Here is a 72,089-nt window from a genome sequence, read left to right on the forward strand (position 1 = left end):
GCATTGGCCTTTACTATGTGTGCATAAATTGTTCTTTTATGACATGCCGATGCATAGGAAGAGAGTTAGACTTCGTTGTTGCATGATATATGTTACTTTGTGCTCACTACTAAATTATAAATCATTGTTAATTAAAATTGGCTTTGATATACCTTGGGATCCGGGTGGATCCATTACTTGAGCACTATATGCCTAGCTTAATGGCTTTAAAGAAAGCGCTGCCAGGGAGACAACCCAGAAGTTTTAGAGAGTCATTTATTTCTGTTGAGTGCTTTCATATAGTTTAAAAACAACAAAAATAAAGAGGGGAACCCAAAACTTTTTCAAAAAGGAAAATGAAAGTGAGAAAGACAAGCATTGTTGAAGTGGGAGAGCTCCTTGAACTTTGTTCATGCTCACGGCAACTTTGTGAATCTTGATTACAGAAAATTTTAAGCATAAATAATTACCCCCTTGTACAATTCCATTTTATTATAAAAATAATGTGCCAAGGTTTGCCTTTAGGATGTTTACATTTGCTTGATGGTCTGTACGGTGCAGGACAGAAACTTTGGCTGTAGTGCGCGATTTTACATTTTTAGCTGGAATGTCAAATGGTTCTGATTCTTTTTGCACTGTCTTTATATACAAATTGTTTATTTTTCCTAATTTTGGTAGAATTTTTCAAGCATCATAAGTATGGTGAATGTTCAGATTATTACAGACTGTTCTATTTTAGACAGATTCTGTTTTTGATGCATAGTTTGCTTGTTTTGATGAAACTATCAATTCCTATCAGTGGATTAAGCCATGGAAAAGCTATATTACAGTATACACAATGCAAAAACAAAATATGAATTGGTTTGCAACAGTGCTTAGAGTAGTGATTTGCTTTATTATACTAACGGATCTTACCGAGTTTTCTGTTGAAGTTTTGTGTGGATGAAGTGTTCGATGATCGAGAAGGTCTCGATGTGAGAAGAAGGAAGAGAGGCAAGAGCTCAAGCTTGGGGATGCCCGAGGCACCCCAAGTAAATATTCAATGAGACTCAAGCGTCTAAGCTTGGGGATGCCCCAGAAGGCATCCCCTCTTTCTTGAACAAGTATCGGTATGTTTTCGAATTCGTTTCGTTCATGCGATATGTGCAATCTTGGAGCGTCATTTGCTTTTAGTTTTCATTTTTCTTTTATGCACCATGCTGGTATGAGATAGTACATGGTTGATTTATAGAATGCTCTATGCACTTCACTTATATCTTTTGAATATGGCTTTATAGAATGCTTCATGTGCTTCACTTATATCATTTGAAGTTTGGATTGCCTGTTTCTCTTCACATAGAAAACCGCCATTTGTAGAATGCTCCTTTGCTTCACTTATATTTGTTAGAGCATGGGCATATATTTTGTAGAAATAATTAAACTCTCTTGCTTCACTTATATCTATTTAGAGAGATGACAGGAACTGGTCATTCACATGGTTAGTCATAAAATCCTACATAAAACTTGTAGATCACTGAATATGATATGTTTGATTCCTTGCAATAGTTTTGCGATATAAAGATGGTGATATGAGAGTCATGCTAGTTGGTAGTTGTGGATTAGTAGAAATACTTGTGTTGAGGTTTGTGATTCCCGTAGCATGCACGTATGGTGAACCGTTATGTAACGAAGTCGGAGCATGAGGTATTTATTGATTGTCTTCCTTATGAGTGGCGGTCGGGGACGAGTGATGGTCTTTTCCTACCAATCTATCCCCCTAGGATCATGCACGTAGTACTTTGTTTCGATAGCTAATAGACTTTTGCAATAAGTATGTGAGTTCTTTATGACTAATGTTGAGTCCATGGATTATACGCACTCTCACCCTTCCACCATTGCTAGCCTCTCTAGTATCGCGCAACTTTCGCCGGTACCTTAAACCCACCATATACCTTCCTCAAAACAGCCACCATACCTACCTATCATGGCATTTCCATAGCCATTCCAAGATATATTGCCATGCAACTTCCATCATCATCATATACATGACTTGAGCATTCATTGTCATATTGCTTTGCATGATCGTAAGATAGCTAGCATGATGTTTTCATGGCTTGTCCGTTTTTTGATGTCATTGCTATGCTAGATCATTGCACATCCCGATACACCGCCGGAGGTATTCATATAGAGTCATATCTTTGTTCTAGTATCGAGTTGTAATATTGAGTTGTAAGTAAATAAAAGTGTGATGATCATCATTATTAGAGCATTGCCCCAGTGAGGAAAGGATGATGGAGACTATGATTCCCCACAAGTCGGGATGAGACTCCAGACGAAAAAAATAAAAAATAAAAGAGAAAGGCCAAAAAAATAGAAGGCCCAAAAAAAGAAAATAAAATATAAAAAAATGAGAGAAAAAGAGAGAAGGGGCAATGTTACTATCCTTTTACCACACTTGTGCTTCAGAGTAGCACCATGTTCTTCATATAGAGAGTCTCTTGAGTTATCACTTTCATATACTAGTGGGAATTTTCATTATAGAACTTAGCTTGTATATTCCGATGATGGGCTTCATCAAATGCCCGAGGTCTTCATGAGCAAGCAAGTTGGATGCACACCCACTTAGTTTTCAGTCTGAGCTTTCATACACTTATAGCTCTTAGTGCATCTGTTGCATGGCAATCCCTACTCACTCACATTGATGTCTATTGATGGGCATCTCCATAGCCCATTGATACGCCTAGTTGATGTGAGACTATCTTCTCCTTTTTGTCTTCTCCACAACCACCATTCTATTCCACCTATAGTGCTATGTCCATGGCTCACGCTCATGTATTGCGTGAAAGTTGAAAAGGTTTGACAACGTCAAAAGTATGAAACAATTGCTTGGCTTGTCATCGGGGTTGTGCATGATGTGAATATTTTGTGTGGTGAAGATGGAGCATAGCCAGACTATATGATTTTGTAGGGATAACTTTCTTTGGCCATGTTATTTTGAAAAGACATGATTGCTTTATTAGTGGGCTTGAAGTATTATTGTTTTTATGTCAAATGATAGACTATTGCTTTGAATCACTCGTGTCTTAATATTCATGCCATGATTAGATATGTGATCAAGATTATGCTAGGTAGAATTCCACATCAAAAATTATCTTTTTTATCATTTACCTACTCGAGGACGAGCATGAATTAAGCTTGGGGATGTTGATACGTCTCCGTCGTATCCATAATTTTTGATTGTTCCATGCCAATATTCTACAACTTTCATATACTTTTGCAACTTTTTATACTATTTTTGGGACTAACATATTGATCCAGTGCCCAGTGCCAGTTCCTGTTTGTTGCACGTTTTTTGTTTTGCAGAGTATCCATATCAAACGGAGTCCAAACGGGATAAAAACTGACGGAGTTTTTTTGGAATATATATGATTTTTGGGAAGAAAAATCCACGCGAGACGATGCCCGAGGGGGCCACAAGGCAGGGGGCGCGCCCCTGACCCTCGTGGCCACCCCGTAAGGCGGTTGATGCCCTTCTTTCGCTGCAAGAAAGCTAATATCCGGATAGAGATCGTGTTAAAATTTTAGCCCAATCGGAGTTACGGATCTTCGGGAATATAAGAAACGGTGAAAGGGCAGAATCTGGGAACACAGAAATAGAGAGAGACAGAGAGACAGATCCAATCTCGGAGGGGATCTCGCCCCTCCCACGCCATGGAGGCCAAGGACCAAAGGGGAAACCCTTCTCCCATCTAGGGAGGAGGTCAAGGAAGAAGTAGACGATGGGGCCCCCTCTCCCCTTCTCTTCCGGTGGCGTCGGAACGCTGCCGTGGCCATCATCATCACCGCAATCTTCACCAACAACTTCACCGCCATCATCACCAACTCTTCTCCCCTCTATGCAGCGGTGGAACCTCTCTCTTACCCGCTGTAATCTCTACTTAAACATGGTGCTCAACGCTATATATTATTTCCCAATGATGTATGGCTATCCTATGATGTTTGAGTAGATCTGTTTTGTCCTATGGGCTATTTGATGATCAAGATTGGTTTGAGTTGCATGTTTTATTATTGGTGCTGTCCTGTGGTGCTCTTCGTGTCGCGCAAGCATGAGGGATCCCCGTTGTAGGGTGTTGCAATACGTTCATGATTCGCTTATAGTGGGTTGCGCGAGTGACTGAAACACAAACCCGAGTAAGGGGTTGTTGCGTATGGGATAAAGAGGACTTGATGCTTTAATGCTATGGTTGGGTTTTACCTTAATGATCTTTAGTAGTTGTGGATGCTTGATATAGTTCCAATCATAAGTGCATATGATCCAAGTAGAGAAAGTATGTTAGCTTATGCCTCTCCCTCAAATAAAATTGCAATAATGATTACCGGTCTAGTTATCGATTGCCTAGGGACAAATAACTTTCTCGTAACAAAAAGCTCTTTACTAAAACTAACTTAGTTGTGTCTTTACCTAAACAGACCCTACTTTTTATTTACACAATCTTTATTATCTTGCAAACCTATCCAATAACACCTACAAAGTACTTCTAGTTTCATACTTGTTCTAGGTAAAGCGAACATCAAGCGTGCGTAGAGTTGTATCGGTAGTCGATAGAACTTGAGGGAATATTTGTTCTGCCTTTAGCTCCTCATTGGGTTCGACACTCTTACTTATCGAAAACTGTTGCGATCCCCTATACTTGTGGGTTATCATTCCTTAATATCCCTTAGTTTCCAATAGGACCCCGCTGCGATGGGAGGGTAGGACAAAAGATGTCATGCAAGTTCTTTTCCATAAGCACGTATGACTATATTCGGAATACATGCCTACATTACATTGATGAACTGGAGCTAGTTCTGTGTCACCCTATGTTATGACTGTTGCATGAGGAGTCGCATCCCACATAATTATCCATCATTGATCCATTGCCTACGAGCTTTTCACATATTGATCTTTGCTTAGTTACTTTTTCCGTTGTCACTGTTACGATTGCTACAAAAACTGCTACTGTTACTTTTGCCACCATTACCGTTACTTCCATACTACTTTGCTACTAAATACTTTGCTGCAGATATTAAGTCTTTCAGGTGTGGTTGAATTGAAAACTCAACTGCTAATACTTGAGAATATTCTTTGGCTTCCCTTGTATCGAATCAATAAATTTGGGTTAAATACTCTACCCTCGAAAACTGTTGCGATCCCCTATACTTGTGGGTTATCAGCATACAATTTCAAAAAAATTCCTATGCTCAAGCAAGATCTATCTAGGAGATGCATAGCAATGAGAGGGGGAGAGTATGTCCACGTACCCTCGTAGACCGAAAGAGGAAGCGTTTGACAATGCGGTTGATGTAGTCGAACTTCTTCTTGTTCCGACCGATCAAGCACCGAACGTACGACACCTCCGAGTTCTGCACACGTTCAGCTCGATAACATCCCTCGAACTATTGATCTAGCAAAGTATCTAGGGAGAGTTCCTTTAGCACGACGGTGTGGTGACGGTGATGGTGAAGTGATCCGCGCAGGGCTTCGCCTAAGCACTACGTGAATATGACCGGAGGCGTAAACTATGGACGGGGCGCCGCACACGGCTAACAATGTTTGTTGTGTGTTCTAGGCGCCCCTCTCCCACATATATATAGGTGCGAGGGGGAGGGGGACAGCCATGGGGCGCCCCAAGTAGGAGGAATCCTACTTGGGGGCCTTGTCCAATTCGCCCCCCTTACCATCTTTTCTGGAGAGGGGAGGAAAGGGGAGGGGGAGGGAAGGAAGGGGGAGGCCTAATTGCCTCCCCTTCCTTCTCTCTTCCCCTTTTCCTTTCCCCTTCCTATTCGGCCAGCAAAGGGGGCACAACAGCCCATGTTGGCTATTGTGTTTCCCCTCTTGGCCCAATAGGCCCATATAGTTCGGCGGGGGTAGCCCGGAACCACTTCTAGTGACCCGATACGTACCCGTGATGTCTACTACACAACCTTCTTCTTGTAGACGTTGTTGGGCCTCCAAGTGCAGAGGTTTGTAGGACAGTAGCAAATTTCCCTCAAGTGGATGACCTAAGGTTTATCAATCCGTAGGAGGCGTAGGATGAAGATGGTCTCTCTCAAACAACCCTGCAACCAAATAACAGAGAGTCTCTTGTGTCCCCAACACACCCAATACAATGGTAAATTATATAGGTGCACTAGTTCGGCGAAGAGATGGTGATACAAGTGGTGGATAGTAGATATAGGTTTTTGTAATCTGAAAATATAAAAACAGCAAGGTAACTAATGGTAAAAGTGAGCACAAATGGTATTGCAATGCTAGGAAACAAGGCCTAGGGTTCATACTTTCACTAGTGCAAGTTCTCTCAACAATAATAACATAATTGGATCACATAACTATCCCTCAAGATGCAACAAAGAGTCACTCCAAAGTCACTAATAGCGGAGAACAAACAAAGAGATTATGGTAGGGTACGAAACCACCTCAAAGTTATTCTTTCCAATCAATCCTTTGGGCTATTCCTATAAGTGTTACAAACAGCCCTAGAGTTTGTACTAGAATAACACCTTAAGACACAAATCAACCAAAACCCTAATGTCACCTAGATACTCCAATGTCGCCTCAAGTATCCGTGGGTATGATTATACGATATGCATCACACAATCTCAGATTCATCTATTCAACCAACACAAAGAACTTCAAAGAGTGCCCCAAAGTTTCTACCGGAGAGTCAAGACGAAAACGTGTGCCAACCCCTATGCATAGGTTCATGGGCAGAACCCGCAAGTTGATCACCAAAACATACATCAACTGAATCAATAGAATAACCCATTGTCACCACGGTTATCCCACGCAAGACATATATCAAGTGTTCTCAAATCCTTAAAGACTCAATCCAATAAGAAAACTTCAAAGGGAAAACTCAATCCATTACAAGAGAGTAGAGGGGGAGAAACATCATAAGATCCAACTATAATAGCAAAGCTCGCGATACATGAAGATCATATCACCTCAAGAACACGACAGAGAGAGAGAGATCAAACACATAGCTACTGGTACATACCCTCAGCCCCGAGGGAGAACTACTGCCTCCTCGTCATGGAGAGCACCTGGATGATGAAGATGGCCACCGGAGAGGGATTCCCCCTCCGGCAGGGTGCCGGAACGGGTCTAGATTGGTTTTCTATGGCTACGGAGGCTTCTGACGGTGGAACTCCCGATCTATTGTGCTCCCCGACAGTTTTAGGGTATGTGGGTATATATGGGAGGAAGAAGTACGTCGGTGGACCTCCGGGCTGTCCACGAGGCAGGGGGGCGCGCCCAAGGGGTGGGCGCGCCCCCCACCCTTGTGGGCAGCCAGGGACTCTCCTGGTCCAACTCCAATACTCCATGGGCTTCTTCTGGTCCAAAAATAAGTTTTGTGAAGTTTCAGGTCAATTGGACTCCATTTGATTTTCCTTTTCTGCGATACTCTAAAACAAGGAAAAAAACAGAAACTTTCACTGGGCTCTAAGTTAATAGGTTAGTCACAAAAATCATATAAAATAGCATATAAATGCATATAAAACATCCAAGGTTGATAATATAATAGCATGGAACTGCTACGTCTTGAGCTTGCGTTGGTTTTCCCCGAAGAGGAAGGGATGATGCAGTAGAGTAGCGTAAGTATTTCCCTCAGTTTTTGAGAACCAAGGTATCAATCCAGTAGGAGGCCACGCTCAAGTCCCTCGTACCTGCACAAAGCGATAGCTACTCGCAACCAACGCGATTAGGGGTTGTCAATCCCTTCACGATCACTTACGAGAGTGAGATCTGATAGATATAATATTTTTGGTATTTTTGGTATAAAGATGTAAAGTAAAAAGTAAAAGAAAAGTAAAAAAGCAAAGCAAGATTAAAGTGATGGAGATTGATATGATGAGAATAGACCCGGGGGCCATAGGTTTCACTAGTGGCTTCTCTCAAGAGCATAAGTATTCTACGGTGGGTGAACAAATTACTGTTGAGCAATTGACAGAATTGAGCATAGTTATGAGAATATCTAGGCATGATCATGTATATAGGCATCATGTCCGTGACAAGTAGATCAAAACGATTCTGCATCTACTACTATTACTCCACTCATCGACCGCTATCCAGCATGCATCTAGAGTATTAAGTTAAAAACAGAGTAACGCCTTAAGCAAGATGACATGATGTAGAGAGATAAATTCATGCAATATGAAATAAACCCCATCTTGTTATCCTCGATGGCAATGATACAATATGTGCCTTGCTGCCCCTTCTGTCACTGGGTAAGGACACCGCAAGATCAAACCCAAAGCTAAGCACTTCTCCCATGGCAAGAACTACCAATCTAGTTGGCCAAACCAAACGGATAATTCGAAGAGACTTGCAAAGATAACCAATCATACATAAAAGAATTCAGAGAAGATTCAAATATTATTCATAGATAGACTTGATCATAAACCCACAATTCATCGGTCTCAACAAACACACCGCAAAAAGAAGATTACATCGAATAGATCTCCACAAGAGAGGGGGAGAACTTTGTATTGAGATTCAAAGAGAGAGAAGAAGCCATATAGCTACTAACTATGGACCCGAAGGTCTGAGGTAAACTACTCACACTTCATCAGAGGGGCTAGGATGATGTAGAAGCCCTCCGTGATGACGGCCCTCTTCCGGCGGAGCTCCGGAACAGGCCCCAAGATGGGATCTCGTGGATACAGAAAGTTGCGGCGGTGGAATTAGGTTTTTGGCTCCTGTTCTGATCGTTTGGGGGTACGTAGGTATATATAGGAGGAAGGAGTACGTCGGTGGAGCACCGAGGGGCCCACGAGGCAGGGGGCACGCCCTAGGGGGGGCTCCCCCCACCCTCATGACCTCCTCTTTGACCCCCTGGAGTAGGGTCCAAGTCTCCTGGATCACGTTCGGTGAGAAAATCATGTTCCCGAAGATTTTATTCCGTTTGGACTCCGTTTGATATTCTATTTCTCCGAAACACTGAAATAGGCAAAAAAACAGCAATTCTGGGCTGGGCCTCCGGTTAATAGGTTAGTCCCAAAAATAATATAAAAGTGGAAAATAAAGCCCAATATAGTCCAAAACAGTAGATAATATAGCATGGAGCAATCAAAAATTATAGATACGTTGGAGACGTATCAGGCATCCCCAAGCTTAATTCCTGCTCGTCCTCGAGTAGGTAAATGATAAAAAGAGAATTTTTGATGCGGAGTGCTACTTGGCATAATTTCAATGCAAATCTTCTTAATTGTGGTATGAATATTCAGATTAGAAAGATTCAAGACAAAAGTTTATATTGGCATAAAAATAATAATACTTCAAGCATACTAACAAAGCAATTATGTCTTCTCAAAATAACATGGCCAAAGAAAGTTATCCCTACAAAATCATATAGTCTGGCTATGCTCCATCTTCACCACACAAAGAATTTAAATCATGCACAACCCCGATGACAAGCCAAGCAATTGTTTCATACTCTAACTTTTTCAAAACTTTTTCAATCTTCACGCAATACATGAGCGTGAGCCATGGATATAGCACTATAGGTGGGATAGAATGGTGGTTGTGGAGAAGACAAAAAGGAGGGGAAGATAGTCTCACATCAACTAGGCGTATCAATGGGCTATGGAGATGCCCATCAATAGATATCAATGTGAGTGAGTAGGGATTGCCATGCAATGGATGCACTAGAGCTATAAATGTATGAAAGCTCAAAAAGAAACTAAGTGGGTGTGCATCCAACTTGCTTGCTCACGAAGACCTAGGGGCAATTTTGAGGAAGCCCATCATTGGAATATACAAGCCAAGTTCTATAATGTAAAATTCCCACTAGTATATGAAAGTGACAACATATGAGACTCTCTATATGAAGAACATGGTGCTACTTTGAAGCACAATATATGAGACTTGCTATATCATGGTGCTACTTTGAAGCACAAGTGTGGAAAAGGGATAGTAGCATTGCCCCTTTTTATTTGTTTTCTTTTTTGGGCCTTCTTTTTTTTCTTTGGCCTTTCTCTTTTTTTTATTGGGACAATGCTCTATTAAATGATGATCATCACACTTCTATTTATTTACAACTCAATGATTACAACTTGATTCTAAAACAAAGTATGACTCTATATGGATGCCTCCGGCGGTGTACCGGGATATGAAATGAATCAAGAGTGACAAGTATGAAGAAATTATGAACGGTGGCTTTGCCACAAATACTATGTCAACTACATGATCATGCTAAGCAATATGACAATGATGAATGTGTCATGATGAACTAGATGGTGGAAAGTTGCATGGCAATATATCTCGGAATGGCTATGGAAATGCCATAGTAGGTAGGTATGGTGGCTGTTTTGAGGAAGGTATATGGTAGGTGTATGATACCGGCGAAAGGTGTGCGGTATTAGAGAGGCTAGCAAAGGTGGAAGGGTGAGAGTGCGTATAATCCATGGACTCAACATTAGTCATAAAGAACTCATATACTTATTGCAAAAATCTAGAAGTTATCAAAGCAAAGTATTACGCGCATGCTCCTAGGGGGATAGATTGGTAGGAAAAGACCATCGCTCATCCCCGACCGCCACTCATAAGGAAGACAATCAATAAATAAATCATGCTCCGACTTCATCACATAACGGTTCACCATACGTGCATGCTACGGGAATCACAAACTTCAACACAAGTATTTCTCAAATTCACAACTACTCAACTAGCATGACTTTAATATTATCACCTCCATATCTCAAAACAATTATCAAGCTTCAATCTTTTCTTAGTATTCAACACACTCAAAAGAAAGTTTCACAAATCTTAAATACCAAGCATATTATTATTAAGAAAATTACCATGCTATTAAGAGACTCTAAAAATAATTTAAGTGAAGCATGAGAGATCAATAGTTTCTTTAAAACAAATCCACCACCGTGCTCTAAAAGATCTAAGTGAAGCACATAGAGCAAAATTATAACGCTCAAAAGATATAAGTGAAGCACATAGAGCAAAACTACTTAGCTCAAAAGATATAAGTGAAGCACATAGAGCAAAACTACTTAGCTCAAAAGATATAAGTGAAGCACATGGAGCAAAACTACATAGCTCAAAAGATATAAGTAAAGCACATAGAGTATTCTATCAAATTTTAATTCATGTATGGCTCTCTCAAAAGGTGTGTAAAGCAAGGATGATTGTGGCATACTAAGACACAAAGACACAAATAATACAAGACGCTCCAAGCAAAACACATATCATGTTGGTGGATTAAAATATAGCTCCAAGTAAATTACCGATGGAAGTGGACGAAAGAGGGGATGCCTTCCGGGGCATCCCCAAGCTTTGACTTTTTGGTGTCCTTGGATTATATTGGGGGTGCCATTGGAATCCCCAAGCTTAGGCTCTTGCCACTCCTTGTTCCATGATCCATCAAAAGAATTCACCCAAAACTTGAAAACTTCACAACATAAAACTCAAAATAGAAAACTCGTGAGCTCCGTTAGCGAAAGAAAACAAAAGACCACTTCAAGGTACTGTAATAAACTCATTATTTATTTATATTGGTGTTAAACCTACTATATTCCAACTTCTATATGGATTATAAACTATTTTACTAGCCATAGATTCATCAAAATAAGCAAACAACACACGAAAAACAGAAATGTCAAAAACAAAACAGTCTGTAGTAATCTGTAGCTAGCGCAAGATATGGAACCCCAAAAATTCTAAAATAAATTGCTGGACGTGAGGAATTTATCTTTTAATCATCTGCAAAAAGAATTAACTAAATATAACTATTCAAATAAAAATGACAGCAGTTCTCGTGAGCGCTAAAGTTTCTGTTTTTCACAGCAAGTTCAACAAGACTTTCCCCAAGTCTTCCCAACGGTTCTACTTGGCACAAACACTAATTAAACACAAAAAACACAACCAAAACAGAGGCTAAATAATTTATTTATTACTAAGCAGGAGCAAAAATCAAGGAATAAAAATAAAATTGGGTTGCCTCCCAACAAGCGCTATCGTTTAACGCCCCTAGCTAGGCATAAAAGCGAGGATAGATCTAGGTATTGCCATCTTTGATAGGCAATCCATAAGTGGCTCTCATGATAGTTTCATATGGTAATTTTATTTTCTTTCTTGGAAAGTGTTCCATGCCCCTTTTTAATGGAAATTGAAATATAATATTCCCTTCCTTCATATCAATAATCGCACCAACCGTTCTAAGGAAAGGTCTACCAAGAATAATAGGGCAAGAAGGATTGCAATATATATCAAGAACAATGAAATCTACAGGCACATAATTCCTATTTGCAACAATAAGAACATCATTAATCCTTCCCATAGGTTTCTTAATAGTGGAATCCGCAAGATGCAAGTTTAGAGAGCAATCATCAAAATTACGGAAATCTAGCAAATCACACAAAGTCTTGGGAATAGTGGAGACACTAGCACCCAAATCACACAAAGCATAAAACTCATGATCTTTGATTTTAATTTTAATAGTTGGTTCCCACTCATCATAGAGTTTTCTAGGGATAGAAATTTTCAACTCAAGTTTTTCTTCATAAGATTGCATCAAGGCATCAACAATATGTTCGGTGAAGGCTTTATTTTGACTATAAACATGTGGAAAATTTAGCACGGATTGCAACAAGGAAATACAATCAATTAAAGAGCAACTTTCATAATTAAATTCCTTGAAATCCAATATAGTGGGTTTAGCAACATCTAGATTTTTATTTCTTTCAATCCCACTTTCATCAATTTCATCATTAAGATCTAAATACTCCGAATTTTTAGAACGCCTTCTAGGTAAAGGAATATCATATTCGGTTTCATCAAGATTCATATTGCAAAACAAAGATTTAATAGGGGACACATCAATAACTTTTAGATCTTCATCCTGATTTTCATAGGAATTGGAAGAACACGCTTTAATAAAGGCATCTTTGGAAGCACGCATCCTAGCAGTTCTTTCCTTGCACTCATCAATGGAAATTCTCATGGCTTTGAGAGACTCATTGATATCATGCTTAGGAGGAATATGTCTAAGCTTTAAAGAATCAACCTTAAGAGAAATTCTATCAACGTTCCTAGCCCAATCATCAACTTTAAGCAATTTCTCTTCAAGCAAAGCATTAAAATTCTTTTGTGAATTCATAAATTCTTTAACACTATTCTCAAATTCAGAGGGCATCTTATTATAATTTCCATAAGAGTTGTTGTAGGAATTCCCATAATTATTAGAAGGATTACTAGGATATGGCCTAGGATTAAAATTCCCTCTATAAGCGTTGTTACCAAAATTATTCCTACCAGCAAAATTCACATCCATAGATTCATTGTTATTCTCAATCAAAGTAGACAAAGGCATATCATTAGGATCAGAAGAAACACTCTTAGTAGCAAATAATTTCATAAGTTCATCCATCTTTCCACTCAAAACATTGATTTCTTCTATCGCATGCACTTTTTTATTAGAAGATCTTTCAGTATGCCATTGAGAATAATTAACCATAATATTATCTAGGAGTTTAGTAGCATCTCCTAAAGTGATTTCCATAAAAGTGCCTCCCACGGCCGAATCTAAAAGATTTCTAGAAGCAAAATTCAATCCGGCATAAAAAAATTGTATGATCATCCACAAATTCAAACCATGAGTAGGGCAATTACGTATCATTAATTTCATTCTCTCCCAAGCTTGTGCAACATGTTCATGATCAAGTTGTTTAAAGTTCATAATATCGTTTCTAAGAGAGATGATCTTAGCGGGAGGAAAATACTTAGAGATAAAAGCATCTTTGCACTTGTTCCATGAATCAATACTATTTTTAGGCAAAGACGTAAACCAAGCTTTAGCACGATCTCTAAGCGAAAAAGGAAATAGCTTCAATTTAATGACATCATTATCGACATCTTTTTTCTTTTGCATATCACATAAATCAACGAAGCTATTCAGATGAGTAGCGGCATCTTCACTAGGAAGGCCGGCGAATTGATCTTTCATAACAAGATTCAACAAAGCAGTATTAATTTCACAAGATTCAGCATCGGTAAGAGGAGCAATCGGAGTGCTAAGGAAATCATTATTATTGGTATTGGTGAAGTCATACAATTTAGTATTATCTTGAGCCATCGCGACAAACAAGCAATCTAACACATGAGCAAACAAAAAGGCAAGCAGGCAAAAATAGGCAGATAGAGAGGGAGGATAGAGAGAGAGAGAGAGAGGGCGAATAAAACGGCAAGGGTGAAGTGGGGGGAGAGGAAAACGAGAGGCAAATTGCAAATAATGTAATGCGAGAGATAGGGATTGTGATGGGTACTTGGTATGTTGACTTTTTTGTGTAGACTCCCTGGCAGCGGCGCCAGAAATCCTTCTTGCTACGTCTTGAGCTTGCGTTGGTTTTCCCCGAAGAGGAAGGGATGATGCAACAGAGTAGCGTAAGTATTTCCCTCAGTTTTTGAGAACCAAGGTATCAATCCAGTAGGAGGCCACGCTCAAGTCCCTCGTACCTGCACAAAGCGATAGCTACTCACAACCAACGTGATTAGGGGCTGTCAATCCCTTCACGGTCACTTACGAGAGTGAGATCTGATAGATATAATATTTTTGGTATTTTGGGTATAAAGATGCAAAGTAAAAAGTAAAAGCAAAGTAAAAAAGCAAAGCAAGATTAAAGTGATGGAGATTGATATGATGAGAATAGACCCGGGGGCCATAGGTTTCACTAGTGGCTTCTCTCAAGAGCATAAGTATTCTACGGTGGGTGAACAAATTACTGTTGAGCAATTGACAGAATTGAGCATAGTTATGAGAATATCTAGGCATGATCATGTATATAGGCATCATGTCCGTGACAAGTAGATCAAAACGATTCTGCATCTACTACTATTACTCCACTCATCGACCGCTATCCAGCATGCATCTAGAGTATTAAGTTAAAAACAGAGTAACGCCTTAAGCAAGATGACATGATGTAGAGAGATAAATTCATGCAATATGAAATAAACCCCATCTTGTTATCCTCGATGGCAACGATACAATACGTGCCTTGCTGCCCCTTCTGTCACTGGGTAAGGACACCGCAAGATCAAACCCAAAGCTAAGCACTTATCCCATGGCAAGAACTACCAATCTAGTTGGCCAAACCAAACGGATAATTCGAAGATACTTGCAAAGATAACCAATCATACATAAAATAATTCAGAGAAGATTCAAATAGTATTCATAGATAGACTTGATCATAAACCCACAATTCATCGGTCTCAACAAACACACCGCAAAAAGAAGATTACATCGAATAGATCTCCACAAGAGAGGGGGAGAACTTTGTATTGAGATTCAAAGAGAGAGAAGAAGCCATATAGCTACTAACTATGGACCCGAAGGTCTGAGGTAAACTACTCACACTTCATCAGAGGGGCTAGGATGATGTAGAAGCCCTCCGTGATGACGGCCCTCTTCCGGCGGAGCTTCGGAACAGGCCCCAAGATGGGATCTCGTGGATACAGAAAGTTGCGGTGGTGGAATTAGGTTTTTGGCTCCTGTTCTGATCGTTTGGGGGTACGTAGGTATATATAGGAGGAAGGAGTGCGTCGGTGGAGCACCGAGGGGCCCACGAGGCAGGGGGCACGCCCTAGGGGGGCGCGCCCCCACCCTCGTGACCTCCTCTTTGACCCCCTGGAGTAGGGTCCAAGTCTCCTGGATCACGTTCGGTGAGAAAATCACGTTCCCAAAGATTTTATTCCGTTTGGACTCCGTTTGATATTCTGTTTCTCCGAAACACTGAAATAGGCAAAAAAAAGCAATTCTGGGCTGGGCCTCCGGTTAATAGGTTAGTCCCCAAAATAATATAAAAGTGGAAAATAAAGCCCAATATAGTCCAAAATAGTAGATAATATAGCATGGAGCAATCAAAAATTATAGATACGTTGCAGACGTATTAGGAACAATCAAAAATTATAGAAGCCCTAAATAAACGCGAACACTTAAAAAATCTGTCGGGCAGGCAGATTCACATCTCTTACAACCCACACAATCTTCGGTTCTCGGCGCGGAAGCAATTTGCTTGGCTTTACATCCATCCCAGGGTATCATTTCTAATACATCTGTTGGACAAGCTCGTACACATTGAGTGCATCCTATACATGTATCGTAAATTTTTACGGAATGTGACATTGGATCTATAAATTTTTCTTTTCAACATAAAATTTTTCGATCTGGTAAAAATTAAATTAGTACTATAATGAGTCATATGTATTGTAGACACCAGACGAAGCAATGGTTTATCCAAACTTCAAAAATAAAAATCTATTTTTTAATCTGTTTGTGAGAAAGCGTGAAGAGAGCCAAGAGACTTTAATTTTGGATTTCAACAATAAATAAGAAATAAGAAAGAATTTTACGTTGGAGACGTATCACCATCCCCAAGCTTAATTCCTGCTCGTCCTCGAGTAGGTAAATGATAAAAACAGAATTTTTGATGTGGAATGCTACCTAACATATTTATCCCTGTATTTCTCTTTATTGTAGCAAGAATATTCAGATCCATAAGATTCAAGACAAAAGTTAAATATTGACATAAAAATAATAATACTTCAAGCATACTAACAAAGTAATCATGTCTTCTCAAAATAACATGGGCAAAGAAAGCTATCCCTACAAAATCATATAGTCTGGCTATGCTCCATCTTCACCACGCAAAGTATTTAAATCATGCACAACCCCGATGACAAGCCAACCAATTGTTTCATACTTTTGATGTTCTCAAACTTTTTCAATCTTCACGCAATACATGAGCGTGAGCCATGGATATAGCACTATAGGTGAAATAGAAGGGTGGTTGTGGAGAAGACAAAAAGGGAGAAGATAGTCTCACATCAACTAGGTGTATCAACGGGTTATGGAGATGCCCATTAATAGATATCAATGTGAGTGAGTAGGGATTGCCATGCAACGGATGCAGTAGAGCTATAAATGTATGAAAGCTCAACAAAAGAAACTAAGTGGGTGTGCATCCAACTTGCTTGCTCACGAAGACCTAGGGCACTTGAGGAGGCCCATTGTTGGAATATACAAGCCAAGTTCTATAATGAAAAATTCCCACTAGTATATGAAAGTGACAACATAATAGACTCTCTATCATGAAGATCGTGGTGCTACTTTGAAGCACAGGTGTGGTAAAAGGATAGTAGCATTGCCCCTTTTTATATATTTTTTATTTTTTTATTTGGCCTTTCTTTTTTTATTTGGCCTTTTTTGGCACAATGCTCTATTAATGATGATCACCACACTTCTATTTATTTACAACTCAAAGATTACAACTCGATACTAGAACAAAGTATGACTCTATATGAATGCCTCCGGCGGTGTACCGGGATGTGCAATGACTCATGAGTGACATGTATGAAAAATTATGAACGGTGGCTTTGCCACAAACACGATGTTAACTACATGATCATGCAAAGGAATATGATAATGATGATGCGTGTCATAATAAACGGAACGGTGGAAAGTTGCATGGCAATATATCTCGGAATGGCTATGAAAATGCCATAATAGGTAGGTATGGTGGCTGTTTTGAGGAAGGTATATGGTGGGTTTATGGTACCGGCGAAAGTTGCGCGATACTAGAGAGGCTAGCAATGGTGGGAGGGTGAGAGTGTGTATAATCCATGGACTCAACATTAGTCATAAAGAACTCACATACTTATTGCAAAAATCTATTAGTTATCAAAACAAAGTACTACGCGCATGCTCCTAGGGGGATAGATTGGTAGGAAAAGACCATCGCTCGTCCCCGACCGCCACTCATAAGGAGGACAATCAATAAACAAATCATGCTCCGACTTCGTCACATAACGGTTCACCATACGTGCATGCTACGGGAATCACAAACTTCAACACAAGTATTTCTCAAATTCACAACTACTCAACTAGCATGACTCTAATATCACCATCTCCATATCTCAAAACAATTATCAAGTATCAAACTTCTCTTAGTATTCAATGCACTTATATGAAAGTTTGTATTACATCCCTCTTGGATGCCCATCATATTAGGACTAATTTCATAACCAAAGCAAATTACCATGTTGTTCTAAAGACTCTCAAAATAATATAAGTGAAGCATGAGAGTTCACCTATTTCTACAAAATAAAACCACCACCGTGCTCTAAAAAGATATAAGTGAAGCACTAGAGCAAATGACAAACTACTCCGAAAGATATAAGTGAAGAACAATGAGTAGTCGAACAATTATGCAACTATATGAAGACTCTCTAACATTTACTAATTTCAGATCTTGGTATTTTATTCAAACAGCAAGCAAAACAAAATAAAATAAAATGACGCTCCAAGCAAAACACATATCATGTGGCGAATAAAAATATAGCTCCAAGTAAAGTTACCGATGAACGAAGACGAAAGAGGGGATGCCTTCCGGGGCATCCCCAAGCTTAGGCTTTTGGTTGTCCTTGAATATTACCTTGGGGTGCCTTGGGCATCCCCAAGCTTAGGCTCTTGCCTCTCCTTATTCCATAGTCCATTGAATCTTTACCCAAAACTTGAAAACTTCACAACACAAAACTTAACAGAAAACTCATAAGCTCCGTTAGTATAAGAAAATAAATCACCACTTAGGTACTATTGTGAACTCATTATAAATTCATATTGGTGTAATATCTACTGTATTCCAATTTCTCTATGGTTCATACCCTCCAATACTTGCTACCTCTTGAGCACTGCGTTGGTTTTCCCTTGAAGAGGAAAGGGTGATGCAGCAAAGTAGCGTAAGTATTTCCCTCAGTTTTTGAGAACCAAGGTATCAATCCAGTAGGAGGCTACGCGCGAGTCCCTCGCACCTGCACAAAACAAATAAATCCTCGCAACCAACGCGATAAGGGGTTGTTAATCCCTACACGGTCACTTACGAGAGTGAGATCTGATGGATATGATAAGATAATATTTTGGTATTTTTATGATAAAGATGCAAAGTAAAATAAAAGCAAAGGAAAATAACAAAGTGTTGGAAGATTAATATGATGAAGATAGACTCGGGGGGCATAGGTTTCACTAGTGGCTTCTCTCAAGAGCATAGGTATTTTACGGTGGGTGAACAAATTACTGTTGAGCAATTGACAGAATTGAGCATAGTTATGAGAATATCTAGGTACGATCATGTATATAGGCATCACGTCCAAGACAAGTAGACCGACTCCTGCCTACATCTACCACTATTACTCCACACATCGACCGCTATCTAGCATGCATCTAGAGTATTAAGTTCATAAGAACAGAGTAACGCCTTAAGCAAGATGACATGATGTAGAGGGATAAATTCATGCAATATGATAAAAAACATCGTGTTATCCTCGATGGCAACAATAAAATACGTGCCTTGCTGCCCCTACTGTCATTGGGAAAGGACACCGCAAGATTGAACCCAAAGCTAAGCACTTCTCCCATTGCAAGAAAGATCAATCTAGTAGGCCAAACCAAACTGATATTTCGAAGAGACTTGCAAAGATAACCAATCATACATAAAATAATTCAGAGAAGATTCAAATATTGTTCATAGATAAACTTGATCATAAACCCACAATTCATCGGTCTCAACAAACACACCGCAAAAGAAGATTACATCGAATAGATCTCCACAATAGAGGGGGAGAACTTTGTATTGAGATCCAAAAAGAGAGAAGAAGCCATCTAGATAATAACTATGGACCCGAAGGTCTGAGGTAAACTACTCACACTTCATCGGAGAGGCTATGGTGTTGATGTAGAAGCCCTCCGTGATCGATGCCCCCTCCGGCGGAGCTCCGGAACAGGCCCCAAGATGGGATCTCGTGGATACAGAAAGTTATGGCGGTGGAATTAGGGTTTTGGCTCCGTATTTGATCGTTTGGGGGTACGTAGGTATATATAGGAGGAAGGAGTACGTCGGTGGAGCAACAGGGGGCCCACGAGGGTGGAGGGCGCGCCTGGGGGGTAGGCGCGCCCCCTACCTCGTGGCTTCCTTGTTGGTTGCTTGACGTAGGGTCCAAGTCTCCTGGATCTTGTTCGTTCCAAAAATTACGTTCCCGAAGGTTTCATTCCGTTTGGACTCCGTTTGATATTCCTTTTCTTCGAAACCCTAAAATAGGCAAAAAAACAACAATTCTGGGCTGGGCCTCCGGTTAGTAGGCTAGTCCCAAAAATAATATAAAAGTGTATAATAAAGCCCAATAATGTCCAAAACAGAATATAATATAGCATGGAACAATAAAAAATTATAGATACGTTGGAGACGTATCAATAGTACTCATATATTCATCAAAATAAGCAAACAACACATAGAAAACAGAATCTGTCAAAAACAGAATAGTCTGTAGTAATCTGTATCAAACGTATACTTATGGAACTCATAAAATTCTCAAATAAATTGGTGGACCTGAGTAATTTGTCTATTAATCATCTGCAAAAAGAATTAACTAAATAGCACTCTCCAATAAAAAATGGCAGCAATTCTCGTGAGCGCTAAAGTTTCTGTTTTTTTACAGCATGATCGCAAAGACTTCCCCCAAGTCTTTCCAAAGGTTCTACTTGGCACAAACACTAATTAAAACATAAAACCACATCTAAATAGAGGATATATGAATTATTACTAAACAGGAACAAAAATCAAGGAACAAAAATAAAGTTGGGTTGCCTCCCAACAAGCGCTATCGTTTAACGCCCCTAGCTAGGCATGATGATTTCAATGATGCTCACATAAAAGATAAGAATTGAAACATAAAGAGAGCATCATGAAGAATATGACTATCACATTTCTTCCTATGCATAGGGATTTTGTGAGCGAGCAACTTATGGGAACAATAATCAACTAGCATAGGAAGGCAAAACAAACATAACTTCAAACTTTTAAGCACATAGAGAGGAAACTTGATATTATTGCAATTCCTACAAGCATATATTCCTCCCTCATATTAATTTTCAGTAGCATCATGAATGAATTCAACAATATAACCAGCACCTGAAGCATTTTTTCATGATATACTTGCATAAATTTTTTACTACTCTCCACATAAGCAAAATTCTTCTCTTTTGGAATAGTGGGAGTATCATAAGAGACTCGAATACTATAAATTGTTTCCACATTAAAAGAGTAATGTTCGGAAAAAGGGTAGTCATAATCATGACAAGTTTTATAAATATAATCATCACTACTTTTTATAGCATAGGTGTCATCACAATAATCATCATAAGTAGGAGGCATGCTATCATCATAACAAATTTGCTCCTCAAAACTTGGGAGGCTAGAAATATCATCTTCATTAAACATAGTATCCCCAAGCTTGGGACAAACATTAATTGCAGCAAATATATTCTCAAATATGTCATCCTCATCAAACATAGCTTCCCCAAGCTTGGGCCTTTTCATATCATAAGCATAATCACTCTCATCATTAATAGTACGGATAACACCAATAGTATAACAATTATCATCATATTCTTCCAAGCAAGTGCCAAAAAGATTTTCAAGATCATAAGAATTATCATTATCTTCCCAATCATAATCATCACAACAAGCAATAGGCATAACGAGATCATCATCAAGTGCATCATCTTCCACAATTATTTTCGATTCATTTTCATGAGGCACAACAATAATAGGAGCAACATTATTCGGGGGAGATATCTTTTTACCTCTCTTCCTTTTTCTTTTCTTCTTCTTCACATCATGTGTGGGTTCAATCCTCTTTTTGGAGCTCCTTATTAATGAGATTGGTTGAATAGAAGGCTCCTCCTCATTACCTGATTCATCATAAGAAATAATAGGAGAATATTGGGAAGTCTCTTCCCTTTCATTAGTATTCTCATCATCTTCTATTTGTTTTCTTTTCTTTATGTTGTTGGCAATATAAGGATTTTCAATACTATTCAGCGCATAATACATATAAATTTCCTCTAGATCAAAACCAAGAAGTTTATCACGGGCAAATATTGGAAGATAGTTAGTTATACGTTTCATTTCTTCATAACCCATAAGCAAACTAAGTTCATTATGATGTGCAAGAGAAATCAAGTCATCACAATTTTTGGAAACGATTAGATCATGAAACAATTTGCATCGGATGCTTAAATGACCACGTTAATTGCAAAGTTCACAAGTACGGCCAAGAAAATTTAAATTTTCAGCACAAACATCTAGCCTTTCTTGCAACCATTTAGTTTCTAAATGCTTATGCCTCTTGCAATATCTATCTTCCCTATTTGGCGTGTTCTTGCAAACCCAATGCACTCCACAAAAATTGACATGTTTATAGGAGGCATTTTCATCATAACTAGTGCAATCATCATTAGTACTATGGATATTCAAGGAGTTCATACTAACAACATTGCAATCATGCTCATCATTCAAAGATTTACTGCCAAACATTTTAATGCATTCTTCTTCTAACACTTTGGCACAATTTTCCTTCCCATCATACTCACGAAAGATATTAGAAAGATGAAGCGTATGAGGCAAACTCAATTCCATTTTTTGTAGTTTTCTTTTATAAACTAAAGTAGTGCTAAAATAAGAAACAAAAAGATTCGATTGCAAGATCTAAAGATATACCTTCAAGCGCTAACCTCATCGGCAACGGCGCCAGAAAAGAGCTTGATGTCTACTACACAACCTTCTTCTTGTAGACGTTGTTGGGCCTCCAAGTGTAGAGGTTTGTAGGACAGTAGCAAATTTCCCTCAAGTGGATGACCTAAGGCTTATCAATCCGTAGGAGGCGTAGGATGAAGATGGTCTCTCTCAAACAACCCTGCAACCAAATAACAGAGAGTCTCTTGTGTCCCCAACACACCCAATACAATGGTAAATTGTATAGGTGCACTAGTTTGGCGAAGAGATGGTGATACAAGTGGTATATGGATAGTAGATATAGGTTTTTGTAATCTTAAAATATAAAAATAGCAAGGTAACTAATGATAAAAGTGAGCACAAACGGTATTGCAATGCTAGGAAACAAGGCCTAGGGTTCATACTTTCAGTAGTGCAAGTTCTCTCAACAATAATAACATAATTGGATCACATAACTATCCCTCAAGATGCAACAAAGAGTCACTCCAAAGTCACTAATAGCGGAGAACAAACGAAGAGATTATGGTAGGGTACGAAACCACCTCAAAGTTATTCTTTCCAATCAATTCGTTGGGCTATTCCTATAAGTGTCACAAACAGCCCTAGAGTTCGTACTAGAATAACACCTTAAGACACAAATCAACCAAAACCCTAATGTCACCTAGATACTCCAATGTCACCTCAAGTATCCGTGGGTATGATTATACGATATGCATCACACAATCTCGGATTCATCTATTCAACCAACACAAAGAACTTCAAAGAGTGCCCCAAAGTTTCTACCGGAGAGTCAAGACGAAAACGTGTGCCAACCCCTATGCATAGGTTCATGGGAGGAACCCATAAGTTGATCACCAAAACATACATCAAGTGAATCAATAGAATAACCCATTGTCACCACGGTTATCCCACGCAAGACATACATCAAGTGTTCTCGAATCCTTAAAGACTCAATCCGATAAGAAAACTTCAAAGGGAAAACTCAATCCATTACAAGAGAGTAGAGGGGGAGAAACATCATAAGATACAACTATAATAGCAAAGCTCGCGATACATCAAGATTGTATCACCTCAAGAACACGAGAGAGAGAGAGAGAGAGATCAAACACATAGCTACTGGTACATACCCTCAGCCCTGAGGGAGAACTACCCCCACCCTCGTGGGCAGAGCGGGACTCTCCTGGTCCAACTCCGATACTCTGTGGGCTTATTTTGGTCCAAAAATAAGTTCCGTGAAGTTTCAGGTCAATTGGACTCCGTTTGATTTTCCTTTTGTGCGATACTCTAAAACAAGGAAAATATAGAAACTGGCACTGGGCTCTAGGTTAATAGGTTAGTCCCAAGAATCATATAAAATAGCATATAAATGCATATAAAACTTCCAAGGTTGATAATATAATAGCATGGAACAATCAAAAATTATAGATACGTTGGAGACGTATCAACCCGGTACCCCCAGAACACTTCCGGTGTCCGAATACTATCGTCCTATATATGAATCTTTACCTCTCGGCCATTTCGAGACTCCTAGTCATGTCTGTGATCTCATCTGGGACTCCGAACAACATTCAATCACCAAATCACATAACTCATATAATACAAATCGTGATCAAACGTTAAGTGTGCGGACCCTACGGGTTCGAGAACTATGTAGACATGACCGAGACACCTCTCCGGTCAATAACCAATAGCGGAACCTGGATGCTCATATTGGTTCCTACATATTCTACGAAGATCTTTATCGGTCAAACTGTAATGACAACATACATTATTCCCTTTGTCATCGGTATGTTACTTGCCCAAGATTCGATCGTCAGTATCTTCATACCTAGTTCAATATCGTTACCGGCAAGTCTCTTTACTCATTCTGTAATACATCATCCCGCAACTAACTCATTAGTCACATTGCTTGCAAGGCTTATTATGATGCGCATTATTGAGAGGGCCCAGAGATACCTCTCCGATACTCGGAGTGACAAATCCTAATCTCGATCTATGCCAACCCAACAAACACCTTCGGAGATACCTATAGAGCATCTTTATAATCACCCAGTTACGTTGTGACGTTTGATAGCACACAAGGTATTCCTCCGGTATCCGGGAGTTGCATAATCTCATAGTCAAAGGAATATGTATAAGTCATGAAGAAAGCAATAGCAATAAAACTTAACAATCATTATGCTAAGCTAACAGATGGGTCTTGTCCATCACATCATTCTCCTAATGATGTGATCCCATTCATCAAATGACAACACATGCCTATGTTTAGGAAACTTAACCATCTTTGATTAACGAGCTAGTCTAGTAGAGGCTTACTAGGGACATTGTGTTTTGTCTATGTATCCACACATGTATCAAGTTTCCGGTTAATATAATTCTAGCATGAATAATAAACATTTATCATGATATAACGAAATATAAATAACAACTTTATTATTGCCTCTAGGGCATATTTCCTTCAGTCTCCCACTTGCACTAGAGTCAATAATCTAGTTCACATCGCCATGTGATTTAACACCAGTAATTCACATCTTTATGTGATTAACACCTATAGTTCACATCGCTATGTGACCAACACCCAAAGGGTTTGCTAGAGTCAATTATCTAGTTCATATTGCTATGTGATTAACACCCAAAGAGTACTAAGGTGTGATCATGTTTTGCTTGTGAGAGAAGTTTAGTCAATGGGTCTGCCATATTCATATCTGTATGTATTTTGCAAATTTCTATGTCTACAATGCTATGCACGGAGCTACTCTAGCTAATTTCTCCCACTTTTAATATGTATCCAGATTGAGACTCAGAGTCATCTGGATCAGTGTCAAAGCTTGCATCGACGTAACTCCTTACGACGAACTCTTTGTCATCTCCATAACCGAGAAACATTTCCTTAGCCGTAAAGCATGGTGCACTAAACTATCAAGTAGTCATCATACCGAGCTTGTCAAAAGTTCATAACGTCTGCATCTGCTCATGCAATGGGTCTGTCACCTAGCGGTGCATCAAGGACATAATTCTTCTATGCAGCAATGAGGATAATCCTCAGATCACGGATCCAGTCCGCATCATTGCTACTATCATCTTTCAACTTAGTTTTCTCTAGGAACATATCAAAAATAAAACAGGGGAGCTATACGCGAGCTATTGATCTATAACATAGATATGCAAATACTATCACGACTAAGTTCATGATAAATTAAGTTCAATTAATCATATTACTTAAGAACTCCCACTTAGATAGACATCCCTCGAGTCATCTAAATGATCACGTGATCCATATCAACTAAACCATGTCTGATCATCACGTGCGATGGAGTAGTTTTCAATGGTGCACATCTCTATCTTGATCATATCTATTATATGATTCACGTTTGACCTTTTGGTCTCCAGTGTTCCGAGGCCATGTCTATACATGCTAGGCTTGTAAAGTTTAACCCGAGTATTCCGCACGTGCAAAACTGACTTGCAACCATTGTATCTGAACATAGAGCTTATCACACCCGATCATCACATGGTGTCTCGGCATGATGAACTGTCGGAACGTTGCATACTTAGTGAGAACACTTATACCTTGAAATTTAAGTGAGGGATCATCTTATAATGTTACACGTACCAAGCAAAATAAGATGCATAAAAGATAAACATCACATGCAATCAAAATATGTGACATGATATGGCCATCATCATCTTGTGCGTTTGATCTCCATCTCCAAAGCACCGTCATGATCTCCATCATCACCGGCTTGACACCTTGATCTCCAGCGTAGCGTCGTTGTCGTCTCACCAACTATTGCTTCTACAACTATCGCTAACGCATAGTGATAAAGTAAAGCAATTACATGGCGAATGCATTTCATACAATAAAGCGATAACCATAAGGCTCCTGTCGGTTGCCGATAACTTTTACAAAACATGATCATCTCATACAACAATGTATATCACATCATGTCTTCACCATATCACATCACAACAATCCCTGTAAAAACAAGTTAGACGTCCTCTACTTTATTGTTGCAAGTTTTACGTGGCTGCTACGGGCTTCTAGTAAGAACCGTTCTTACCTATGCATCAAAACCACAACGATGTTTCGTCGAGTTTGCGGTTTTAACCTTCAACAAGGACCAGCCATAGTCAAATTCGATTCAACTAAAGTTGGAGAAACAGACACCCACCAGCCACCTTTATGCAAAACAAGTTGCTTATCTGTCGGTGGAACCGGTCTCATGAACATGGTCATTTAAAGTTGGTCCAGGCTGCTTCATCAAACAATACCGCTGAATCAAAATAAGACGTTGGTGGTAAGCAGTATGACTATCACCGCCCACAACTCTTTGTGTTTTACTCGTGCATATCATCTATGCATAGACCTGGCTCTGTTACCACTATTGGGAAACGTAGCATACAATTTCAAAAAAAATCCTACGCTCACGCAAGATCTATCTAGGAGATGCATAGCAACGAGAGGGGGAGAGTGTGTCCATGTACCCTCGTAGACCGAAAGCGGAAGCGTTTGACAACGCGGTTGATGTAGTCGAACTTCTTCTCGTTCCGACCGATCAAGCACCGAACGTACGACACCTCCGAGTTCTGCACATGTTCATCTCGATAACGTCCCTCGAACTATTGATCCAGCAAAGTGTCGAGGGAGATTTTCGTCAGCATGACGACGTGGTGTCGGTGATGGTGAAGTGATCCGAGCAGGGCTTCGCCTAAGCACTACGTGAATATGACCAGAGGCATAAACTATGGAGGGGGTGCCACACACAGCTAACAATGTTTATTGTGTGTTCTAGGTGCCCCCTCCCCATATATATATAGGTGGGAGGGGGAGGGAAACAGCCATGGGGCGCCCCAAGTAGGAGGAATCCTACTTGAGGGCCTTGGCCAATTCGCCACCCCTTACCATCTTTTTCGGAGAGGGAAGGAAAGGGGAGAGAGGAGGGAAGGAAGGGGGAGGTCGAATTGCCTCCCTTTCCTTCTCTCTTCCCCTTTTCCTTTCCCCTTCCTATTCGGCCAGCAAGGGGGCGCAACAGCCCATGCTGGCTGCTGTGTTTTCCCTCTTGCCCCAATAGGCCCATATAGTTTATCGGGGGTAGCCCGGAACCCCTTCCGGTGACCCGATACGTACCCGATACCCTCAGAACACTTTCGGTGTTCGAATACTATTGTCCTATATATGAATCTTTACCTCTCGACCATTTCAAGACTCCTTGTCATGTCTGTGATCTCATCCGGGACTCTGAACAACATTTGGTCACCAAATCACATAACTCATATAATACGAATCGTCATCGAACGTTAAGCGTGCGGACCCTATGGGTTCGAGAACTATGTAGACATGACCGAGACACCTCTCTGGTCAATAACCAATAGCGGAACCTGGATGCTCATATTGGTTCCTACATATTCTACCAATATCTTTATCGGTCAAACCGTAATGACAACATACGTTATTCCCTTTGTCATCGATATGTTACTTGCCCGAGATTCGATCGTCAGTATCTTCATACCTAGTTCAATCTCGTTACCGGCAAGTCTCTTTACTCGTTCCGTAATACATCATCCCACAACTAACTCATTAGTCACATTGCTTGCAAGGCTTATTATGGTGTGCATTACCGAGAGGGCCCAGAGATACCTCTCCAATACTCGGAGTGACAAATCATAATCTCGATCTATGCCAACCCAACAAACACCTTCAGAGATACCTGTAGAGCATCTTTATAATCACCCAGTTATGTTGTGACGTTTGATAGCACACAAGGTATTCCTCCGGTATCCGGGAGTTGCATAATCTCATAGTCAAAGGAATATGTATAAGTCATGAAGAAAGCAATAGCAATAAAACTTAAGATCATTATGCTAAGCTAACAGATGGGTCTTGTCCATCACATCATTCTCCTAACGATGTGATCCCGTTCATCAAATGACAACACATGCCTATGGTTAGGAAACTTAACCATCTTTGATTAACGAGCTAGTCTAGTAGAGGCTTACTAGGGACACTGTGTTTTGTCTATGTATCCACACATGTACCAAGTTTCCGGTTAATATAATTCTAGCATGAATAATAAACATTCATCATGATATAAGGAAATATAAATAACAATTTTATTATTGACTCTAGGGCATATTTCCTTCAATAGACATCCCTCAAGTTATCTAAATGATTACGTGATCCAAATCAACTAAACCATGTCCGATCATCACGTGAGATGGAGTAGTCATCAATGGTGAATATCTCTATGTTGATCATATCTACTATATGATTCACGTTCGACCTTTGGTCTACAGTGTTCCGAGGCCATGTATGTACATGTTAGGCTCGTCAAGTTTAATCCCGAGTATTCCGCATGTGCAAAACTGTCTTGCACCCGTTGTATGTGAACGTAGAGCCTATCACACCCGATCATCACGTGGTGTCTCAGCACGACGAACTGTCACAACGGTGCATACTCGGGGAGAACACTTATACCTTGAAATTTTAGTGAGGGATCATCTTATAATGCTACCGTCGTACTAAGAAAAATAAGATGCAAAAAAGATAAACATCACATGAAATTAAAATATGTGACATGATATGGCCATCATCATCTTGTGCCTTTGATCTCCATCTCCAAAGCACCGTCATGATCTCCATCGTCACCAGCTTGACACCTTGATCTCCATCATAGCGTCGTGGTCGTCTCGCCAACTTTTGCTTCTACAACTATCGCTAACGCATAGTGATAAAGTAAAGCAATTACACGGCGATTGCATTTCATACAATAAAGTGATAACCATAAGGCTCCTGCCAGTTGCCGATAACTTTTAGAAAACATGATCATCTCATACAACAACGTATATCACATCATGTCTTGACCATATCACATCACAACAAGCCCTGCAAAAACAAGTTAGACGTCCTCTACTTTGTTGTTGCAAGTTTTACATGGCTGCTACGGGCTTCTAGTAAGAACCGTTCTTACCTATGCATCAAAACCACAACGATGTTTCGTCAAGTTTGCGGTTTTAACCTTCAACAAGGACCAGCCGTAGTCAAATTCGATTCAACTAAAGTTAGAGAAACAGACACCCGCCAACCACCTTTATGCAAAACTAGTTCCATGTCTGTCGGTGGAACCGGTCTCATGAACGTGGTCATGTAAGGTTGCTCCGGGCCGCTTCATCCAGCAATACCGCCGAATCAAAATAAGACATTGGTGGTAAGCAGTATGACAATCACCGCCCACAACTCTTTGTGTTCTACTCGTGCATATCATCTACACATAGACCTGGCTCGGATGCCACTGTTGGAAAACATAGCATGCATTTTCAAAATTTTCATACGCTCACGCAAGATCTATCTAGGAGATCATAGCAACGAGAGGGGAAGAGTGTGTCCATGTACCCTCATAGACCGAAAGCGGAAGCGTTTGACAACGCGGTTGATGTAGTCGAACTTCTTCTTGTTTCGACCGATCAAGCACCGAACGTACGACACCTCCGAGTTCTGCACACGTTCAGCTCGATGATGTCCCTCGAACTCTTGATCCAGCAAAGTGTTGAGGGAGAGTTTTATCAGCACGACGGCGTGGTGACGACGATGGTGAAGTGATCCGCGCAGGGCTTCCCCTAAGCACTACAAAGATATGACCGGAGCTGTAATCAGTGGAGGGAGGCGCCGCACACGGCTAACAGATGTTGTTGTGAGTTCTAGGCGCCTCCCCCTCATATATATAGGTGGGAGGGAGAGGGAGCAGCCAAGGGGGCGCCCAAGTAGGAGGAATCCTACTTGGGGCCCTAGTGCAATTTTCCCTCCTTACCATAACTTCTGGAGGGGGAAGGAAGGAGGAGGGAGGAGGGAAGGAAGGGGGAGGCCGAATCCCTCCCCTTCCTTTCTCTCTTCTCCTCTTCCCTTCCCCTCCTATTTCGGCCTACATGGGGCGCACCAGCCCCTTAGGGGCTGGTTTGTCCCCCTCTTGGCCCATTTAGGCCCATGTAGTTGTTGCGGGGATGCCCGGAACCCCTTCCGGTGACCCGATATGTACCCGGTACCCCCGGAACACTTCCGGTGTCCGAATACCATCGTCCTATATATCAATCTTCACCTCTCGACTATTTAGAGACTCCTCATCATGTCTGTGAAATCATCCGGGACTCTTGACAACATTCGGTCACCAAATCACATAACTCATATAATACAAAATCGTCATCCAACGTTAAGCGTGGGGACCCTACGGGTTCGAGAACTATGTAGACATGACCGAGACACCTCTCCGGTCAATAACCAATGGCAGTACCTGGATGCTCATATTGATTCCTACATATTCTACGAAGATCTTTATCGGTCGTACTGTAAAGACAACATACGTTATTGCCTTTGTCATCGGTATGTTACTTGACCGAGATTCGACCGTCGGTATCTACATACCTAGTTCAATCTCGTTACCGGCAAATCTCTTCACTCGTTCCGTAATACATCATCCCGCAACTAACTCATTAGTTACATTGCTTGCAAGGCTTATTATGTTGTGCATTATCGAGAGGGCCCAGAGATACCTCTCTGATACTCGGAGTGACAAATCCCAATCTCGATCTATGCCAACCCAACAAACACCTTCGGAGATACCTATAGAGCATCTTTATAATCAATCAGTTACGTTGTGATATTTGATAGCACACAAGGTATTCCTCCGGTATCCAGGAGTTGCATAATCTCATAGTCGACGAAATATATATTTGACATGAAGAAATCAATAGCAATAAAACTGAACGATCAACATGCTAAGCTAACGGATGGGTCTTGTCCATCACATCATTCTCCTAATGATGTGATCCCGTTCATCAAATGACAACACATGTCTATGGTTAGAAAACTTAACCATCTTTGATTAACGAGCTACTCTAGTACAGGCTTACTAGGGACACTGTGTTTTTGTCTATGTATCCACACATGTATCAAGTTTCCGGTTAATACAATTCTATCATGAATAATAAATATTTATCATGATATAAGGAAATATAAAATAACAACTTTATTATTGCCTCTAGGGCATATTTCCTTCAGGTGATGGGTAATCTTAAATGTGACAGGTAAGGGTATGGGGTGGCTGCACCCGTACCCAAACCCTGCGGGTGCCATCCCTACTCACTACCTTGCCCTCTAGCCGGGACCTTAGTTTTTGGCCGGGGTAATTAACAGTGGCTCTTTGCTATGATTGATCAATGCCAACCCCATAACCTGACTTGTATCCCACATCATGTGGTCTTTGATGAATAAAGCTTGGTTTACCCCTAAAAACATGATGCTTTCGTCACTCTCGTGGTAACTCTCTGGGCGACATGGCGGGTGAGGAGGAAAGCCATTCACGAACATGTATTTCAAAGTCCTTTATCCACCAACCTGTTCGTGAAACGGTTCATTGTAGAACTTGGTGATGTCAATGTGAAGCCAACTAACACAAGAGGTACACATGTGATAACACCATAGAGGAGGACCCGGATGGTAGCTCCGCCATCGGGCTTTGCAAAGATTCACGTGGATGCAGGATTAGCCCTAGAGGAAGAACGAGGGGCAGCAGCAGCAATGTGCAGGGACTCGAGCGGCCTCTTTCTAGGGTCGTCAGCACTCGTGGTACATGGTGTTCATGACGCAACAACATTGGAAGCTATTGCGTGCAGGTTTCGAGAGACATTGAAAAGGGTTGCAACGAAAGCTATGGTCAAATCATTAGCAAGATTAAGCTTAAAGTAGAAAACTTCAATTGTATCTGCACTTTTGAAGGTCGAGCTTCTAATTCAAAGCTCCTTCGTTAGCCAAGTACTCTCAGTCTTTAAGTTGGGGCCACCATGTTTGGACGGAACAACCCCACGATCGTTTTTGTTTTTTGTATTCTAAACTCTGTAATCTTGCATCAATCCCATATGACCATAAGGGTAATATGGATAAAGTTAGAATAGTCTGATAACACACTAGTACTATGGAGGGGAAATTTTGTGCTCCATACATCGCTATCTATACCAATGGTTTCTCCATCGAGATGGCTACACTGAATTTGGATTAAATTTGTCTGCTCACCTATTACCGGTGAATTGGTGTAGACATCTCTCCAAGGGCGGAGCCATGATTTGAGCATGGGAGGGGGGGGGGCTGGTCTAACGATATAGCATTTTAACATAGGCCAAGCTAAGTTCATAAAAAATGCAAATAAAAACAATGTTGCGTTTATATATAATAATTTGCCACTTTTGACACTATAATATGATAAAACTATCATAAATCGTAATACTATAAAATTTGGTGGGCTCAAGAAGGCCACTGCTCCTCCCCTCCAGTTGAAGTCAAGCTTGGTGGGATCAAAATCATTGGCCAATTAGTCGCTTGGCGGCGAGGTGGAGGCGAACAGCTTCACTTTTCGAAGCTCCGGAGGCAGAGGTTACGGAGGAAGAGCTGGAGAGCGTCGAGCCGGGGCTAGAGAAGGAGAAGATTCAGTTCTCGGGGCTCATGACCAGACACGGGGAACGGTTGCTGGCGACCATTTAGATTAGGTGTTAATTATACCTCCAGAGCCGGACTAGCACCGCTTAGTTGATGTAAATGTAATGAAATCCGTTCGTATTTATATCAAAGTTTGTCTGGTTTGCACGAAATCCATTTGGTTGGTTCGAAATGCTGTCAAAATATATGTGGCTACGGTTGGATGGTGTCCTTCCGCATCTGTGTCCGTGAAGTGGTCTTTCTGTCTACGGACTGACGCGAGAGGTAATTTATTAGTTACCGTTGGAGATGCCCTTATAGCAAAATAAAAGAGTGAGTGATCATACATCCTTTTGTGTTTCTTGTGATTGATACATGGGAAAACAAATCATTGCACTCGTAAAAGCCTTGATTAATCGCATGCGCCAAAGGAACATGCGGCATGTAACACGATTCCCAGCCTTTTTATTAATCGGTTAGGCACCTTTTATCCTACTTTAGGACCCACTACCTTCAAAGCTCAACCGGCTCATGATTCTCACGAGCAGCGACACACGGCGCACCGTCCAGCCCGACGACCAGTCGACCACCGACCGGGTGGGAACCCCAACCCAACCCAACCCAAACAAAACCGACGACGCCCCCCCTCCCCCTCCGCGGCTTGTGTGGCTCACCTCTCCCCTCCCCCTCCCCGGCTCTCCCCCACACCATCCCGCACTCGAATGTGACGGACCTCCCCTCCTCCCCGCCGCGATGCCCCCGCCGACCGCCTCGTCGCTGCCCGCCGCGGCCGCGGACCCGGCGCTGCCCGCGGCCTTCCTCTCCGTCCCGTCCCCGTTCCTCCCCTCCTCCCCGCCCCTCCCCGCCGCCCTCTCCCCCTCCCACGCCTCCTTCCTGCCCCGCGCGCGCGGGCCCCGCGCGCTCGCCGTCTCCGTGTCGGTCACCGGACCGGTCTCCACCGCCGCGTCGCGGCTCCACCACATGTGGGGCGAGTTCGCGCGCTTCGTGCGGCTGCACGGGAACCAAATCGCGCCGCTCGGGTTCGCGTCCCTCGGTTCGGCCGTCGGAGGCGGCGGGGGCGGATGCGGGGGAGGGAATGGAGGGGGCGGCGGGGGAGGGGGTGGCGGGGGCGCCGATGGGGCGGCTGAGGAGGAAGGGGTGGCGCGGGCCGAGGCGCCCAAGAAGGTGTTGATCCTCATGAGCGACACGGGCGGCGGCCATCGCGCGTCCGCCGAGGCCATCAAGGCCGCTTTTGCCCAGGAGTATGGCGACGACTACCAGGTTCGGTTTGCTTCGTCTTGCGGGGTTCGCCCGTTTAATTTCAGGATTCGATGATACGTCTGTACCTGTTGCTTGCTAGGCTCCCGTTCCATGTTATACTGTAGCAATACTTAACATGCACAATGCAGCTTGTTGCAACTTGGTCGGAGTAGTTTTGGTGATATGATACTATTGGTATGGTAGTTGCGTGCTACCCTGGTTAGGTATGTGCTCACGATGGCAAATTGTTACAGCAAATCATGCGCTAGCTAGACTATCAGGGGTGACTTTAGATAAGATGGTGAAACATTTTTTTCTTGAGAAAGTCAAATGCAACTTTGGGGTGCGTTCATTGCAAAATTCTTGCTATCATGCGCTAGCTAGACTATCAGGGGTGAGTTTAGATAGGATGGTGAAACCTTTTTTTCTTGAGAGAGTCAAATGCAACTTTGGGGTGTGTTCATTGCAAAATTCTTGCTTAATTCGTTCATATGTTGTACAGAAGTGACGTACATTTTCAGACACGAGACTTGATGTTGTTACACAGTTCTGGGGAGATATCCACTCAACCTAATTGTGGCTATTACGGATCTCACGTTTGCATTTGTGTAACTGGTAGAAGACATGAAGTTGGGGTAAGGAGAAACGTGACCGAGAAAGCGGATTGGGCCCCCCTTTTTGATGCTGCTTATGGGTCAAACCTCAGTTAGACCGGTACCACTACGCTTTTCCGGTAGCCCTGTGCAGATGTCCATTTCTCACGTAGTTTGATTTTGGAGCCCTTCTTTCCTGCACTTGACTCCTTGTTCCCAAATTATTCTTTAACTTGTTAGAGCATGTCTAGCAGGTGCACTATCCCGCCACCAGCCCATATATTTACGGGCAGGATAGTGTATCCGGGAATAGGTATGCCAAATTTGCAGCAGCCTGTAAATACTATACGGGCGGCCCGCAAATCGCCCCCTCCAGCCGCTATATGTACGGGGAGGGGGGCGACTTAGGGTTCCCGTCTCACATCTAGCTCTGCCGCGTTCCTTCCCCTCCGCCGCTTTCCTCTTCTTTTCTGCCACCGTTTTCGCGTAGCTCCAGTGAGCAATGTCGGGCGAAGGCCGCAGAGGAGGCGCTGGATGTGTGGGCCGCTGCGTGTCGCCGCCGCGCAAGTGTGGTCGGCACGACGCGGAGGCCGGCAGCTCCAGCGGCCACGCCGTCGAGCTGTGGCACCGTGAGCATCGCAACCGCGCGTCCTCTTCCGCAGCGGCGGGAGCCACCGCTTCGGCGAGCTGTACAATGCACTCTGGCCGTCGGCGAAGGCTCTCTGCGAGGTGGAGGTCGTGCGATTCGCCGCGAAGGAGGCGCTGGACGCCAGCGAAGAGCCCCCCCCCCCCCACGCACGCTTTGAGGCGGCACACAGGGAGTACGAGCTCGCCTACGCCATCTACAAATCCGCCTACGAGTACCACCTCGGCGTGAAGCGGTGAGCCGCCGCCGCCCTCCACCGTGAAGCCGTGAGCCACTCCATCTAGGATGTATAGTTTGTTTGTTTGTTTGTGTGTGAACTCCGGCGAGGTCTGGACTATCTAAAATGTAGCGGGAACATGTTTATCTTAAGTTTATAAATTTGCAAGTCGATTTGCGGTATCTGTTCTGCGCCGGGCAAAAAGTGCCCGCAAAATTGATTTTGCAGGCCGAGATTATAGCGGCTCTGCTAGAGATATTGATGCCATATAATGTATTCCATCCTTGTACCATTGGTACACCAGATCCACGTCGCCGCATCCATCCATTGCGGAAAAACGGTGCGATTCAAATTAGTTCCTCCTGTTCACGAGCACCTCTTACACTTGCAGTTCATACTTTGTTTTGTGCACATATTACCCCAGAAATTGCTTTTGGCACAGATCAACATTGTTGATTGGTCGGCTCAGATATCAGGCTCATCTGGACATGAGAACCAAAACGCTGTGCCCATGATTTAGCATCCTTTTCGGTTATGTGTATCCGATGTAGCAGAGCAGGGGATTTATCATGTCTTCACTTGTGATGATTGCCATCCATGTTAAGCTTCGTGCACTAGCCAATGCAACCAAAAGTCCGAACTGATGGAAAGGGCTAGGCAATCCACATATACACTTCAACACCCCCTCTCACGTGTGAGGCGGGAAGTCAACATGTGGATAGACTCAGAGGTATGGCTCAAGAGGCCTATACATGGCCAAAGGGGGGGCAGCAGCATTTTTTTTGTATAAACTAGCAAGATGCCCGTGCATTGCACGGAACATCAAGATGCATTTTTTCACAAAACACCTGTTGTGATTGACCCATGCGGGAGTAATCCATGTGTAAAAACTAATGATATCTCGAGAAAGAGGAGAGATAAGGTGAGGAGGAGTGGGGGGTGGTGGTGATTGGTGGTTGGACTGAGCGGAGGCATGGGGATGGACGACGCCGGCAGCGGCCACCATGCCAGATTGTTCCAGAGGCTTCCTTTTTTAATTGCTCAACAATAAGGTTGTGGGAGATAAGAATGAACGAGGGAAGGCCTTATCTGCAAATGTGGAGAGAGGTGCGGGTATCTTTTTGCAAAATTGCCATAGTTTGCTTTCTGTCCGTCAGATATAGATCGGACGGTCTATATTGCAAGATGGCAGGCACACCATCATCACCAACTCGGTTTTTTATAGGAAAAAGTAGAGAAATTGCGAAAGCCATGACTTGAACTCAAGACCTTAGCTCCGATACTATGTTAAGCTTCATGCACTAGCCAACACAACCAAAAGTCCGAACTGATGGAAAGGGCTAGGCAATCCACATATACACTTCAACAATCCGTACTGGTCTGGTTCTTGGATATTAGGATGAATGAATGATTAGTTTGTGTTTTCCTTATGTCGATTGATTGTTAGTATTGTTATTCTGTTTACTTCTGTTTTGTAGTTAATGGTTTTCTTTGCAGGTATTTGTCACTGATTTGTGGACTGAACATACACCATGGCCTTTCAACCAACTTCCCAGAAGCTATAGTTTCTTGGTGAAACATGGACCCTTGTGGAAGATGACTTACTATGGTACCGCACCACGAGTAATTCACCAGCCACATTTTGCTGCAACAGCAACATTCATAGCGAGGTGAGTACTGTAATTTTTCACGTTGAATTAGCTTCCAAATTATAATCTTAGTTTGCTTAAAAGACTTGTATTTTGCCCGATCTAGTCTAAGAGAATTTTATAATTGAAATAATAGCTATAATGACCATCAGTTTTGTAGACAATTTTGTGCTAGGGCCTCAATTCTATGGTTGGGTGTGATGCTGTCATCATGAGACGTACTATAAGGGGGTATGCAGGATTCACAAAATCCTGCTGGAGAATGTCTGAAATCTAGCTGTTTTCAAACTTAGCCACAATGACTGCATATTTTACATAATTTATTTGGTACTGTATGTATCAATATTGAAGTGATATATATGTAGACGAGATTGCTTGTTAAAGATGTGTTATACTGCAGCTGCAGGTCTGGGTGCTTATTTTGCAATAGCAGATTATATAATCTAGAATTTACCCATCTTTTCTTGCAGAGAGGTTGCCAAAGGTCTGATGAAGTACCAACCAGATGTGATTATCAGTGTACATCCTTTAATGCAACATGTCCCCCTTCGAGTTCTACGATCCAGAGGGTTATTGGATAAGATTCCGTTCACAACTGTTATCACTGACTTGAGCACTTGTCACCCAACATGGTATGCTGGTTTCAATGTTCGTATAATTCCGTGCCAGTTTTTGGTTCCTTACCTTTAAGATAAGCGTGCAATTGATCTTACAGTGAAATAGTTATGCTACTGCTTTCCATTAGGTTTCACAAGCTTGTGACTAGATGTTACTGTCCATCAGCTGAGGTGACAAAGAGAGCACTAAAAGCTGGACTGAAACCTTCACAAATTAAAGTCTATGGCCTCCCTGTGCGCCCATCTTTTGCTAAACCTGTTCCACCAAAGGTAAACAATTTCTTCAACCAATAGCACTACATTAGCTTCTGGATATTTTGCCTTCTGCACAAGTTACTGAGTGGTATATCTATGTTTGTCTTGTTTAATAGGATGAATTGCGTAGGGAGTTAGGTATGGATGAATATCTGCCTGCGGTTCTATTAATGGGCGGGGGTGAAGGGATGGGTCCTATTGAAGCCACTGCTCGAGCTCTCGATAATGCTTTATATGACGAAAGCCTTGGGGAACCAAGGGGTCAAATACTTATAATTTGCGGACGCAATAAGAAGTTGACCAACAGGTTGCAGTCAATTAATTGGAAAATTCCTGTTCAGGTCCGTCCTTAAAGCTTATTTTTTAGCTTCCAGACTCATGAAATTTGCAACAGTAATACCTTATCAGTTTCTCCTACTAAAATTTTCTGTTATTTTGGCCACTCTTTCTACCCTCACCAAGTTACTCCTTTAATGTTTCTTTTCCTCCTAATCTTAGGTGAAAGGTTTTGTTACTAAGATGGAAGAATGCATGGGTGCTTGTGACTGTATCATCACAAAGGTATGCTCTACATTAGAATTGAGATCATGCACTTGGTGATGTGATATGATATTTTTGCATGATTGATGTTATCTGAGAATACATGATCTATGGCAATTTGCAGGCAGGACCTGGTACCATTGCAGAGGCGATGATTCGTGGTCTCCCCATTATTCTAAATGGTTACATTGCTGGGCAGGTAATTTCTTCTGCCACTTGTTGTAGGGTCTGCATGATTCTATTCTTTGGCTTGGAGTTCTTCACTCTGGCTTGTAATGTTGTTCAGTAGTTTCGTATGAGACATGTGTGTTGAACAGTCAGTATATCCCTTGGTTTTCTCCATGAATCTATGCTGAATATGCTGTAGTAGTGGTGGTAAATGAAAAATCACTAAAATAGTGGTGTGCCATACTATCATATATCGCACTCCACCACTCTTGCTTAGCTGCAAATCACATGCCATTTCTGTTGTACGTATCCTTAACCAAAATGGACTGGTGCCCCTGTTATTGCAATATACTCCCTCAGTTCCTAAATATAAGTCCTTTTAAAGGTTCCACTATAGACTACATACGGAGCAAGATGAGTGAACCTATACTCCGAATGTAGTCTCTATAGTGGAATCTCTAAAAGGACTTATATTTAGGAATGGAGGGAGTAGTAGTTTGTACCATGCATTATCCATTTACTTTGTGCCTGCGGTGCACGCAGTTACACTGACCATAGCTAGCTCCAAAACTGGTTTTGATTATTCTGTACCTTTCTTTTATGAATCACTCCCTCCATTAAGAAGTTGTAAGGCTGTCTGAAGCAAAATTTCGTGTACAATATCTTGGTAATGGTTGCAAAATTATGACCATATGAAACTGATTTTTACAAATTCACAACTTTTTGCAAAGTAGCCTACGTATAATTGGATTAGTTGTTGGTCAAATCATGTTTTGGACACTCAAATTTCTGAACCTTGCCGCCTGGGGCGGGGGTGGGGGGTGTTATGTAGATGGAAATAAATCATTAATTATTTCTCTTATATATCGACAATTCAGTATAGCAATGGACGTTGCCATATACTTAGAGTAACTCTAGCATAGTCGCCATATGGGATATGGAGCACGCTCTATATGGATGTGGGAGAATATCACATGGAAACCAACATTCAGTGGAAACCGGTGAAAACCACGTGGAAAAGATATTTTGAAGTTTTGAAATAATCTAAAAGAAATACGGGATGTTAAGACTTAAGAGAGTGATGTTCTATTGCCTTGCGAAAATTCCAAGTTCAAACACACTACGGGATGTAAGGTATGAAAATAACAAAATCCCATAATTTTGTTTAGATTTTTTTGGAACTTCCAAACATGGTTTTCACAAAGTTTTCTTTGAATGTTGGTTTCCATGTGATATTTTCCGGATGGGTGTGGAGGCCATGGCTGTTGTGCTCAAACACAGTCGTCATAATGTGGCCTCCATACTTTTATTTTATTTGTTCCTATTTTTTGTCATTTTCTTCAATTTTGTATGGGCAACTTAAGCTCAAATTAGTAACCAAACACATGTATCGACATGATAACTTGGTAGCAACTATATTCAGTGACCAAAATGCGTCACTTTACATATGATTAGAAAACTGAAATGTGTTTTACAACTACATAGTACTACCTACACTAGCCGGTGGCCGGTGCCGTCTAGTCGCCGCCCTCCTCCGAGAGATCGTCGAAGTAGGTGTAGAGGTCAGACTCACGAGCGGCAGCCGCTGCTCCTCCTCGTTGTTGAGTGCGGGACGGTACTCTCGGAGGATGCACTCTTCGTTGCGAGTTTCGAGGGCGGAGAGCTGCAGCACGATGTCGATCGTGTCCTTGGGCTCAGGCACCGGCTCCGTCTGGGCCTCGACGGGGATGGTGTTGTTCACCAGGACGGGGGCGCCAACGGAGACGACGTCCTTCTCCTCCTTCGCCCGGATGAGGGGGCTCGATCCCTTGCGGCTGCTGCCTTGGGAAGCGCTGGATCCCCCGCGATCGGCAGATCCACCGCTGCCGCGGCTAGTGCGCCATGGGGAGAGATCGCACCGGTGCACGGCGCTTGGGACGGGAGGTTCTGCTCCGCTGCCAAGTTGAGCCAATAGGCTGCGATCTTGCGTGCGGCTATTGTTCTGGACGGTGGAGGAGATGGGAGGGGAGGAGGCGGCTACGGCTTTGGTGATGGGGATGTCTCGCAGCCGGGGTTTTATAGCCAGGGATGAAGCCACGTGGCTATTTGAACGGCTGCCTAGGGAATCAGGGGGAGCGGTGGAGGCCATTAATGGGTGGGTGGTTACCGGTCACGTCGCCCCAGCCGTGGCGGTGCGTGTACTGGCGGCGCGCTGCTTCAAACCTGGCTGTGGTGCGAGGAAGAAGCTGAAATTTTCCTCCCACGCTGGTTGTTGAGTATGGTGCTCACGAGCTCCATAACGGGCCTCTCCAGCCTCCAAATATGGAGGCTACGAGGTCGTTTATGGAGTGAGCTCCATAAATTATGCCGATCGACACCCATATAGCGACTCTGCTAGAGTGCCATTTTGGCCCAAAATCGCCATATTGGCAGTTATTATGGTGACTGGGGCCATATGATGACTCGTCTAGAGTTGCTCTTATGCACTGATGGTGTTTTTCCCCATTTGAAGAACTGTATCATGCAACACCCTGAAATTTAGCTAGTGCCTTTTGTATGAGCACTGATCTTTCTTCACAATTTATTCATATTTTTATAATTTTGCATGACAGGAAGCTGGCAATGTTCCCTATGTTGTTGAAAATGGCTGTGGGAAGTTCTCAAAATCTCCAGAACATATCGCAAAGATTGTTGCGGACTGGTTTGGCCCCAGGTCAGACGAGCTCCAGATAATGTCCCAAAATGCCCTGAAACTGGCTCGCCCAGACGCGGTGTTGAAAATTGTTCATGATCTACATGAGCTAGTGAGGCAAAAGTCATTTGTACCAGAATATGCATGTGCAACATAAGCTCCTATATCTCGTCTTTTGAATTTAGTTAGTTTTGTTCCTTTTTTGTGCGGCATTAGTCATAGTTATTTGTGAGGATTCAAACTATCAATTGATTTGCAAATGCCATTATGAAAGGAAAAAGAAAAGGAACTCGAAAAGAATTGTGTAGCATTCCCTTCTCATTGTTGTTTTATCTTCTCGGGACTATTTCTTACTGAGACCATTTAACATGGCAAACCTTAACGCCGTTATCGCTCGACTTTGCCTAGTCGTGCTGTGCTGTGCTGTGCTGTGTTATATGGTCTGATGTTGGATGAGGCTGTTAAGTGTAATACCAAACTATGAGGCTGTTAAGTGTAATACTACTAAAAGTATGTGGCTGCCATGGCTTAAAAGAAGGATGAAATACCTCCTAGGATGTTGCATCCAATTTCAGACTTGGTTTGGCGCCACAAGTGTGTCATGTGCTGGCGAGAAGTTAACATGGATGTTCACCGGCACCCGGCGAGGAGAGATGGACTAAATTACTGTACTTGCACAGAACAAGTTGCAGGCAAGCGCTGAAGAATCAGAATCCCAAGCGGGAGGATATGGTATTTGGCACGTATCCGCGGGCGGGCGCTGTGACCACAGCTGTTGCTTGGTCGCTTGTGCTGTCGTCGCCATCTACCGAAAGGCAGGCAGGCAGGCTCCAGCTCTTGTGTCGGGTGGGTTACACCGTCAGGCCAGGTGAGCTTTGCACGTACTTAAATACTGTGCCGTGTAAATAGCTACGTAGCTTTGTGGGGGGTGGGACCTTATGCGACCACCTCACAAATACATGGTGGTCCGGCCGTCATCAACATGTTTTTTTCCGACTGGGCGATGAATCGGCTGTAAATTTTACCTCCTCTTTTCCATAATGTAAGATTTTTTGACTTTAGTGTAGTGTCAAAATATATATATTATATTATGGGACGGAGGGAGTACCTTGCTTGTCGCTGAGTAGATGATGTTCTAAAATACAGTGCTACTTTTCTGAAACGGATTTTTGGTGCACGGGGGCCACGGAGCACGTTGTTTTGAACGGCTCAAAAAAGATGCTTAAAAGATTTGAACTTTTTTACATGAATACGCATGCATGTGGTCTAAGTACCTGTAAAATTTCATTCAATAATACTTGTATTATGTGCTGGGCAAGAAAGGCAAAATTTCGGCCTAAAAACAACAAAAAACAAGCCGTTAATTTGCATGTATTGTCTTTTTTTTTGTATCTTTTACATGCGAGCACTTATATTGCTGAAAATTTAGCCCGTTATACTGCACTGCTATACGTGCATGCACACAAAAATTTGAAAAATTTCAAGCCATAAGAATCTGTTTTCTTGAACTTCAAAAAACCTGTGCTCAGATGTCAATTTTCAAACTACTTTCACACTTTTCTTTTATCTCTTTTACGTGTAATAATAGTAGTACTGAAAAATACTCTAATTTAACTTGATGGGGTGTAAACAGTGGCAATATATCAGTTTGACTATTTGTCATGAAGACTATTAAAATAAATTAAAAAGATACTAGTACTACTAATAGTGCAAGTGCCATGTTCCATTAAGTGCTACTGCTGACCCATGTGGACAGGACTGTGGTACTTGACTTGGTATAAACACACTGCAGATGGGAGTGGACAGAGAGATAGTAGAGAGGTGAGTAAAGAGTAGCATGAAATCGAAAAGTGGCTGCGGAGGCCGAGCTTCACTGAGCTCTATATACATTTCTCAGCCAAAATATCTTTTCCATAACTCAAAAAAATCTGAAAAAATGTTTTCATGTAGACATATACTTGAAGTATACGTGTACAAATTTTCATAAATATATGTATTCATATGTGATGTATACAAAAAAGACAAATACACAGATTGAAATAGGCTTTTTCTTTGTTGTATTTGTGTCAGATATTTTTCTTTTTTGTGTAGCATGCAAATGATCAAATTAGTTACTGAAAATTTACACATACTTAAAGAATATGCATATGTATTTGTACAAAAAAAATTGGCATTTTTTGAAACTTTTAAATATTTTTTTTTTGCAAAACGAGCTCCATGGAGCCTGGTCTTTGCAATGCCACACTCAGCATGAAACGGCGTTTTGCTAAAGCCACTCTGAATCGCAAGAATCACGTACTGGTCGAGAAGTTTTGCCACCCCGTAACCTTAACCATCATTTAAGTAAGTTTTTAAAAAAAACTTTGGACCGCAATATCGGCTAACATTCGTTGAGAGGGGTTGGCATTTGCGAACGTTATAGAAGACAAATTTAGTTGTTTGGGGTTGGCAGTTTCATCACAAACGCATGCCAATTCTGCGAAGAAGAGAAATTTTGCGGCAAAAAACCAACAGGATTCGCCATTTCCTACTAAGTAAAGTTGTAAAAAGAAACGTTCATTTGCCATCCTCTCCTAGTCGTTCGCCAGTTATCATTTTCAAAAACTTAACCATCATGGGAAAACTGAGGTTTTCAGACTTCTCTGTGTCTGGTTTACAAATTACTTAGTGCAACTTACGGCAACGCAAAGTGCACTTGTTTTATGTTCCAAAAAATGAAAAGAAACGAAAAATACACTTTTTTTAGCTGAATGCACTTGTTTTCTAGCATAAAAAGAGTTTATCCACGGCGACACCAGCGCTTGGTTTAAAGGTAGGATTTGTTTCTGTTGTTACAGTATCTTTTATGTATTCTGTACAAACAATGCCTGCACAGTGCATATTCTCTGAATGATGTTTCCTGCCTGCCTGCCTGCAGGCGCCTTTATTTGCCTGATCGCTACAGAACAGGCATGCCCTGATAATCTGAGATCTATCATTCCTCAGCTACATGAAAAATGTTCTACCACTGCATCCGTCACGTGATCTTTGCAGCTCTGGCATTGCACAACGGAAATTGCTCTTGGAGGCCGAGCTCCATGAAGACCTCAGATGCAAAATTCAAAATTCATGAAAGCTCACATTTTTTACATTTCAAAACATTGTGGAAAAAATATAGATATAGATGAAGTCGTAACGCACAAATATTTAAATTTTCAGGACGGAGTACGTTGAAGTGAGTGCTGTGCAAAAAAAAAATCTAAAGCTTTTTAATACTACATTATGCTATTCATCTTCCTAGCCCATGAATTTGTATTTTTTATACAGGTCACATCTCAACGTATTTCATCCTGAAATTTTACACACATACTTGTTTACTTGTACATTTTTGTTTAGATTTTAGTGAAACCGACAACTTTGATTTTTTCAAAAATTCGTGCGCCATGGAGGCCGAGATCCAAAACGCCCTACTCATTGCACGACCCCTTTCATGAAGAATCGTAGTATTATTTTCTCCATTTCATACGCCGGGAAGCACAGGACAATTCCACAATCACCTCCCCTACCAGCACCACGACACACAAAAACAAAACCCCAGCAGCTTCATCAAAGCACAAAGAAATGGAAGAAGAAGATGAAGAAAAACAAGCTAGGGCAACTACTACAAACGCTTGTACATTTGCCAATAACTAAATACCGTATTGCCAATTGCCGATCACCACAACTCAAAAAAATAAAAATAAAAAAGCCAATCACCAGAGGTGATTCCAAAACAAATCCCCAACTATAGGATATTCACACGCGCACACACGCACACGCAGCTCCCGATGATCCACGGTCAAATCAAATGTAATCACAGGTCTCCTGCGCGAACCCGATCTGGGACGCGGCGGTGTCGAAGACCACCCGCAGGTTCTTCTGCTGGTAGTTGCCGATGATCGGGGTGTCGTCCTCGGACCCGAGGGCGGCCAGGGCCAGGCACACCTGGGAGGCGTCGCCGGCGACCACGTACAGCACGCCCTTGGAGTCCACCTCCACCTCCGCGCCGCCGTCGAACGCCAGCCTCAGGCTCGGCACCTGCACCTCCCTCAGCCCCGTCAGGTCGAAGCAGGTGTCCAGGATGGAGAAGGCCGGCGCCCGCGGGTACTCCGCCAGCTGCCTCACGAACTCGCCCCGCACCGCCGCGTACACCGACGGCACCAGGCTCGTGATGATCGTGCCCGAGTCCACGATGGCCCTCCCGCCGCCGCCGCCGCCGGCCGAGAAGCCCGGGGACTGCACCTCCTCGCCGCCCACGCTGATCCCGGTCAGGTTGACCATGTAGAAGGGCCCCTGCAGCGGGTCGGTGACCATCGCGGTGTACACGATCGGCGTGGAGTTGCGGTACGCCGAGGCGTCGTCGCCGAGGACGAGGGAGCCCGACGAGCCGGACTCCTTCGGCGGCAGGCAGTAGGAGAACACGCCGCCGAACTGCTCCGTGGTCTGGGATATCAGCGAGAGCGGGCTCCGGCCGAGCCCCATCAGCCCCGACGTGCCCCCGAACGGGCCCTGGTTGCTGGTGCCGCAGCCGAACACGAAGCCCTCGATGTCCTCGCCGGCCAGGCTCAGCCTGTCGTGCGCCAGCACGCCGCGGGAGTAGGACCCGTCGCGGTAGCTGAGCGCGTAGCTGCAGGCCGCCGGCTGGTCGCACGCCTGGCCGCCGGACATCCCGGTGGCCACCCGCAGCGCGTCGCAGGAGGAGGAGTTGCACGGCACGGCGGCGTAGGACGGCGACGCCGACGGGTCGAAGAGCGGCTCCTGCTGGTCGTGGCAGGCGTCGCAGGGCTTGCACTGCACCCAGGTGAGCTCGCTGGCCGTGTCCACGATCACCGTGGCCTCGCCGCCGCCGATGCCCACGGTGGCCACGTAGTTGAGCGTCCGCAGCCTGGCGCCGGAGGTGACGGGCACCTGCGCCAGCTTGGACGCCGCGTCCGACGACCTGATCAGGCCGTAGCTGCCGATGCGCCGCTGCAGCGACGAGACCCTGGCGGCGTCGGAGGCCAGGACGCCGCAGGCCTCCTCCGCGCTGCCGCTCCTGCCGCCTGAGCCGAGGCTGGCGTGGTGCCGCAGCTCCAGGACCGTGGCGCCGCTCTCCGCCCCTGGCGATCGACGGCATCACGAGACAGTGAGAAAAAAGACGAGTGAGCTCAGAATTGCATGGCTGGTCATGTGCTGCGGCATTCGGGTAACTTTGCCATTCTGGTCATTGTTCATGCGATTCTGGCGCACGAGCAAAAGTACTTGGGACGTGCTACTTATGGCAAAAGCTCGTGCGATTCACCCGCCGCCGTTTCTTGGCACAGAAACTGATGGGCTCTTCCAGCGAGTGCCTCTTCTCGGCACTGCCATTGCAGCCCGAGCAGCCATTGCCCATTTGCAGAGCACATCACCATGAACGGAAACGCCACCAAATGCACACACACTGTCAGTCTGTCACCCAGTAGGAGTCGGTCAAAAAGGGGAAATAGAATCTACTCCCAAAACCATTATAATCTAGCGCTTCTAGTCCTCTCTCATCTCGCCCGGAAACATCATCACTGGAAAGAGAAATCAAGGAGTGGAACAGAGAGAGAGAGAGAGAGAGAGAGAGAGAGAGAGAGAGTGGGTGAATCGAGGAACTCACTTGACCTCAGGCAATGCACACCGCCGCCTGCCGCGAGGAGAAGCAGGAGCAGCAGAGCCGCCGGCGCGACGGCGCGAGCTCCTCCCCGTGCCATCACTCGCTCGCCTCGGCGACCAACCTCGCCTCACTCACTCACTCACTCCCCTGTCAGCAGAGGGAGAGAGGGAGGGGGATAAAGAAAGGGGGATGAGGTAGGGTGAGGTCAGGAAAGAGAAAGGGAGTGAGGAAGGAAGGGGGGAAAGATTCTCTGGGGCCGCGAGCTGAGGTGAGAGGTGGGCTTCTTGCGGCGCATGGGAACAAGGGCGCAGGCAGGCAGGCAGGCAGGAGCTGGCTGGACGCAGCGAGGTCGGACGGAGGAGTGGACGGAGGGAGGTCACTCACTCGCCCGGCAGCGACGGTCAGGGTGGCGTACCGGGCTGCTGGCCGCGGGCGAGGAATTATTGGGGGCGCCTCACATGCGCCGTGTCCTCTTCCTCCTCCCGCCCGCCCGCTCGCTCGCTCCAGCACCGTCTCTCTCCTTGTGCTTGTGCGTGCGGTACAGTCTTGGTCTTCTCCCTCCCTCCCTCTCTCTCTACTGCCCGTGCATGGGGCCGGCCGAGCTTCACTCACTCGCTCACTGACGCCATTTGTTTATTGGCAGCGGCATCGGATAGGGGTGGCAGCGGCGGCAGAGGAGGAGGAGGAGGGGGTATCCGGCGGGGAAAAAGAGGAGCGATTTTTACTGGTCATCACGGCGCGTGGCGTGCGCGTGGGTTGGGTGGCCGCATTGAATTGAAAATGGGCGGGCGCCCGGCCGGCCGCCATTAAGCTGTCAGCAGTCGGCATCACGGCGTGCGCAAAACCTTAGCAGCTCGTCGTCGACCCAGATCTTGCGCTCGCACGGGGGCAGAAAGGTAAAGATCGGCGCAGAGGGAAAAATATTACTGCTCCGCCGTACAGTGCGGCGTACGGAGAAGAGCCGTGGTGCAATGCAATGCGGCCGCATCGGCGTGCCGCCCGGCTCTTCTTTTTGTCCTGGAGATGTGCTCATTGCTGGCCTCTGACAGATTCATTGCGCTTCTCTCCGCATGCAAAGTGAGCGAGGAACCCACTTCGGGCTATAAATTCAGCACTTATGAAGCATTAATCTCAGATCCCAGCAATGTTTCAAAGTCTTCTTCGTCAGAGGAGAGTGGCCTCCCTACCAAAGCCCTGGCCTTTGTCGGGCCTCCCCTTGTGAGAGCGCAAGTGAGAGGACGAGATGCACGCAATCATTGAGAAGAAAACGTTGGAGCGTCTCCCACGGATACCGTTTCTCCAATAATTTTGGGTATTGGGAGGTTGGATAAAAAATCCAGTTCAAATGGCTTCCTTTTTCGTGATCAGTTATGGATGATCGTCAATAAAATAGCACACCCCGTATATAGAGGGAACTTGACCCTCTTTCAATAGCCTCATCACTAGGTAGGACTTAGGAGTTACGAGTCAACCGTGTGAAAAATCAGCTCCCTCCCCGCCCGCATACACTCCACCGCCGTGGCACCGCCGCCGAGGACACCCGGTCTGCTCGCGCACCTCTCCCGGCCTCACCCGCGTCCCCGTATCTCCTGACGCTCGTGCCTCTGTCGGGCACCGTTCCTTGTCAGTCGCCGACTCCGCCTGTCGGTCCTCACATAGATAAATAACGACTGTAAGATTTCTTCAAGACCCATTGTCGGTGTCAAAACCGGCGGATCTCGGGCAGGGGGTCCCGAACTGTGCGTTTAGGCCGGATGGTAACAGGAGGCACGAAGTTTTATCCAGGTTCGGGCCCTCTTGATGGAGGTAAAACCTTACGTCCTGCTTGATTAATATTGATGATATAGGTAGTACAAGAGTAGATCTACCACGAGATCAGAGAGGCTAAACCCTAGAAGTTAGCCTATGCTATGATTGTTGTTCTGTATGTTGTCCTACGGACTAAACCCTCCGGTTTATATAGACACCGGAGAGGGTTAGAGTTATACAAAGTCGGTTACAATGGTAGGAGATCTACATATCCGTATCGCCAAGCTTGTCTTCCACGCCAAGGAAAGTCCCTTCCGGACACGGGACGAAGTTTTCAATCTTGCATCTTCATAGTCCAGGAGTCCGGCTGAAGGTATAGTTCGGCCATCCGGACACCCCCTAATCCAGGACTCCCTCAGTAGCCCCTGAATTAGGCTTCAATGATGACGAGTCCGGCGCGCAGATTGTCTTCGGCATTGCAAGGCGGGTTCCTCCTCCAAGTACTTCATAGAAGATTTTGAACACAAAGATAGTGTCCGGCTCTGCAAAATAAGTTTCCACATATTGCCATAGAGAGAATAATATTTACACAAATCTAATCTGCTGACGTATTCCGTGGTGTGACGCACCACGGCCAAGCCTTTATTCCAATCGTTTTATTGTCCCACCTCAGCGTGTCATGCGAAGCGGTTTCCTTGGCACGTCTTGTTAAAGCAGAGATCGTGTCCCCTTATTCCGGAATTCTCATCAATACGGGTCTGGGTAACCCAACCGCTTCTAGGACTCCTAGACTATAGGCAAGTCCAAACGGCCACGGAGAGGACGCTTGATATTCACCCTCTTTATAAAGGGACACGGCTTTTATTTTTTCCCTCCCGTGCTCAATCGAATCCTTCCCCCACCTCAAGCTCAAACACCCAAAGTTCAGGTCAGGTGCTCCGTACCTTCAATCATGTCCGGATCTAGCCTTCAAGGCCGATGGGTGCCTTCCTCCGTCACGGAAGAAGACATCAAAAAGTTGAGGGAGGCCAGATATCTGACCGCCGAGGTTTTGCATCGGCTGTCTGCCCGAGGGCAGGTCGTCCCCTCCCCCGAACCCAACGAGAACGTCGTGTTCGTCTCCCACTTCCTCCGAGGTCTAGGCCTTGCTCTGGATCCTTTCGTCAGGGGTTTGATGTTTTATTACGGGCTAGATTTCCATGATCTAGCTCTGGACTCCTTTCTTCATATTACGACATTTATTGTCGTGTGTGAGGCCTTCCTCCGGGTTACCCCTCACTTTGGCCTGTGGCTCAAGACCTTTGAAGTAAAGCCGAAGATGATCGAGGGGCAACATGCAGCGTGTGGAGGTGCCTCAATATGCAAGATGACGGGAGATCCATGGCCCAAAGGTTCCATTCCAGAGGTGTCTGAATTGTGGCAACAGGAGTGGTTCTACATCACGGCTCCTAGAAGTGCCAAGTGGGCGGCCGCCCCTGTTTTCCGCTCGGGCCCTCCAGCACAACTGATGTCATGGATCAGCAGAGGTCTGAGCTGGGGTCCAGCCAAGGACGTGCCTATACTGCAAAGCCGCATTCGAGATCTCTTTAATGGAGATTTTAGTTTGGTTGCGGTAATACAAGTCATGTTGGTTCGTCAAGTCTAGCCTTGTAAACGTTAGCCCCTTCACTTGTGGGAGTTCAATCCCGAGGGACCGTGTGTCATTCAAAATTTTCTCGGCCTGACGCACGAGGAGATGTACAAGTCATTCTTCGGACCTCAGGTAGAGTGTCCGGAAATCACCGAGGACGTGGGCCTAAGCAGTAACCGCGCCGCCGAACAGGTAAGGAATCTTCCGGCCGAACATACTATCTCTCATTTGTTACGAAGTTATTTCTGAGAGTTTGCTTTTTGACCAGGACTGGCTAACAAAGGCGAAGTTGATTCGGTGTTCGGCCCCCCTCCCTGAGGGTTTGGACAATCCGGTATTGGAAAAGATGCTCCAGGTCGCACCTTGCCCGTAGCCCTTGAAGGAAGATACTGGGGAGGATAATACGAGCGGACACGGGCCCCCAACGCTGCCCATTCTAACCGAGGGAGCGAGCGTCCCCATGAAGGAAGACGACCGGAGGAGGAAAAGGACTGCGCCCGGGGATTCGGAAGCCGAAGCTTCCAAACGGGAGAAGAAGTCTCCCACAGAGGGTCCTACCTTGGGGGGTGCTTTTGCCGCACAAAGTCCGCGGGGGGATCAATTCTCCAGCGAGTCGTAAGTGACCCGAAATACTTTAATAGTACAGGTATGCCATCTTTTTCTTCTGAGAAAATAACCACCGCATATATCTTTGCAGTTCGGGCCTTAGCCCCTCTCAAATGAGCTCGTCTTCGGGGGATCTTCTTCCAGAGATGATGGAGAGCGAAATGCCTCCTCCGGACTCCTCCACTCCGGAAGCGGGCGACCCTGAAGTGTCGTCGCGGAGGGCCTCTCCGGGTCCGGTGAGGCCAGAAGATAATCCCATTGACCCCCGAAGCTCCCAGTTTCTAGCTCCCGGAGAGAGCGAACAAAAGAGTCCGGCACCGTCTGGTGTGCGATCAGATGTTCTGAGGGAGTTGGTGGGGCGAGCGGCCATCTCAGATGAACACCGTGTGCTGGTGAATACGGTGATGGAGAGAATCTCGTCCGCCGAAAGCGGATTGCATGAAGCTTTTATGAGTCTACTGACAGGCTTTGAGGTACGTAAAATAATGTATGATAGTCCTGCACGTGCTAGGTGTGCCCTGTGTAGATAGTAGCCCCTGAGACTCTGGTTGTCGCCGGAAACGACGACGAATAGAGGATCATATTCCCAGGTAATAACCATACTGCCTCCATGTGCAGGTGATGGAAGCTCTGGTGGCTAGCCGGACTAGCGAGTTTGCCCATTTAAAACGGCAGTTGGATGCGGCAGACGCCGACATCGAGCTTGTTAACAAAAGGCTTGACGAGGCACAGGGTAAGTGTCATTATCTGGTAAACGCCACATAGTAAGAGCAGCATGATGCCAACATCTTTAATATGTTGTGACTGCAGATGGAGCTGCCACTATTGAAGCCTTGCGGGCAGAACTTGCTCGAGCCAAGGAACAAGCGAGGTTTGGTAATGCGGCTGCTTTGAAGGCGACCGAAGAGTTGAAAGCCGAGAAGGCCGCGCATGGCGAGAGCCGAGATAAGATGGCCAAGATGGCCGTAGAATTAAAAGCCGCCGCCGACCGTTGCCGGGTTCTTGAAAAGGAAAACCTAGCGAAGGCATCGGACCTTGAGAAGGCTGTTGCGATGAGAAAAGACATCCGCTCTGCTATGAGGGCGAAGAAGGAGGAGCTGCGGGAAGTCGGGGATATTGTAGCTGGGAAATCCTTTATGTTGCGGAGGAAGTTCGGAAATCCACGGTATGCCTCTCTGGATCAGCTGTGGAGTTCGGAGAATGTGTATATGGATTTGGCGGCGAGCGCTGCCGATGCGGCCAAGTACTTCCAAGGTCAGACGGACCGTGAAGTGGACCAGCTATTTTGGACACAATTCCATTCTCCCGAGCGTCCGCTTTCATTGACTGACCAATTAGCCGAATGGGCCGAATTGAATAGGTTGTCCGGACTTGCCATGAGGTCTGTTGTGGATCAGCTATGGCCGGAAAGGCCAAAACCGAACAGCTATTTCATCTTGGTGCAGCAGTTCCTTGACGCGATGCCGCGTATTAATGCGATGAAGAGGTCGGCGTGCATAGAGGGCCCACGGATGGCCTTTTCCCGTGTTAAAGCATACTGGGCGGAGATGGATGCTACCACTGTTGCAGCGCGGGATTCAGCCATAGGCCGAATGGCTGCTGAGCACTACTTTGAAGAAGTTCTTGAGGGTGCTCGTTTGATAGAGACCCAGTGCTCAAAAAATATTATGTTTGAGTGACATGTAATCTCATTGTAAGCGAAATGCTTTTCTAAATTTTTATAAGGCTATTTTTATACTTTTGCCTGAAAGTAATATGATGCCTCCTGGGCGGCCGTTTATGTATACATGTGTATAACCTGAAAGATTGCAGCCGTCGGCTTCAACCCCCACGCATATAATGCGGAGGTGCTCGCAAAAAACACGCGTTCACACTTAACCCAATGTCATGGTCCTATTAAGGAGGTGATAGCGGAGCGAGCGAGGCAACCAGACTATAATGCTTTAGCACTTTCACTTATCCATAGGAGTTTGACAGTGGGGCTACTAGATAGCCCCTAGTGGCTCCGCACTCTCCCGATCCCGGGGTGCGTACATGCCTGGCCAGAAAACGGCCCTTCGTTAAGGCGGAGGAATTCTAACATTCCAACAGGTCATCGAGTGGTTGACCAGTCTCACGCTATATCATGACAGTCAGTTTTCGGCTTTCTCTACCGAGGTGCTCGTCCGGATGAACCAGGGCACAATCGCAGTAGTTCTCCTGGTGCTACCTTAGCCGGTAAAGCCCCTTGTGTCCAGGTACATGCATTGTTCTGGCATGGCCACATGCCAAGACGTCAGCATCCTTCTCACCGGTGGATATGTATCAACAAGAGACAGTAAAAAAGGTTTACGCAGGGTCTTAATCTAGAAAGAATCCTTGGAGTGGGTCCCTGCTGCACGTCTGCGCCTGTGTCTCCATTGTGCCGTATCCTGGACGGGTGTAGCACGATGATCGTCTGTAAAAGAGAGGAATTTAGGTGAAAAAGTTGTCGTGCAAAAAGGATAGTTTTTAAAGAAACCATGTATAATTCAAGATGAGAAAAAATTGCCACTTGTCTGCGCGTTGAGCCCCTTGTATTGACAAATAGGGGTGTGACCATTTGTTCGGTATAAATAGCGGCGCCGGACTTGATTAGTTGTGTGTGAGGTCTTGATGACCTATTGGATGCTTTCGCTAGTCCGAGCGCCTTTAGTGTGCAGCTGCCAAGGCAGCCGCACTCTCTTCGGCGCACAGAGATTGCTTGATATTTCTGTTCACTGAAATGATGCCACGTGGACCGGGCATCTAGAGTGTGAGGGAGGCGTAGTGTGGTATTGCATTAAAGCGAGCGAAAGCTTCGTCCGAGCAGTGCTTGATAGCCACTTTGGAACGGAGCGATGTGGAAGGTTAAATGCTCGCGACGGAAGTTATCGGGGGAGCCGAATATAACTTGTAGTAGGAGGGAGCCCGTACAACGAGCCCCTGGGCCTGGCGTTACTCCTTTAAAGGTAGTATTGCTATGGCGAATTTTTGTTGGGTCTAACCCCATCCCATGGATTGTATCCTGATATATTAGGTTTAGATTGCTGCCACCGTCCATTAAGACTCGTGTGAAGTGATATCCGCCAATTACTGGGTCTAATACCAGGGCAGCCCATCCTGCGTGTCGGATACTTACTGAGTAATCGCGATGGTCGAAAGTGATCGGTTGAGACGACCAGTGGCAGGACTTCACGGTGACTGGCACTTGGGTATATTTTCCTGGGAGTGCCGCGTTGTTTTTTCCCTTGATCACGTGTAACATGTTTACTGTTTTGACTTATGGTGGAAATTTCTTTTGTTCCCCAGTGTCTTGCTTGGGAGGCTCGTCCTCGTCTTCACTTGGTGTATCCTCCCCCTTGTGTACGGCATTGAGCTTGCCGGACTGCTTGAAGACCCAACATTCTCTGTGGGTATGATTAGCAGGTTTACCAGGGGTACTATGGATCTGACATACTTGGTCCAGAATTTTGTTGAGGCTGGACAGTTCATCCCTGGTGCCTTTAGAGGGCGGCTTTTGCTGACCTGGCCGAGAGCTTTTGAATCCGGCGTTTACTGTCGTGCCCTTCGTGCTGTCTTCTTTATTCCGGCGTTTGTTATTGCTGTTGCGCCGTGATTTCCCGTTTCCATCTCTAACTTCAGATGTACTGGGGTCGCTGGTGCTGCATCTGGCTAGCCAGCTGTCCTCACCCGCGCAAAAGCGGGTCATGAGGCTTGTTAATGCGGCCATCGTTCTCGGCTTATTTTGGCCGAGGTGTCTGGCGAGCCATTCGTCACGGACGCGATGCTTAAACGCTGCCAAGGCTTCGGCGTCCGGACAGTCGACAATCTGGTTCTTTTTAGTAAGAAACCTGTTCCAAAGCTTTCGGGCTGACTCTCCGGGCTGTTGAGTTATATGACTCAAATCGTCCGCATCCAGAGGTCGGACATAAGTCCCTTGGAAATTTGCCCGAAAGGCGTCTTCGAGCTCTTCCCAACTTCCAATGGAGCTTTCGGGGAGGCCTTTAAGCCAGTGACGAGCTGGCCCTTTGAGCTTGATGGGTAAGTACTTGATGGCGTGGAGATCATCTCCTCGAGCCATTTGGATATGAAGGATGTAGTCCTCAATCCAGACCCCAGGGTCTGTTGTTCCGTCGTATGTCTCTATGTTTACGGGTTTGAATCCCTCTGGAAATTCATGGTCCAGCACCTCATCGGTGAAACATAAGGGGTGTGCGGCACCCCTGTAGCTGGGTGTACCGCGTTGTTCAGATGTTTGTTGTGTTGCATTGTATGCTGGGGCGCGCTTGCGTGGTCCATAGATGGATCTTGCTGCGCCGTCCTTTGGGTGCGAGCCCTCGCACGGGTCGCGTGTTGTATTGTGAGTGGCGTTGTATGCCGCTCTGTGTTGGTAGAGGGGTCGTTTATCCGACCAAGTGGCTGCTTTGATATTTGGTTGTGGGGGGTCTGAGGCCTCCTCGTCGAATTCAGGTAGCAGCTTCCGCTTTGGGTAGCTCTTGGAGGGGCGATTGTCGCCGTACCTCGCTGCTGTGTTGAGTATTTTACTCCATCTGATTTGGAGTGTGTCTTGCGCAGCCTTGAGCCTTTGCTTCTGCTTTTTAAGACTCCTCGCGGTGGCAACAAGCCTTTTACGGGCATTCTGCTGCTCCGGGTGCCTGTCCGGCGTTATGTCGTCCGGATCATTATCCTTGATAGAATTTGTTTGTTCGGTTTGATTATCCGGATTGCCGCTGTCCGGCAGTGGTTCGCCCTGCTCCAGCGCTGGGTCTGTGTGATCGTTATTTCTGTCGAGGCAGGATTTGGGGCGGCGCTTGCGTCGCCGCTTTGACTGCTTCTCGAGGGAACAAGCCTTCGGTGCGTCCTTCCGCTCCTTGTCGTCATCTTTTGGTGCGTCCATCATGTATACGTCATATGACGAGGTGGCTTTCCAGGGCCCAATAGGCGCTGGTTCTTCATCGGTGTCCGTACCGTCAATGTCTTCGGAGTCGAAGTCGAGCATGTCGGTTAAATCGTCGACAGTGGCTACAAAGTGGGTGGTGGGTGGGCTTTGAATTTCTTCATCGTCCGTATCCCAACCTTGTTGACCGTAGTCCGGCCAGGGCTCTCCTGATAAAGAGAGAGACTTTAGTGTCTTCAGAATATCGCCGAAAGGCGAGTGCTGAAAGATGTCTGCGGCAGTAAACTCCATGATCGGCGCCCAATCGGATTCGATCGGCAGGGGCGCGGAGGGTTCGGAGTCCGGAGAGGAGTCTAACTCCTTGGAGTCACGAGTCTCGCGGAGTGCAAGGCTGGTGTTCGGCTCGATCGCCGTTGGGATCGCAGCCCCCGAGGCGGCGTCCAACCACCCATCCTCGATCGGCGCAGTTGGCTCCGAATTAAGGGTCGAAGCCGATGCGGGTGCGGCCTCCAGGGCACTGTTCGGCGGCTGAGCTAGATCATGCTCGTCGTGATAGTGCGGCGCGCTCGGCAGTGGCTCGAATCCATCGAGGATCAAGTCCCCGCAGATGTCAGCCATGTAGTTTAAACTTCCAAATCTGACCTGACAGCCAGGGGCATAGCTTTCGATCTGCTCCAGGTGGCCAAGTGAATTGGCCAGCAGTGCGAAGCCGCCGAAGACGAAGATCTGTCCGGGGAGGAAGGTCTCACCCTGGACTGCATCGCTATTGATGATCGTAGGAGCCATCAAGCCTAACGGTGATGACACAGAGGAACTCTCAATGAAAGCACCAATGTCGGTGTCAAAACCGGCAGATCTCGGGCAGGGGGTCCTGAATTGTGCGTCTAGGCCGGATGGTAACAGGAGGCAAGAGACACGAAGTTTTACCCAGGTTCAGGCCCTCTTGATGGAGGTAAAACCCTATGTCCTGCTTGATTAATATTGATGATATAGGTAGTACAAGAGTAGATCTACCACGAGATCGGAGAGGCTAAACCCTAGAAGCTAGCCTATGGTATGATTGTTGTTCTGTATGTTGTCCTACGGACTAAAACCCTCCGGTTTATATAGACACTGGAGAGGTTTAGGGTTACACAAAGTCGGTTACAATGGTAGGAGATCTACATATCCGTATCGCCAAGCTTGCCTTCCACGCCAAGGAAAGTCCCTTCCGGACACGGGACGAAGTCTTCAATCTTGTATCTTCATAGTCCAGGAGTCCGGCTGAAGGTATAGTCCGGCCATCCGGACACCCCCTAATCCAGGACTCCCTCACCCATGATCAACTTCGTGACCGACGGTGCAAAAAACCTTCAGATACCTGTGGAGGGTAACATGCGTAGCTGGAAGTACCAAAGGGGAGTTCGCATGGAGGCTTTACCCAGATTCAGGCCCTAATAGTTAGGTAATACCCTACATCCTGCTTTGCCTTTTATTGATGTGGTAGCACCTCGTGCGAGGGGTTACAAGAGGATGTATGACTACCGACAGTATTGCATATGGAATCAATCCCCCCGAGCTACGCCTAGCCTTGCCTTTATAAAGGGGATGAGAGAAGGTTTACAAGACTCCTAACTGACCTCATGCGTAGGGCTTCTTGGCTTGCACGTCAAGATGAACTTCTTTCTTTGAGCCAGGCGCCTAGACTGCTTCCTACAGTCACACTTCCGCTAGGCCGGAACCATATCGGGCTTCCCGGTCGATGGGTCACCCTCGGTGTATTGTACTGCCAGTAGTCTCTGAGCGTGTCTGGAGTTTGGAGTCTCGCGTCTTCGAGAACGAAACCCAGACGGGCTCCTTCTGTATCAGTGATAGGTGCAGTCCGGCTTCTAGGTTCAAATTTCAGAAATCTTCGGGCTCACCAATTGTGCGACGTCCAAGGTTCCACGGCCTCACGGCTCCGGAACGCAAAAATTTGAGGCTTTTCAACCTTCGTTTGTGCGGTCTACATCTTCGTGGCTCCACGGCTTCATGACTTGCATCTTCACGGCTTTGCCCCTTGGGTAATCCGGCTCCCAGGATGCCCATCATACGTGAACCGGGCACTCTAGCTGGTTGGCCCAACCATGAAGGCCCCCGGGCTATGCGGTCCAACCCATACTAACTGTATTATGGGAAAAGCCCACCATCGACCCATGGACCTTGCCAGGTTGCGACAAGTTTTGTGTTGTGCTTTGCTTTAGTTGTTGGCCCGCTATAGGCCCATAGGCCCAACCCTCGAGAAATACGCCGTCGCTTGACATTCCGAATGCATACTTATAAATCGTAGAGGGCAATTTCACAAAGTCAAAAAACCACTTATTTAAACGAGTTGATTCTTTTTGCTTTGCATTCCAAAGGATCACAAGAATCGAGTAGAACCTTATGACCCAAGTTTGAACTTTCCAAATCCAATTTTATTTCAATTTAAATTCCACCTTCTTCGAACCTAAAGTTCAAACCACAATTCAAAATCAAATGAATACTTATGCAAATTGATTCATATGATGACCACAACCTATTTGAACTATTTTGGAACCAAAACTAACCTGTCAAGTTTGACTTAATTCAAATTTGAATTGAAACCTTGTTTGAATCAAAACTTTCAAACCCGTTTGAATTTTAACTTGAATATTTTCGTACATTTATTCAAATGTTGATTCGTGATCAAGATGGACTCTGAAGGCTGTACACAGGAGGCATGATCAAGACTACCTCCACTGAAGACTTGACGTATACTCCAAGATCTCTCCTGTCGCCTCGCTCCTAGATACTAACCATGTAACCTTAGATACCCTCCCTAGCGTGTATATAAGCCATAGGGTTTAACCCATAGAGGGGAGATCAACGCAATATCATTCACCTAGCCCTAGAGTTAGACCACACATTACGATCTCGAGGTAGACCAACTTTGTATTCGATACATCTTCATCAATATAAACAAAAGCATGACGTAGGGTTTTATCTCCATAGAGAGGACCCGAACCTGGATAAACATCATCTCCTTCGTTCCTGTTACCCTCGATCTAAGATCACAGCTTGGGACTCCCTACCCCGAGGTCTGCCGGTTTTCACAAAGACACGGGTGCTTTTATTGAGAGTTTCAATGTGCGATCGACGGAAGGATCGATGGGATCGTTGGTCAACGACCCCGAACTTAGATGGCTTATCTCCATGCCCGAAGCTTCGGTCGCAAAAGTGCCTTCACGTAAAGTTGAGGCGAAGCATGACCTTCCTCCAGTTCCTACGGGAAACTCCCCCAAGGATGAGGGCCTGAGGTATGATGACCCACAAGTATAGGGGATCAATCGTAGTCCTTTCGATAAGTAAAAGTGTCGAACCCAACGAGGAGCAGAAGGAAATGACAAGCGGTTTTTAGCAAGGTATTTTCTGCAGGCACTGAAATTATCGGTAACAGGCAATTTGGTGATAAGATAATTCATAATGGGTAACAAGTAAAAAGTGTAACAAAGATGCATCAAGATGGCCCAATCCTTTTTGTAGCAAAGAATAAGCCTGGACGAACTCTTATATAAAGCAAAGCGCTCCCGAGGACACATGGGAATTATCGTCAAGTTGTTTTCATCATGCTCATATGATTCGCATTCGTTACTTTGATGATTTGATATGTGGGTGGACCTATGCTTGGGTGATGTACTTACTTGGACAAGCCTCCCACTTATGATTAACCCCTCTCGCAAGCATCCGCAACTACGAAAGAAGAATTAAGATAAATCTAACCATAGCACGAAATATGTGGATCCAAATCAGCCCCTCACAAAGCAACACATAAACTAGGATTTAAGCTTTTGTCACTCTAGCAACCCATCATCTATTTATTTCTTCCCAATGCCTTCCCCTAGACCAAATCATGGTGAAGTTTCATGTAGTCGACGTTCACATAACACCACTAGAGGAAAGACAACATACATCTCATCAAAATATTGAACGAATACCAAATTCACATGATTACTTATAACAAGACTTCTCCTATGTCCTCAGGAACAAATGTAACTACTCACAAAGCATATTTATTTTCAAGATCAGAGGGGTATTGAATATCATTAAGGATCTAAACATATGATCTTCCACCAAATAAACCAACTAGCACCAACAATGGAGAGTAGTCAACACTAATAGCAACCCATAGGTACCAATATGAGGTTTTGAAGATTGAATACAAGAGTGAACTAGGGTTTGAGAGGAGATGGTGCTGGTGAAGATGTTAATGGATGTAGCAACCCAACCTCAGACGGTCAAGTCTCTGTGCTTAAGTGTCATCCCTGGATCGGTATGCTGACACACACAGTCCTCGAGGATTTATAACAGAGGTAAATCACATGTAAAAAGTAACGTAAATACTATTACCTCAATCCAAAATAGCGGAAGTAACAAGGTTGTGGATTCCCATCAACACCAACGGCAAAGTTGAGTGTAGAAATCGTAACCCTAACGTATCACTTACTCATCGTAAGATTCCTGCAACATGAGACGTTGCAGCCACAAGGGTCAATACATTGAATGTACTGGCAAATTCACACCATAGAGAATGATGAACAATGGCTATCACTACATGCATATATGGCTGGTGGAAAAGCTCTATGGTTATATGTTTTTGCGAAAAGCCAATTTTTCCCTACTGCAAAGGAATACATTTTATTTAACTATCAAGGTGGTTGTTAAACATTGAGAGTGTAGACACCCTCTCAACCCCAATTAAGCATCATCATTAAAACCAAACAAGATTAATTAAAAGTAACATGATGAGATTCACATGATAATCCAAGCACTAGATACTCAAGACGTCCATAACCGGGGACACGGCTAATCATGATTAGTTTATACACTCTGCAGAGGTTTGTGCACTTTTCCTCACAAGACTCGATCTCCTCCATTGGGATTCTCGCACTACATGGTGTTTGAGAAATGGATGACCGAGACATAGTCTTTCAGAAGCGCTAGCACCTTACGATCGGATAGACCGTTACACCTACTTTCCCCTGCATCTGCTAGTCTACCACTGTAAGAGTTCGCACGACTTAATCAACTATGCTAGAGCCCATAGTAGCTTGTGGCTGCACACGGAAGTTTTGTAGCGACCAGACCTCAAACGGTCCAATCTCTGTGCTCCGGTGTCATCCCTGGATCAGTAATGCTGACACCACACGGTACTTGAAGGATTTATAACAGAGTAGCAATCACACACTTATTACATCGAGTGTCTCAAAAGAGAACTTATTACAATAAATATGGCTTAAGGCCATCTAATAACGATAACATCGAAAGGCTTGGAAGATAAGTGAGTCCATCAACTCCAACGGCATCACTGAGTATAGAACCACGACCTAAAGGCACCTTAATCATCGTCTGAAAAGTCTGCAACATTAACGTTGCAGCCCAAAATGGGTCAGCACATGGAATATGCTGGCAATGTAACACATAGAGAATGATGGAATGAAATAAGCTATTCTATATGCATATATGGCCGGTGGAAAGCTCTATGGTTACAGTTTTGCGTAAAGCCAATTTTTCCCTACTGCAAAGGAATAAATTTTATTTAACTATCATGGTAGTTGTGAAACATTGAGAATGGTTGACAACATTCTCAATCCCAATTAAGCATCATCATTAAAAACCCAACAAAATTTATTTGAGTAACATGATGAGATTCACATGATAATCCAGGTACTAGATACTCAAGATGTCCATAACCGGGGACACGGCTAACCATGATTAGTTTATACACTGTGCAGAGGTTTGCGCACTTTTCCCCACAAGACCCGATCTCCTCCATTGGACTTCTCGCACTACATGGTGTTTGAGAAACGGATGACCGAGACATAGTCTTTCAGAAGCGCTAGCACCTTACGAACGGGTAGACCGTACCAACCTACATCCCCTACATCTGCTAGTCTACCACTGTAAGAGTTCGCACGACTTAGTCAACTATGCTAGAGCCCATAGTAGCTTGTGGCTGCACACGGAAGTTTCTAGCATGAATAATCTCATGATCCCTTTGAGCCTGGGTGGCGGTCCAAAAGAAAACAGACAATCGCTGGAATACCCAGGTGCCTCAATCCACCCAGATGTGTGTTTATGTTGCCACCTTAAATAAACCATTACTTAACAATCTCACATCTGTCATGGAATACACTCACCCAATCCACGTCTGCTAGCATAGCCTGGCATAATAAGAAAACGTAAGAGTAACTCCCATAGGTTTGATAATAAACAAGTAATAGGTTCTACCTCAACTACTTCCCAAACCCACAATTTAATTAGATCCTAATCATGCAATGTGTGAGGATTGGTCTAATGCAATAAAACTGGGTAGTAGGAGATATGATCAAAGTGTTACTTGCCTTGCTGATGATCCGTGAAACCTAGGGATTCGAAGTAGCAAGCGGCGCACTCCGGGTACTCTATCGCAAACAAACAAGTATACAATAAGTACTCAACTAATGCACAGGTAAAACTCAAACTAAAGATTTAACCAGAAAGTTCAACTTAAGAACTCCGATTGACAAAAAGAACCAAAACGAACGAAGCAACGAAAGACAAACGACAAAAGAAACAAGCTTCGTTTACTATTCTGGATCTAGGGCAATTTTTACTGTGGCAAAAACTTGTTTGAGTTGGTTAAACGGAAAGAGGGTTTCGAGACGAAACTCCAGGCGCTTGAATCGCCTGATCCAATAAACGAGCGTAAAGTTAAACTAGAACGAACATCGGATCAGAGATCGTGATCGGAAAAACTGCGGATTTAATCCGAGAAAAAGAAAAACAACGAACAGGTTAATGAACAAACGTTCGTTAACAAAAACTAAACGAAAAACGCGTTCGTTAAAACGAACGGACGAGCGGGCGCTCACTAAATAAATAAACTGAAAAAACCGATCTATTTACTAAAAAACGAAAACTAGGGTTTTCTAAAAAAAACCGGATTGGTTTTTCTCAGAAAATCGGGCGGCTACCTCGGCTCGGTCCGGCGGGGCTCCGGCGGGTCGGCGGCTATGCAGGGCGGCGGCAACAGCGGCGCGGGGCGGCAGCGGCGTGCGGTGCGGCGGCAGGCGGCGACTCGGGGCTCCAGGGGGGCCCCGGGGTGGCTATTTAAAGGAGGGGGGGTTGACTTGGGGAGGGGTTTGGCGGCGGCGAGGCGGCTCCGGCTCGGACTCCTCCCGAGTCCGGCGGGGAAGGTGGTGGCGGCTGGGCCGGCCTGGCTCTGCTGGGCCCTTGGCCCAGTCGGGCACGGGTCTCTTTTTTTTAAACAATTTCACTGCGTCTAAACAAAAATCTAGAAAAATAAATAAAAATCTAAAAATGCCAAAACAAATTTTCTCCATCTAAATAAAATATTTAGAACAGGATGAACATTCTTTTGGCCCTAAAATGCAGTTTTGAAAACGTGCAATTTTTCCTAAATTCAAATAAAATAGCAAATAAAACCAAAATAAAATCTTATTTGATTTTTTATTAAATCCTCAATATTTCTTTATTTTTGGGAAAGTCATTTTATTCCCTCTCTCATATTTTGATAATAGAAATAATTGAAGATAAAATAAATAAAATCAAATGATCCTATTTTCAAAATTTGAGAAAACTCAAATATGAAAATAACGAAATCTCCAACTCTCTCCGAGGGTCCTTGAGTTGCGTAGAATTTCTAGGATCCACCAAAAGCAATAAAATATGCTATGCAATGATGATCTAATGTATAACATTCTAAATTGAAAATTTGGGATGTTACAAACCTACCCCCCTTAAGATGAATCTCGCCCTCGAGATTCGGGTTGGCTAGAAAATAGGTGAGGGTGGTCCTTCAACAATTCTTCCTCTCGCTCCCTTGTGGCTTCATCCTCCGTGTGGTGGATCCACTGAACTTTGCAAAACTTGATAACCTTGCTGCGGGTGACTCGACTGGCATATTCTAAAATCTTGACTGGTTTCTCCTCATAGGTTAAATCACTGTCCAACTGAATTGCTTCCAGCGGCACTGTATCCCTCAGCGGTATGTCAGCCATCTCGGCATGGCACTTCTTCAACTGGGAAACGTGGAACACGTCATGAACTCCTGATAATCCTTCAGGCAATTCCAACTTATAAGCTACTTCTCCCATACGCTCCACAACCTTGTATGGGCCTACAAACGTGGCACTAATTTTCCCTTAACTCCAAAGCGCTTAAGTCCTCGAAGTGGTGATACTCGAAGATAAACTCGGTCTCCGACTTCGTAAACTGTCTCCTTGCGTTTTGAATCTGCGTAGCTCTTCTGCCTGGACTGGGCTACCTTGAGCCTATCGCGAATCAATTTCACTTTCTGTTCAGACTCCTTAATCAGATCCGGTCCAAACAACTGATGGTCTCCAACTTCATCCCAAGATAATGGGGTCCCGCACCTCCTTCCGTACAAGGCTTCGAAAGGGGCCATCTTCAAACTGGATTTTTAACTGTTGTTGTAAGAGAACTCTGCATATGGCAAATTCTCGTCCCAACTAGATCCGTAATCTAGCGCACAAGCTCTTAACATATCCTCCAAAATCTGATTGACTCTCTCGGTCTGTCCATCTATCTACGGATGGAAAGCTGTACTAAACTCTAGTCTGGTACCCAAAGTTTCATGCAACTGATTCCATAATTTTGAGGTAAATTGGGTTCCTCTATCTGATACAATGCTCTTTGGAACTCCATGCAGACATACAATCCTGTTCATGTATATCTTTGCCAACTTTGCACTGGTATAGGTAGTCTTCACTTGAATGAAATGGGCTACCTTTGTCAAACGATCGACTACAACCCATATTGAGTCATAGCCTGAACGAGTTCTGGGTAAACCCTTAATAAAATCCATGCCTAACTTATCCCACTTCCATTCGGGTATCGGCAATGGCTGTAGCGATTCTGCTGGCTTCTGATGCTCTGCCTTTACTCTCTGACATACATCACAAACTGCTACATACTCCGCAATATCCTTCTTCATTCTGGTCCACCAGAAAGTATCCTTCAAATCCAATTACATCTTGGTATTTCCTGGGTGAATCGAATATGGTGAATCATGTGCCTCTTGCAGAATTAACTTCCTGATCTTCGAATCATTAGGCACATAAACACGGTCTTCAAACCATAGGGTATCGTGCTCATCCTCACGAAATCCCTTAACTTTTCCTTTGCTCATTTTCTCCTTAATAGAGGCAATCTCCTTGTCAGTCCTTTGAGCTTCTCTGATCTTATCCATCAAGGTAGACTGAATCTCCAATGCTGCTACATAGCCTCTCGGAACTATCTCCAAACGTAGCTCACGAAGATTTTCAGCTAACTCCCTTGGTAAATCTCCCGTCATTAAGGTGTTGACATGGCTTTTACGGCTCAACGCGTCAGCTACTACATTAGCCTTTTCGGGGTGATAATGTAATCTCATATCATAATCCTTGATGAGCTCCAACCATCTTCTTTGCCTAAGATTCAACTCTTTCTGCGTGAAAATATACTTCAAACTCTTGTGATCCGTGTACACCTCACAATGGTTTCCAATGAGAAAATGTCTCCAAGTTTTCAATGCATGCACTACGACTGCTAACTCCAAATCATGCGTAGCATAATTCAACTCATGAGGCTTAAGCTGTCGTGAGGCGTAGGAAACAACTCTTCCTTCCTACATAAGCACTGCTCCAAGTCCTCGATGTGAAGCGTCGCAATACTCCTCATAATCCTTGGTCTGATCTGGCAAAATCAACATAGGTGATGTAACCAACCGTTTCTTCATCTCCTGGAAACTGGCCTCACGTTCCTCAGTCCATATGAACTTGGTATCCTTTTTCAACAACTCCGTCATAGGCTTCTCAATCTTTGAGAAATTCTCAATGAATCTCCGGTAGTATCCTGCGAGTCCAAGAAAACTCCGGATCTCTACAACTGTTGTTGGGGCTTCCCAATTGGTCATGGTATCAAATTTAGTGGGATCTACCGCTATACCTTCTCCTGATATAACGTGTCTGAGAAATCCAACTTCCTTCAACCAAAACTCACATTTGCTAAACTTGGCATATAATTGATGTTTTCTGAGCTTTCCAAGTACCAAATGCAAATGCTCCTTATGCTCCTCTTCGTTCTTTGAGTAAACCAGGATATCATCAATGAACACTACAATGAACTTATCTAGAAACTACATAAACACCTTGTTCATCATGTTCATGAAATATGCAGGTGCGTTAGTCAGACCAAATGACATAACGGTATACTCTTATAGCCCATACCTGGTGGTAAAAGCCGTCTTAGGTATATTCTGTTCTCGAATCTTCAACTGGTGGTATCCTGATCGCAGATCGATCTTGGAAAATACCTTAGCTCCTTGCAATCGATCAAACAGATCATTGATCATCGGTAGTGGGTACTTGTTCTTGATGGTTACTTCATTCAATCCTCGATAATCAACAACCATCCTTAACGATCCATCCTTCTTTTCCACTAGAAGTACTGGCGATCCCCAAGGCGAAGAACTTGGGCGAATATAACCTTTATCTAGTAACTCCTTAATATGCTTCTTAATCTCCACAAAATCCTTTGCGGGCATCCTATATGGTCTCTTTGATATTGGCCCTGTGCCTGGCAAAGGCTCAATCAAAAACTCAATATCTCTATCCGGTGGCATGCCTGGCAACTCCTCTGGAAATACATCAGGGAAATCCTTCACTATTGGTACTTCCTCCTGCACAACTCCTGTTAAACAATTTACTTGAGTCCTCTTTGGCACATGCCGTGATACATACTTGATCCTTCTCCCTTCTGGGGTGGTAAGCAAAATCGACTTTCTGGCACATTCAATATTCCTTTTATACTTTGACAACCAATCCATGCCTAATATCACATCCAATCCTTGAGATTCCAACACTATTAGGTCTGAGGGAAATACGTAGTTACCAATCCTTAATGGTAACCGATGACACCATAGGCTAGCCATATACTCTGCTCCAGGCGAGGTTACTAACATGGGTGACCTAAGGGCTTGGGTTGGCAGTTTATACTTATCCACAAATCCCCTTGATATGTATGAATGCGATGCACCAGTATCAAAAAGAACGAGTGCAGTAAATGAGTTAACCAAAAACTTACCGATTACTGCATCCGGCTGCTCTTCGACCTCCTCCACGTTAACGTGGTTCACCTGTCCCCTGTTGAAAGGGTTCGGCTTCTTCCCAGAGCTTCCATTGCCATTCCATTCTGGGATTCAGGACATTCGTTGGCATAATGTCCGGTCTTCTGGCACTTAAAGCAAGTGACTTAGCTCAGGTCTTTCTTGGCCGGGGTTGATGTGTTGGTGCGGTTCTGGCCGTTGCCTCCTCCATTCCCATTACCATTCTTGGGGCCATTGTGATTGTGCGAGCTACCTCCTCCATGGGTATGCTGGAAATGTCCTCCCGGTCTAGGGGTAAAACGTGGCTTCTGTTGAGCTCCAGAATTGTACTTTCCTTGTCCATACTTCCTCTTGCGGTTCTCAATTTGCTGCTGCTTCCCTTCAATCATGAGAGCACGATCTACCAACTCCTGGTAGTTGTTGAAGGTTGCTACCATCAACTGCGTGCTCAACTCATCATTCAATCCTTCCAGAAACTTCTCCTGCTTAGCTGCATCCGTAGCAACGTCATCTGTGGGCATAACGTGCTAGCTTACTAAAGTCCTCCACATACTGGCCAACTGTCCGTCCTCCTTGGCGCAAGTTGTGAAACTCTCGCTTCTTCATGGACATAGCTCCTGCTGAAACATGTGCAGTACGAAAAGCCTGCTGAAACTGGTCCCACGTGACAGTGTCGACAGGGAAAGTGGCTGTGAAATTCTCCCACCATGATGCTGCGGGTCCTTCCAGCTGATGTGCGACAAACTTCACCTTTTCTGCATCTGTGCATCCTGCCATGGTCAACTCTCTTGCTGTCTTGCGGAGCCAATCATCTGCTACTGTCGGCTTGGTGCTACTGGAAAACACCGGCGGATTCAGTCTAAGAAAATGGGCTAGGTGATCAACAGGTGGTGGTGGTGGTGGGTTGTTGTTGTTGTTCCCCTGATTCTGATTCTGTACTAGCAACTGCATCAATGTGTTCTGCTGCTGGATCAACTGGGTGAGCTCCGGTGGAAAGGTAAATCCGAGGTCACGTCTCGGAGGCATCTGAGGTTTTAGAAAATATGAGATTTAAGAATAGAGAGGGGTCTAAAGAGAAAACACTACCCATATGCACATGAGGCAAAAGCAAACAATTCACTTCATTCAATCAATCGAACAAGGGCTTACAATCGATCTAACTATCGCAAAAGTGCTCGAAGTACTATATTTACATGGTGGACTACTACTACTAATGGGGTGGTCTACTAGAAATATTCTTCGGTTGCAGACTCCATGATATCCGCTCCAGCTTCATCAACATAGTCATCATCGCTATCATCTGGATCCGAGTCAGTGTCATCAATGATGATGTAGTCTTCCGGGCGAATCTCCTTGGGTTCTTCGTCTTCTTCTACTGGTGTAGGGTCTCCCATGAATATTCCAATCTTCTTGATCGGATCGTCATTCTTCTCCACTAATACTTCGATTTATTCTTCATAATCTTCACGTGTAGCCTTGAGTTCTTCCTCCAGTTCCTTGATTCTTGTCCTCGCCTTCTTCAGATCTATCATGTCGGCGCACATCTGGTTCTCCTGACGTTGAATGTGCTGGTTTAACTCCTGGATAAAAGCTACAATTGATCTATCCTTCTTGGTGCTGATCATCTCCCAGTGCTCATCTCGACGCCCACAAATCTGGTAGATAGTATCCTTGAGATCATTGTGGTAAACTTCTCCAATGCGTCCCATGGCGATGTGAGCTGCCATGCTCTTTCCTAGACTCCATGTTGGTGCATCAAAAGAAAACTCTATGGGCTCAGTGACTGGCATGAACGTCCTTCCTGGAACTTGAACTTGAATCATCCAGCGCTTTTCTTCAGGTAGAGTGGCGTTGTAGGTTCTGGTGAAGCTTGGTACTCCTATGTTCAGGTATCTAGTGACTTCCTTCAAGTGACATCCGAAGGGTGTATCTTCATCCGGTTGTGTGAACTTGTTCCTTGCATCCGCCATCCTAAAAGAGTAGAAAAGATGAGAGGTCAGAATGAGAAGAGTAAGTCATGATCTAGGGCTTTAGCTTAGTGGTCGTGTCCTACAGTCAGCGTGTGCTCTGATACCATTTTGTAGCGACCAGACCTCAAACGGTCCAATCTCTGTGCTCCGGTGCCATCCCTGGATCAGTAATGCTGACACCACATAGTACTTGAAGGATTTATAACAGAGTAGCAATCACACACTTATTACATCGAGTGTCTCAAAAGAGAACTTATTACAATAAATATGGCTTAAGGCCATCTAATAACGATAACAGTGGAAGGCTTGGAAGATAAGTGAGTCCATCAACTCCAACGACATCATTGAGTATAGAACCACGACCTAAAGGCACCTTAATCGTCGTCTGAAAAGTCTACAAACATGCAGACTTTTCAGACGACGATTAAGGTGCCTTTAGGTCGTGGTTCTATACTCAGTGATGCCGTTTGCAGACTTTTCAGACGACGATTAAGGTGCCTTTAGGTCGTGGTTCTATACTCAGTGATGCCGTTGGAGTTGATGGACTCACTTATCTTCCAAGCCTTCCACTGTTATCGTTATTAGATGGCCTTAAGCCATATTTATTGTAATAAGTTCTCTTTTGAGACACTCGATGTAATAAGTGTGTGATTGCTACTCTGTTATAAATCCTTCAAGTACTGTGTGGTGTCAGCATTACTGATCCAGGGATGACACCGGAGCACAGAGATTGGACCGTTTGAGGTCTGGTCGCTACAAGTTTCTAGTATGAATAATCTCATGATCCCTTTGAGCCTGGGTGGCGGTCTATAAAGAAAAACAGGCAATCACTGGAATACCCAGGTGCCTAAATAGGCAATCCCTGGAATACCCAGGTTCCTCAATCCACCCAGATGTGTATTTAAGTTGCCACCTTAAGTTGAACCATTAATTAACAATCTCACATCTGTCATGGATTTCACTCACCCAAACCACGTCTACGAGCATAGCATAACAATATAAGCAATTCGGAGAAGTAACTCCCAAGGGTTGGAATGTAACAGAGCAATAGGTTCTACCTCATCAACTACTTCCCAACCCACATGTTAAAATCACATCCTAACCTTGCAATATTTGAGAATGAAACTAATGCATAAAAACTGGGTATGAAAGGGATATGATCAAAGTGTGAACTTTCCTGCAATGTTGATGAAGATGATTCACACTCAAAACTCTTGATAGTTCTACTCTTCACACTCCAATCAATCTATCGTAAGCAAGCAATATAACCACACATAAGCAATCACTCAAAGATCGGAGAGAACAAAGAAAACAATTCGGAAAACGTCAAAAGCAAGCAAATAACTCTTGCAACATAAAAAAATTTCTAACAACACCAAAATTATGTGAATTTGGCCTTATTAGAAAGTTTATGTCAAGAGCTTCGATTTGGAAAAAGAATCAACTCAAACAGAGCTACGAAACTCAAATTATGATCAAATGAAGTTTGAATCTAAATATGATCTAATTCAAAATTTAAAATTTTAAAAACATGTTTGAGTTGGATTACTGGATAGAGGAGATCGTAACGAAGACGTGAGCGTTGGTTTCGTTGGATTTGGATAAACGGGTAAAAAGTAGTGATCGATTGAAGATCAGGGACTAAATTGTGAAGAAACTAATTACAAACGGGTACCTGGCCGATATTAAAAGAAAAAGGAAAAGACTGAATAACGAACGTTCGTTACCGAACGCTAACGAATGAATTTGTTCGCTCCGAAGGGATAAACAACGAACGTTCTCTGTATAAGACTAAACACAAAAAAACGATCTAAAAGGAAAAACCGAAGAAAACCGGATCGGGTTTTGCGGGTTTTTACCGGTTCGCGGGAAAAAAACCGCAGTAGCGGATCGGACCGGCAGATCGGCGACGGCGGCTCTCTGGCGAGGCAGGGCGAGGCGCGGGGAGCGGCGAGGGGAGGCGCCAAGCGGCGGATGCGGCAGAGGGCGGCGCGGGCAGTGGCGCGATGCGACGATGGCGAGGCGAAGCGCGGAGCAGCGTCTGCGGCAGCAAGGTCGGCGGCGGTGATGAGATGCAGCGCGGGGTGCGGCGGCTCCGGCGAGTGCAGGCGCGGGGAGGAGAGAGAGGTGGGGCCCGGGGCCGCTTTTTAAGGAGGGGAGGGGGCGCGTGGCGTGGGCGAGGGGGCAGAGGAGGCGGCGGCGCGACGGACTCTGGAAGTGTCCCCGTCGGAGACGGCAGGGACGGCGGTGGGGAGCTGGGCCGCGGCCTAGCGAGATGCTGGGCCGGCCCAGTCGGGGAAAGTTTTTTTTAACATCTATTTTTACAGGAAAAAATAAATAAAACCAATAAAATAAAAATACACTATAGGCATATAATATATCAAAATTTTCAGAAAAAGATTGTCTACAACGTGAACATTTTCCTAGCCTTAAATAAAATTCACACAAATTCAGATAATTCAAAGAGTGCTAATGGTCTAATAAAATCCAATAAAAATCATTATAAAAATACCAAAATTAATTCAAATTTGTTTCTCTCCAATTTTCTGATGTAGGGAATCATGTTACCCTATTTTCCATATATTTTCTTTTTGGAGAAAAATAATTTGAATAAAACTCAAATAACTCCAAATTGAAAATAATTTCAAGAAGTCTTTGAACTTAATTCTTTGAAACTCCCAACTCATATTTCATATGTTTTGAAGAAGTCATTTTATCTTCTCTCATGAAAATCATTGAGTTGCATAATGTTTTAGAATTGGAAATATTTCAAATAAAATTCAAATATTTTCAACACCCCTTGACA

The 72,089-nt window shown here is 44.3% G+C and overlaps 2 protein-coding genes across 3 annotated transcripts; one reads left to right on the plus strand and one right to left on the minus strand.

Moving 5' to 3' along the window:
* The first annotated feature begins 33,698 nt into the window (after positions 1–33,698).
* On the plus strand, positions 33,699–41,957 carry LOC125509420 (probable monogalactosyldiacylglycerol synthase 1, chloroplastic). Its single transcript, XM_048674398.1, has 8 exons — positions 33,699–34,312; positions 37,245–37,417; positions 37,867–38,028; positions 38,142–38,283; positions 38,385–38,609; positions 38,767–38,829; positions 38,933–39,007; positions 41,568–41,957. The coding sequence occupies exons 1-8, from the start codon at positions 33,785–33,787 to the stop codon at positions 41,802–41,804; spliced, it is 1,605 nt and encodes a 534-aa protein (XP_048530355.1). The 5' UTR covers positions 33,699–33,784; the 3' UTR covers positions 41,805–41,957.
* Positions 41,958–45,117: 3,160 nt separating this feature from the next.
* On the minus strand, positions 45,118–47,977 carry LOC125509421 (aspartyl protease family protein At5g10770-like). 2 transcript variants are annotated; one of them, XM_048674400.1, is made up of 2 exons: positions 47,294–47,977; positions 45,118–46,764 (listed from the first exon to the last, which is right to left on the minus strand). In XM_048674400.1, the coding sequence occupies exons 1-2, from the start codon at positions 47,380–47,382 to the stop codon at positions 45,480–45,482; spliced, it is 1,374 nt and encodes a 457-aa protein (XP_048530357.1). In that variant the 5' UTR covers positions 47,383–47,977; the 3' UTR covers positions 45,118–45,479. The 2 variants fall into 2 exon arrangements, with proteins under 2 accessions (XP_048530357.1, XP_048530356.1); XM_048674399.1 differs by having other exon boundaries at positions 47,289–47,953.
* Positions 47,978–72,089: the final 24,112 nt, after the last annotated feature.

This window comes from Triticum urartu, chromosome 5, assembly GCF_003073215.2.
Source record: "Triticum urartu cultivar G1812 chromosome 5, Tu2.1, whole genome shotgun sequence".
Classification (NCBI taxonomy): Eukaryota; Viridiplantae; Streptophyta; class Magnoliopsida; order Poales; family Poaceae; genus Triticum; species Triticum urartu.

Coding starts and splice junctions, on each gene's coding strand:
- LOC125509421 (XM_048674399.1), bottom strand. CDS start 47,382: ATGGCACGGGGAGGAGCTCGCGCCGTCGCGCCGGCGGCTCTGCTGCTC. Junction 46,765..47,288: donor TGTGCATTGCCTGAGGTCAA/GTGAGTTCCTCG, acceptor GTCGATCGCCAG/GGGCGGAGAGCGGCGCCACG.
- LOC125509420 (XM_048674398.1), top strand. CDS start 33,785: ATGCCCCCGCCGACCGCCTCGTCGCTGCCCGCCGCGGCCGCGGACCCG. Junction 37,418..37,866: donor ACAGCAACATTCATAGCGAG/GTGAGTACTGTA, acceptor CTTTTCTTGCAG/AGAGGTTGCCAAAGGTCTGA. Junction 38,029..38,141: donor AGCACTTGTCACCCAACATG/GTATGCTGGTTT, acceptor GCTTTCCATTAG/GTTTCACAAGCTTGTGACTA.